Source organism: Vigna unguiculata, chromosome 3 (genome assembly GCF_004118075.2).
Source record: "Vigna unguiculata cultivar IT97K-499-35 chromosome 3, ASM411807v1, whole genome shotgun sequence".
Taxonomy (NCBI): Eukaryota; Viridiplantae; Streptophyta; class Magnoliopsida; order Fabales; family Fabaceae; genus Vigna; species Vigna unguiculata.
The window spans coordinates 11,711,907-11,783,995 of record NC_040281.1 but is presented as its reverse complement, the minus strand read 5'-3'; the positions used below and the strand labels follow the sequence as shown (position 1 = coordinate 11,783,995).

General features: G+C 31.0%; 6 protein-coding genes and 1 long non-coding RNA gene across 8 annotated transcripts in view; 6 read left to right on the top strand and 1 right to left on the bottom strand.

The window, feature by feature from the left end:
* The window catches only part of LOC114175807 (fructose-1,6-bisphosphatase, chloroplastic), a 3,164-nt gene extending 2,526 nt beyond the window's left edge, over positions 1–638 (top strand). The window contains exon 3 of the mRNA XM_028060614.1: positions 9–638. Within this exon, the coding sequence (XP_027916415.1) occupies positions 9–409 (401 nt within the window). The 3' untranslated portion in view covers positions 410–638. The remainder of the gene's footprint in view (positions 1–8) is intronic.
* A 12,243-nt stretch (positions 639–12,881) lies between these two features.
* On the top strand, positions 12,882–19,790 carry LOC114177966 (KH domain-containing protein HEN4-like). 2 transcript variants are annotated; one of them, XR_003603252.1, is made up of 7 exons: positions 12,882–13,580; positions 14,807–15,271; positions 15,386–15,661; positions 17,729–17,923; positions 18,002–18,080; positions 18,738–18,849; positions 19,115–19,221. XR_003603252.1 is itself a non-coding variant. In XM_028063593.1 (7 exons), exons 1-7 carry the CDS (start codon positions 13,080–13,082, stop codon positions 19,250–19,252), a joined length of 1,770 nt encoding a protein of 589 aa, XP_027919394.1. In that variant the 5' UTR covers positions 12,885–13,079; the 3' UTR covers positions 19,253–19,790. The 2 variants fall into 2 exon arrangements, 1 of the variants encoding a protein (XP_027919394.1); XM_028063593.1 differs by having other exon boundaries at positions 12,885–13,580; positions 17,998–18,080; positions 19,115–19,790.
* Positions 19,791–19,808: 18 nt separating this feature from the next.
* On the bottom strand, positions 19,809–21,265 carry LOC114177967 (costars family protein ST45-2). The gene is made up of 2 exons (XM_028063594.1): positions 21,050–21,265; positions 19,809–20,185 (listed from the first exon to the last, which is right to left on the bottom strand). The coding sequence occupies exons 1-2, from the start codon at positions 21,128–21,130 to the stop codon at positions 20,012–20,014; spliced, it is 255 nt and encodes an 84-aa protein (XP_027919395.1). The 5' UTR covers positions 21,131–21,265; the 3' UTR covers positions 19,809–20,011.
* A 511-nt stretch (positions 21,266–21,776) lies between these two features.
* On the top strand, positions 21,777–23,539 carry LOC114176570. The gene is made up of 3 exons (XR_003603028.1): positions 21,777–21,888; positions 22,002–22,070; positions 23,327–23,539. It is a non-coding gene; the product is annotated as an uncharacterized LOC114176570 (long non-coding RNA).
* A 14,256-nt stretch (positions 23,540–37,795) lies between these two features.
* Positions 37,796–43,668, top strand: LOC114179838 (GATA transcription factor 19-like). Its single transcript, XM_028066308.1, has 11 exons — positions 37,796–38,277; positions 39,314–39,409; positions 39,503–39,636; positions 40,453–40,554; positions 40,663–40,777; positions 41,485–41,541; positions 42,305–42,373; positions 42,732–42,800; positions 43,055–43,135; positions 43,244–43,312; positions 43,386–43,668. The coding sequence occupies exons 1-11, from the start codon at positions 38,041–38,043 to the stop codon at positions 43,425–43,427; spliced, it is 1,071 nt and encodes a 356-aa protein (XP_027922109.1). The 5' UTR covers positions 37,796–38,040; the 3' UTR covers positions 43,428–43,668.
* A 2,140-nt stretch (positions 43,669–45,808) lies between these two features.
* On the top strand, positions 45,809–56,396 carry LOC114178000 (dynamin-related protein 3A-like). The gene is made up of 20 exons (XM_028063659.1): positions 45,809–46,296; positions 46,405–46,687; positions 46,792–46,820; positions 46,915–47,016; positions 47,131–47,199; positions 47,273–47,332; positions 47,535–47,648; positions 47,773–47,821; positions 47,974–48,083; positions 48,531–48,623; positions 48,757–48,849; positions 48,928–49,065; positions 50,525–50,638; positions 50,745–50,843; positions 51,009–51,051; positions 51,152–51,297; positions 51,398–51,544; positions 54,579–54,631; positions 54,715–54,814; positions 55,824–56,396. The coding sequence occupies exons 1-20, from the start codon at positions 45,970–45,972 to the stop codon at positions 56,106–56,108; spliced, it is 2,454 nt and encodes an 817-aa protein (XP_027919460.1). The 5' UTR covers positions 45,809–45,969; the 3' UTR covers positions 56,109–56,396.
* A 7,400-nt stretch (positions 56,397–63,796) lies between these two features.
* Positions 63,797–67,450, top strand: LOC114179911 (hemiasterlin resistant protein 1-like). The gene is made up of 5 exons (XM_028066413.1): positions 63,797–63,995; positions 66,077–66,130; positions 66,241–66,321; positions 66,423–66,595; positions 67,105–67,450. Exons 1-5 carry the CDS (start codon positions 63,974–63,976, stop codon positions 67,201–67,203), a joined length of 429 nt encoding a protein of 142 aa, XP_027922214.1. The 5' UTR covers positions 63,797–63,973; the 3' UTR covers positions 67,204–67,450.
* Positions 67,451–72,089: the final 4,639 nt, after the last annotated feature.

The following is a 72,089-nucleotide window of genomic DNA, read 5'->3' as shown; positions in this document are numbered from 1 at the left end:
GTTGTCAGGGCAAATTTATTCTGTAAATGATGCACGATACTTTGACTGGCCTGAAGGTTTAAGGCAATATATAGACACAGTTAGACAAGGAAAAGGTAGATATCCGAAGAAGTACTCTGCCAGGTATATATGTTCTCTGGTGGCTGATCTCCACAGAACTTTGTTGTATGGTGGTGTGGCAATGAATCCAAGGGACCATCTTCGTCTTGTGTATGAAGCAAACCCTCTAAGTTTCATTGTAGAGCAGGCTGGTGGGAGAGGGTCTGATGGTAAACATAGAATTCTTTCCCTTCAACCATTCAAACTTCATCAAAGACTTCCTCTTTTTTTGGGGAGCTTGGAAGACATAGAAGAGTTGGAAAGTTATGGGGATATCCAACAGAAAGTTAATCCTGGTTATGAGGTTTGATGCTGTGTATACCATCTTTCAAACAAGTTTAGAATATTTAACCATCATGGTGCCTGACCAAGTAACTATTTGTTCCAGTGTTCTTTCTTCACATGCGTTATCCATCATCTGTGTTGGTACATCTTTAATTCTCTGATCGTACTTGTGCTCTGATACAAATAAAATTCTGTCAAATACATTGTATGAAAAAATGGATATAAATATATTTTTTCTCTGTTGAGTTCTTGTATTCTGGTATGATTAATCTTTGCCCTGAATTAGTTTTTTTGGAAAAAACCTTTATAAAATTTCTAAACTAACTCTACTAAATACATCTGAAAAATCTTATGCACCGATGTAGACATTTTTATCATGAAGTTGGTCTAAGCCTAATGAGATTTTCGAACCACTCCTCTCACACCCTAGGGAGATTTCAAACACACATCTCTCAGACTGAGGAATGTATATCTGTATCTTGGACTAGATATTGGTATGCAGGTGGTCCCATAATTTCCCAATAGCAGGTTATATGATAGGTCCAATGATAGATATGCCGACAAACAAGTCTCTATCGGGATAAATATTCTCTATATTCAGATTTGTGATATTTTGCAATGAAGCACTACATGGTCCTTTTATAGGTCTTTGGACATCCCTTCAACTACATTCATTAAATATAACCATTACTTAATCCACAATTAATGAACTCTATTGCATGCTTAATCAATGTTAGACTCACTCTCAACCTTTTGCAATCTTCTAGACAGTTAATATAGTAACTTTCAACTACACGCATTTAAGTTTATCCAACAAGATACTGTACAATGGTTCAAATTTTCACTATTCCATTCCTATAAGTTAATAACTTAATATCGTTTCACAATCAAAACATCCTCAGCACTACAGTAACAATCAGTCTAAGAATATTGTAGATCGATGAATCATGTATTGATGAGTGGTGAGGCCTCACATCAATTATCATGAAGAATTGCTTAAAAAAAGTCCATCAAAATTTAAGATCTAATAAATTGAATAACTAAAAATTATTCTTCAATCTAATGAAATTGTGATTATGGAAGATTGATTAATTTTTTATACCATATTCTATCTTTGTTTGACAAATAAGACATTAATTTTTCACTAAAATAGATTTTGATATTATATTATAAAGTGAATTTAAATCTAATTCAACTTTACAACATTGATTTGTAAAATTGATTTGTAAAGTGTTAGATTGCTTTATTATATGCTATAAATCGAGTTTATATTCCATTTATGTGAGATTTTAAACAGTTTTCATATAAGATCCATTATTCAGGTATGTTTTCTCATGTTCTAATAAATTTGTGTTTTATTTGTCAATTCCGATATTCCCTATTTGGATAATTAATGCACTATCCTACAAGCACGGATAAAAGATGAAGTTAATTGACTCTGATTAGAGGTGTTAATTTGGCCCCTAGCCCATGGGTCAGTCTTGGCCTATTTTTCATAAAGTTCTCTTTTAGAGGGGTCCAAATGAGGGGGCAAAAAAAAAGCCCTAGTCCCCAAAGCCCCCTCATTAGTGGGTTAGGGCTAGAGCTAAGGTGGGTTAGGCCCCCCAAATAATATTACATTAAGCTAGAGTCAAGGATCAAGCCGAGCGACATGGACGGTCTGAAGATTCAGATAGGCCCGACGAGCCAAACAGGTCTGATCACTTGGACAAGTCCAAAGCCCAAGACGGGCCTGATGACTCGGACGAGCCTGACGACCTGAACCGGTCCAACAAACTGGACGAGTCTGAAGACCTATACGTACTTGATGACCCGGACGGGTCTGACGACTCAGACAAGTACGATGACCCAGACGAGCCTAATGATCCGAACGGACCCAAGGACATAGATGAGCCCGAAAACCCGAACAGGCCCGATGATCCAGACGGACCTGACGACCCGGACAAGCCTAACGATCCGGACGAGCCTGATGATCCGAATAAGCACGACAATCTAGACGGGCCGGACGACCCCGATGAGACCGACTACCCAAACAGGGCCAAAGACCTACACAGGTCCGACGATCCATACGGGTCCGATGATGCAGACGAGCCCGACGACTCGGACGGGTCCAGTGGTTTGGACGGGCCTATCCAGGTCATTTGGCACGTCCGAATCATTTGGCCCGTTTGACTCATTGTGCCCGTTCTGGTTGTCAAACTCATCTTGGTCATCGGGCCCGTATGGGTCGTTATGCTTGTCTGGGTCTTTGGGCCCAACCAAACAGGCTCATCCAGGTCATTTGGCCCATCCAGATCTTATGGCCCGTCCGACTCGTTGGGCCCATTTTGGTCGTCAGACTCATGTTGGTCATTGGGCTTGTCTGGTTTGTCGGGCCTGGCCGTGTTGTCGGACTCGTCCAAGTCGTCACGCTTGTTTGGGTCGTTAGGCTCGTCTGGTTTGTCGGGCCCGTTCGGGTGGTCGGGTTGTCCGGGTGCTCATTCTTGTCCGGTTCGTTTGGCCCGTCCAAATTGTTGAACCAGTCCAAATCGTCGGGCCCATCCGGGTCGTCGGGTTCGACCGTGCAGGTTCAGGTCATTTGGCCCGTCCGAATCATCGAGCCCGTTCGGATCGTCGGGTCCGTTCAGGTCGTTGGACTTTCTGGGTCGTCGAGCCCATCTAGGTCGTCGTGCTTGTCGGGGTCGTTGGGCAGGTTCGGGTTGTTGGGCCTATTCGGGTCATCGTGCTTGTCCGGGTTGTTAAGTCTGTCACACAGATAATAATATATTTTAAAAAATAATATTTTTTTATGTTGAAAATGAAAGTCCATGGGTTGATCCTGATTCACAAAACTTTTGTGAGATTTTTGATCCTATAGACTTTTTTGATGGAGACTGTTTTTCGATGTAGATTTTTTTTAGCCCTAACCCACATGGGTCAGGACCAAGCCCTGTGGGCTAGGCCAAATTGATACCTCTAGCTCTGATATAAGTTTTGTAACTCAGGGTTTGCAATGTTAAACATTGTTGTTTTCTATTTTTAGACCTTTGCTCATAAGCAAGCATCTATGTTTTGTTTCAATGGTTTTATTTTATGTTACAGGTAAGATCTTATATTTGTTTTTCATCTAATAATCCAAACTAACATATTTTTTTTTGTACAGCAATTTAAAATTGATTTTTCTAAAGCATTTTTTAAATTGATTATATTATTTATATTTTCACTCTATTTCTCTCTTTTTTCTCATCTGTTTTTTTTTCATTAATTGCTGCTAACAAATTCACCATTAAGGAACAAAATACATGTAGTATTGCTAATATAACATATGTCTGAGTATGAAAATATTCTTTTATAATATATAATTAGCTAAATATCCTATGTCCCACAAGGACATTGAATTTATATTTTCTAATTTTTATGTTAGTATTCCTTTTTAATTTATTTATAAATTATGTATTTATATTGATTATGTATTAATAAAGTGGTTTATGATTCAATTTTTTTGCAAATTTACTTTGGGTAATAACGTATTAATTGAAGCTAAACGGCAAGAGTTACCAATTATCCTCTCTGATGTTTAGTGGTTTCCTTACAGTTATATTTAGAAGATATTTCAGTTAGTTGAAAAAAGAAATTACAAATTAGGTTTACTCTCAACATAACTAAAAGTCAATCATTAAATTTTGTTATTATCAGACAACTAAAGGACAAAATGTAAATTAAACTTATTTTAAAATTTAAGGTTTTTTGTTTTTTTTTTAAAAACTCATTTGATATATAAAACTTTTGAAATCTTGATATATGAAAAGGACAATTATACAATGCGGTTTTTCAGACCTTTGCTTGGAAATAAACATTAAATAAATAAATAATATCAAACTAAAAGTAACCAAATTGTGACTTCAAATATGGAAAACAATTTTTTTCCAAAATATTTAAGACATAATTTTTGTATCTTTAGTTTATCTTAACATTAATTTATATTGTTATATTAAAAAATTAATTATATTTCGAATTTATAATTACTTTTACACTCTTGTAATTTTATTGTTTTTTCACATTCATCTATTGATATACTTCGAAATACTACACTTTGATCAATAATCAATCCCGATACAAAAGATTGATAATGAAAACAGTACTAACACCAACAAATTGAAAATAAAAATAATGTATTTTATCTTTTAAATTGATATTAAGGTAGAGTAGCTCATATTGGATGATGTATGAAAAGGACATGAAAGCCTTCTTTTTTTTTTGAGTTCATATTTTTAAAATGCTAGAATGTTTGTAAAGCCCATTTATTTCTTTGTTCTAATAGCTAAGGGACTGCCCCAATATGTTAGGCCTAAGGCCAGCCCAGGAAGTGTCCAAAACACCTAAACCTAACCCTAACGCCTCATTCTGCTAACTTTCAGAGAAGATTGTTCCCCTACCCCTTGCAGTTGAACGCAAAGCTCTGCTAGGACATCGTCCGAGCAACCGTTATTTCACTCTAAGGTCTCATCCGGGTAAGTGGAACTTAGACTTTACCCTTCCCTTTCCATTCCTGTGCCTTGGTCTCTGTTTGGGTTGAATCTAAAACAGTATGCTTAGTAATACATATGTTTTCCAGTTTTACTGCACTGGTTTGAGTCGCCGTATTTTCCCTCTTCTAAGTGAACTTCAGTGCTCCCACTCAAGGTAAGGGAAGCTAGCTTTTCCTGTTCTTTTAAGTACTTTGTTGCTTGGTTTACTTCTGGTGCATGAGTATGTGTTAGTATGTTGTTGGGTTCGATGGAAATGGTTGAAAGATGTATTTTTGGTTGGGTGTGCTGCCATGTATGCGTGAACAGGGGCGAGAGCTGATATTTTCACCAAAGCGAGCTCGCCTCGCCCAGGCGAGAATAGTAGAAGCTCACCCAAATTTTTCTGCTCGAACCTTCGCCCAAGCGAGGGGCTGCTTTTTTAGCGATGAACTGTCTCGCTCAGGCGAGATAGCCTCGCCTAAGCGAGAATCCGCGAAATTGCCCAGAGTCACTGTCACAATCTCGCCTAAGCGAGAGTTTGCAGTTTGAACGAGAGCACTCCTCTCGCCTGAGCGAGGACTCCCAGCTTGAGCGAGACCTAGTTGGGGTTTTGCTATGCTTCGTTTCATGAATATTGTTGGTTGTTTGATTGGCTGGTTCATTGATTTATTGTATAAAGGGGGTGGATATGCATGTGCTATGTATGTTATGGGTGGGAACTAATGAATTGGTGATGAGCTTGGCATGATATATGATTGGTGGTTGGTCATGTATACTAAATGACATGTTAATGGTATGCATAGGAACTTCATGATTGGTTGATTATGTATGAGTAAGGTTTGTGTAGGACGTAATCCCATGACCCTTGTAGTGGGCTCGTGGTGGTGCCTCATCATATGGATATAATTATGTGGGCCCTCCTAAGGGGAGTTCACAGTGGTGCCTCAGTTATTGGACCTAATTCCATGAACCTCGAGGTGAGAGTTCACGGTGGTGCCTCAAGATCAGGATGTAATTCCACGAGGTTAACGTGGTGGTGCCTCAAGGCCAGGACATAATTCCACCAAGGCCAAGACGTAATTCCACGAAGACCACGTGGTGGTGCCTCTTGTAAGGGTGTAATTCCACGAAGGCCTCGTGGTGACGCCTCACTGCTAGGACGTAATTTCACTGTCTCGTGGTGGTGCCTCATTGAGCGTATCCAGATAGTCAAGTCTTGGTGTCTTATATGGTTTGGTACCTCATATGTGGATGTCTATCATTTATGCTTGAATATGAAATTGTATGTTGAGTGTATGATATGAGAACTTTTTCATTAGCTTACCATTTGCTTGTTTGTATGATTGTGTGTGGTTTCCTCTTTTGCGATGATCATCAACCTTGTTGATGTGAGCAGATGTGAGAACCTCTGGCAGTGGTAATAATAGTAGAGATGTTGCGGTTTGATGAAATCTTGGACGACTATTGGGCTCACTATGGGGGCCTCAGCTTTTGGAGTTTAGTAGTAGTAGTAGTAGTTTCTCTCGCTCTTGGCGAGTTTTTGTACCTCATTTAGACCTGTGGAGCCTCTTCCTTTTGTTATGGATATGTTGGGGTACTGTGTACGTCATATTCCGTTTTTCGCACTCTCTGAATATTTAATATATGTGGCGTTTATTTAAATTGATTTCATCTATTTAATTGGGACGTTACAATGTTGCTCAATAATATTTGAATAGCTTGAATGTTTAATTAATTTGATTGTCAAGTTATATATATTTGATACTTTAATCTTTAACTATAATTTTTATAGTAAATTACTCAATCAATTGTGTTATAAACAAATTTTTCTACATTAGCATGACAAAAATGTGTAGTTTTTTTATTTATATTTTGTTGAATAGCATGACAAAAAAATGTGTAATATTAGCCATATTTTTTGAACTATATGGACACTTTCCTAAAAATAATTCATCATATATTGGTGGTGAGCATGATGAAGACATTGGTTCTTGATTTTATTGTGATTGTCATCTCATAGATTGCTTAAAAAATTATTTAAATATATGAAAACTTCAAAATAAATACATAAATAACTTTTTTATGTGAGTTGGTGAGCCAACCCACTTAACCCACCAACCCGTGGTGGGTTGAGCTGAGTTACAAAATTTCTGACTAACCATAAAATGAGCCGGGTTGGGTTCACTCATTTTCAACCTGGCTCGTGGTGAGCCAACCTTTGTGAGCCGAGTTGGCTCACTTTGACATGTCTATAAACTTTTCTTGACAATGAGTACTGGTTAATAGGTTTAAAGTGATTATATTTCTAAACTTATATATATATATATATATATATATATATATATATATATATATATATATATATATGTGTGTGTGTGTGTGTGTGTGTGTGTGTGTGTGTGTGTTTGTGTGTAAAGATAATATTATTAGGCTTAATTACTATATTTTAAATATTATTTATTTTAGAATTTGTTGATTTAGTCATAATTTTTTTCTTAAAAAGTTTAAGGTTAAAGAAAATGAGTGTTTACTTATACACATTTTTTTCATCTCCTTAGATAGCTCAAATATTTTGACCTTAAGTCCACTGGTATCATTAGTAACAATAATTACATTCGAACTATTATCCACTTCGAAGTTTTATGACTCACTACGATTTTATCCTTAAAAGATATTTTAGTAGGTTAAAGGAAGACTGTGTATATAAATATTTCTTAACTTGAACTCTTAAAAGATGTGAAATATTTTGGTGTATTGGAATATGAGTCCCTAAGTCCAGGGCAAAGGGGAAGGAGTGTTTGATTTTGAACTTTTATTTATTTATTTTTTTGTCTTCACAAACAATGTCAATGTTCTAACCTTAAGTATGTCAAGATAGAATGGTTGGATTAATCATTACATCCATGTATTGTTCCACTTTGAAACTTAATGATCTTGTCATAATTTTGTCTAAAGATAAAGATGTCTTTGGGGATTGAGAAAGATATATATAAATAACCCTTTACCTTGACTCTTAAAGTGACGTGGGACATTTGGGTGTAATAGAAAATAAGTCTTTATATCGGTTAGAAATTCAAGTATGGGTTGAAAGTTTCACATTGAGTATAATTTATTTTCCTTAAGGTTTTAGCTTGAAGATGGTGTTATGATTTGTTATGAGTTTGTTCATGATTCATTGATGTCAAATATTTCCTATCTTTCCTCCTTAAAAGGATACCAACATAATCAAGGGTGAAGGAGAATGAGTGTTGTTTTTAAATATCTTCTTTTCTCTCATTGACTATGCTATTGTTTTTAAACTAAAATATATTAATGTGTTAGGGTCATCAATTGTAATATTTGAAGTATTGTCCACTTTGAAAATTTTATCAAAATTTTGATCATTAAAAGGAGCCTTGTAGGTTAAGGAAAAAAAGGTATATAAAAGGTTCCACATTGTCTTTAATGCAGATATTTATGAAATTATTTGAAAAAAAAAGTTTTTATTTGGGCAGCAAACACTTTTCATTTCATGCTAGAAAGTGACAAGTGACGTTTTAAAAAATCTTATCATTTCACGTGAAACACTTAAAACACCTCTTATCTATAGTTACACTTGACTCCATTTTTTGTTTTACATCTTTTTAGAATTTCAAGTATTTTAGCATGCTTTTTTTTTCTCCATTCTTCGATCTTCGTTCATTCATTCTTCCTAGGTACTCATTCCTTCCATTGCCTCTCTCTCTTCTTCATTTTTTTATTCCTCCCATGGTGGTAGACCTCTTAAAAACAAGGTTATTAGCATTGGAGTCAATTCCTTTTAGGGTAGTCATATTGAATATTTATGTTTAGAAGGAGATTATATGGAGGAAGCATATCTTCCTCCTTCCTTTGTTGCAAATGCAATAATAATTGCTACTCTTTTAATGTTGTTTTACATAATATCCAAACTTGGACCACCTACCAATAACTCATGAATTAAAGTTCTTGTGTTTTTGTTTGCTCATCATCTACTTTTGGGTCATTTGTTGATTCTTCACAAAAAGAAATACAAGCTACTTTTGTTTGTACTAAAAACAATCTTAAGTCAATTCACAGTTGACAAACTTGTAAATTTATAAAAAAATTGTATTATTTGTTATCATTAAACCTCGGAGTTACTTGTTAGAAGATGTGTAAGCTTGTGTATAATTGTCTCTGTCTTAACATTCATTTTGCAAGTCAATTGCTCAAGTGGACATAATATTTCTATATGAAAAATACATAGGGACATTACTAATGATCGTTATGCAAGATGGACACAACAACATTCTTCCTTTTGACTTTGTCGTAGTTGAAGATGTAACAATTATGCATTTTTTTATTTGAAACCTCTTTACAAATGTCATCCATTCGATAGTACTTGCCTCATTTTAAATATCCACAACTCTAAATGAGGTACTTTAAGAATGCATAACAAAAAAGATGTCAATAGTATAAGTTTCATATATTTTACATCAATATATGTATAACAAATTTCGCTATTTATGACATTTGTTTTTTCTTCTTTTTTTTCAACATTGAATGAGTTCAAATTTAATTACTACTACATAGTCACGATGGCTAAAAAAGAGGAAGCAACATAATGGTTTAATGAAATTTTTTAGGAAAATTTAGATATTTGTGTGCAATGACAAAGAGTAAGAACCTCCTGATTTCTTTTCTGAAAATGGTTACATACACTATAATAGTTTTTTCATCAATAGAAGAAAAGAGGTTTCAACAATGATTATAATTGGTCATGTCTACTTAGTAACAACTGAATCATTGGATGATGCATAATTAAAGACAAATACTTATTGAGTGATTCAATTTGGTATGTTGAATGCAAGATTTCTAGTGAAGGAGACCATAAATTTAATAAAGGTGTGACAAGTAGGAAAATTTGTATTCAAATGTGACTATAAGTTTCAAAAACTTCATTTACCTTATTCACATGTATCTTTAGCATACACATATAAACAAAATAATTCAAATATGTAAATGATATAAATATTAAAGAATCCATACATAATAGACTCTTGTCCACTAAAAAAAGACTAATATTATGCTTAAAACTTGAAATGTAGAAAACTTCAAAAAATCACTCAAAATCAACTAAAATAAGAATCAATATAAAAATTAAAAAAACAAATATTCAAAAAATTATGTTCTCATTGTGACATCCCATTTCTAATAGAGTAATTTACTAAAATTAAGCATCACATAATTATAATATAAAAGAGCACATGACATGAAGCATACATGTACTAACTATTACAGTTATCCATAGTGTACTTGGAATAAAAGCTTAGGCACACCACGATACCATAAAACATAACACAAGAGTACTATTGTTTTCCAAAAGATTGCTCATAGAGCAAGGAGTTTACAATAAACTAAGAGTTCTTCAAAATGATCTCAACAGTGAGCCGCAACCCAGACCAAGGAGACCACCCTACACTGTAGCATTTTTGTCTCCCTGAGAACCATCAGGGGGTTTCCACATCTGCTCACACCAACACAATTGGTGATCATTGCAAAAAGGAAAAGCCATACAAAACACAAAACACAAATAGAAGAGTAAGCTAGAGAAAATATTTTTAACATGTTATAAAGCAAGCAAAAGATAAAACAGGGTATAAACAAACAAAGCAGTAGGCATCCAAATCTTTTGAACAAACAAATTGCAAGACTCTTCGACTCAATACCCGAATCATACTCTTAATATAGAATTCTAAAGGAAGTATGCACCTATGCTGGTTTCTAAACTCTGCAGAGTTTAAACGCAAGGGGTTATCACCCAACCACACACAAGGTTAATCCTCTAATGTCTTGGGCCCAATATGTCCCAAGACTAGGACCTCTTGCCACTCTCACCACATCAATTATTCTACTCTATGTGAGCGTGAACAATTATTAGAGTTCAAGATACCTTCCTTTTACCTAGACATCTCTTATATCAAGGTATACACTAACCACACACATCACCAAGAGTTTCCCATGAAACTCTTTTACCAACACATTCCACATGCCATCTCAATCATTCAATTCTCATGTAAATCCACCACCAACCAAACATATCATGTTCTCCATTTCATACTCAACATAATAAGAATCTCATTTAATCTCATACATTATAATTGCATACCAATGTCCAATCCCATTACATAACAACACACTAATTTCAGTCACATCATTCAAGCATACACATCAAACATGATCACATATATTGGGCAAGGAAAAGTAGAGGAAACAATCCTAAAACAAACAGCAACCAACACAGCACTTCCTGCCCGAGTTTCACCCAAGCTAGAGGTCCTCACTCAGGCGAGAGAAGTTCCCTCGCTTAAGCGAGCCTTCATCGCCCAAGTGAGAGCTCGACAGTGGGTACTGCAAGGTTCCAACGAGTTCTCGCTCAGGCGAAAGCGTCTCACCTAAGCGAAACTGCCTCTCGCTCAAAAAGAAAGTTAGTCGCCTAGGCGACAACTCGAGCTGGAACCAAGGATGAGTTCCTGCTACTCTCACTTAGGCGAGGGTCACTCGCTTGGGCGAGATCAACAGGTTTCTCACCTGTTCGCACCTGCATTACAATTTTCAGCCAAGCATACACACAGCAAAACAGATTCATGCAACCGTCAATATCATTCAAGCACCAAACACACAAAATAGATCAGGAATGAGCAAAAATAACTTAAAAAAATGCAAAGCCCTAGCTTCCCTTACCTTACTCAAACTTAGCCAAACGAAAACAGGACCCCAAGGAGAGCAACACAGCTCCAGAAATAGATTAAGGAGCTGAAAAATATTGGCACATGAAAAACAATAGGGTTACTAGGACAAACCCTAGGCAGAGCCACAACAAGACAACTGAAAAATGAAGGTTAGGGTCTACTTACATGGAGATACGAGTTCAGGCAGCTCCGAACAAAGAAGATTCGCTAACTTGAGGGGTGTGCCCTAGCGGAGTTGCTGCTCAAGAGTTTGAGAAAGGGGAGGGTTTTGTTTTTAGGAAAAGAGACAAGTGAGAGCTTGATAGGACTAGAAGGGGTCTTGGAGGTCCCCATAATGGGTTGACCCTGAACCTTCTAAGAGGTCAGGCCCAAACCCTCTCTTAAAACAAAATTTAAATAAAAAAGGGTCTCACACTCACACATTTGATCATATTTAAAATAAATATCCTAACAATCCTTAAATATAAAAGTTTAAATTATTAAACAATTTCTAAAATGTATTTCATGTATCATAGTTTTGATTATGTCATCAATAAAACTCTTTTTTTCCTAATTTTTGTACATTATTTTTAACATTATTAATAATGAATATTCACATTTAAATAACAATATTTACATGAGTGACATAAAGAATAAACAATTATCACATTTGTTAATAAAAAAACAATTTTACTTCTTCAAACGGATTCTAAAAAGTTAATTTAAATGAATTATCACATTTGTTAAATTATTAATTAAAAATTACCAATTTAATATTTTATATAGACAATTAAAGCTCTTATTAATTACCAATATAAAAAAATAATTTAAATAAACATTTTCAACTTCATAATTTATATGATAATTTTCAAGTTTTAAATTTGATATTAAAACAATTATGAAGTTTGTTTTGAATTAACAATCATTTCCTACTTTACAAGTGGCTTTATCATAATTTAAATCAATATTTTTAAATTTGTATTTTAAAGTTAACCTTTAATATTTGAAATAATTTTATTAATTCTGCTTTACATAATTTTAAAATAATTATATTTTTTTTATTACCCAAACTTATATTTTATAAAAAATTGTAATAATATTCAAATAAAAATCAATAATAATTAGTTATAAATTCTTAATTCTAATTAAAAATATTTAATATTAATTAATTATTTTATTTCACTCCCATTCCGTTAATCAACCAAAGTGAAACTTCTTCTTCCTCCCCGTACCTGCAACTGTCATATCATCAAGCAGGAAGCACAACAAAACACTATTACTAATTCCTAATTAATAAATAATCAGTAAGAATAATGAAAGACGCGAGGAGGACGAAACAATGACTAATTAGTAATTAGGAGTATTTACATTTAATTATCCATTTAGGAGTTTGATAAATAAAGTCTGGCAAAAGAGAAAATAAGTGTCATGGGCAGAAGCAGAAGTAGCTTCCTTTGAAGCAGAAGCAGCTTCCTCCAAAGCAGAAGTTACAGATTGAATGATAATGGCCGATTCAAATCCCCCTAACGAACACTCCAGCCGTGCCAGATTCTATCAGACTTATGTCACCTTTCGTCTCCTCTGCCACGCCTCACGTGTAGGTGCCATCATCGGCAAGTCCGGTGTTCTCATCAAGACGCTTCAAGAAGCCACCGCCGCCAAAATACGAATAGAGGACGCTCCGCCGGAATCTCCCGACCGAGTCATCCTCGTCACTGCCTCTGCCGCTGCCTCCGCCGACGGCGGGGTCTCCAAGGCACAGGAGGCGCTGCTCAAGGTCTTTGAACGGGTTCTTGATGTTGCCGCCGAGACTGTTGACACCGAGGTTGGCAACCGTGTCGTGTCTTGCCGCCTGCTCGCGGATAATGTGCAGGTCGGCGCTGTTATTGGCAAGGCCGGGAAGGTCGTCCAAAATATCAGAATTGACACTGGATGTAAGATTAGGGTTTTGAAAGATGGTTTGCCGGCTGGCACTGCTCCCTCCGATGAAATCATTGAGGTCAGTTGGTTTGTTTGTTTGTTTCTGCTTTTCGTGTTCTTGCAAGGTGCTTTGCGTTGGACAGTTGGATTTTGAAGTTGAAAATTTTTAGTTTAACGGTTTGGCTAAAGAATTGCTAGTGATTTAAGTCAGAGAAACATGTCTAACCTAACCTGTCTTTTGTTCTCTATGAATGTATGGAATGGATGTTGAAAACGTACAAATATGAATGAGATTTTGTAGAACTATTCATTGTAGTTGATAGAATTGAAGTGAATGGTTTTTCAAGAAATTGCTTAAATTAATAAAGGGTTCTTTCCGGCTCTATTTTCCTCCCGTTCCTTTTTGTTAAGGAATTTTATGAGAAAACGGAAAAAATGGTTAAATGTGAGGGACTGTATTAGACTTTGTAATATTGATTTTGAATATTGGAGGCGGAGAGTCTGAGCATTGATTAGTGTGGATGTGGATGTTTCCCAACAAAATCTTGAGGCCAAACAGAAGGTGATGTAACACATCAACAATCAGCTGCCACTTAATTAGCTTGTATATATCCTGTCTTTTATACTTGTGATCCTGCTACGTGTTAGCAATTGTTGGCTATTTACAAGAGTGAATTTTTCATTTAAGGACCTTCTCAAAATAGATAGATTCATTGGTTGAAGGAAAATCTTGTGCTGATAGCCTGGACCTTCCTATGAAAGCCGAGATACACCAAAAATACCAAAGTATTGGCGTGTATTCATACCCTATGGATACAGACATGAGCTGTTTAACATAAAATATCATGTGCCGAATAACTCTAATGAACCAGTACTGCCTGGTGAGTAAGCGGAGCCAGTAGCTAAGTGAGATTGTAACTACTGTAGTTTTCAGTTGTTGAAAGGAATCATTAGTGTCGTTTGTAAAAAATGATTTTTGCTTTTTACATTTTCATATTAAAAAAATATAATTTCAAATGGTGTGGGAAATATATGTACGTAAATATGCTTGATAGATCACCGGTATCTTTTTTGTAAATTGTGATCATCATCTGTTGGCTATCACATGTTTGTGTATTGATAAGGAAAGCTGTTGCCTTTGGCTGCCTCCGATGCAGTGTAAGAAAAGACTGCAATCTTTTGCTTAATGTTGGGAACATTTTCCAACTCCCTGCTTAAGGGACCAGTGAATATGGTAAATGGAATTTAATTTATTTGTGCTGTTTTTTATTTTAATACTGAGAAATGATCTTTTGGAATTGTCAGATAGAAGGCCAGCTGACGTCCGTAAAGAAGGCACTAGTTGCTGTCTCCCAGCGACTTCAAGATTGTCCTCCACCTGATAGAACAAAGGTGATGGGAAGCAGACATTATGAAGTGGTTCAGTCTGAACCATTTTCAATTCCGCTTAAGTCTTTAACTAATCTGCATATAGATCACCATCTGCAAAGAAGCTCTACATTATCTTATTTATCCAACAGGTCTAATGGAAATGCCTCTGGTGCTCATAAATTATCAACTGAAGTTAATAGAGCGTCTGCCCTGGATCCAAAAGTACTTCAGCAGGAAGTTACATTTAGAATTCTTTGTTCCAGTGATAGGGTTGGTTTCGTTATTGGAAAGGGAGGCAATACTGTAAGAGCTCTTCAGAACGAATCAGGGGCTATTATAAGTTTTGCTCCTTCAGTAGTTGATTGCGAGGATAGACTAGTTACTATTACTGCTTTAGAGGTTTGTTAAAAGTAATCTTTTTGCTTGTACTTATGTTTATTACGTTGTGTGTATATTAGTGTAGTACATTGTCTATTAATATTTCTTTTCTGCTGGTGGCTTAATTTTTGGCAGAATCCTGAATCATACTATTCCCCTGCACAAAAGGCCGTTGTGCTTGTTTTCTCCAAGTCTGTTGAGGCTGGTGTTGGGAAGGGGCTAGACTTAAAAACGAAAAATGGAACATCTGTTAGTGCACGTCTTGTAGTCTCATCAACCCAAGTTGGTTGCTTGTTAGGGAAAGGAGGGGCAATAGTCTCAGAAATGAGGAAAGCCACAGGGACGCATATAAGAATAATTGGCCATGGTCTGGCTCCAAAGTGTGTATCAGAAAATGATCAATTGGTACAGGTGTGTCCATGATTCTTTATTTGCTTTTTCAATTAAAATGTTTTCAAATTGCATGTGATATGTTCGTTTAATGGTGCCAGCTACTCCTTTTTTATTCCTGCAAATATCCCCAACCTCTCATCGTATTATATTTGGTATTGTTTTAAGATATATAATGCCATTCTTATCCTGGTATATTCTGCAAAAGTATCGGGTATCCCTGTGTATGAATGGAGTCCTATTCTTCTTGTCTGCTGGCTTCTTGATTTTTACTGTCAGCTCAGATTGGGGTGAAGTAAGATGGAAAAGAGAACTGTTCCTAGAGAATACAATACAAGTGAATCATTCTCACCATGCACTACCTATATAACGCAATTGCTTCTCCCAGCCTAAATTCTGTTCATGAGACATGTTTGAGATTTTGACTCTGAGTTTTTTTTTTTACTAGTGATACTTTTGATTGACATAACCAAGCTTGAAGCCCCCTTAGGCTTATCCTTATAAATATAGATAATTGTGCTTATTTGTTGGAGGAACAGTTGCTCTAGCAAGTTTAGCCTGATCATAAGGCCTTTGTTTCATATCATTTTTTGGAGGAGAAAGTGTCTTTGATTAACTAGTACGATATATTTATATATCCGATTAAACAACAAGAATGGGGATTTGGCTATGGCGTACAGTTACTATGACAGTGCATGCATAACTCATACCGAAATATGACTGATTTTCATCCTCAGCTTGTAACCTTTTTTATGTTTCTGAATGCTGAGTTTCTTAGTTACTACCCTCCCACTCTCAAAATGTAGATTGTATTTTATTTCCCTCTAGATGCTTTTTGGAGCGAGATAAGTAGCTATGTTAAGTTTAGATGAGGAATTTTAAAATTTAAGAGACTTTGAATTGTTATGATCTAAATTTCTTACATTTTCATATGCTTTGTTTGGATAAATTAATTTAATTTTTTTAAATTTTAAATTCTTAATTTGGATAGGGTAATTTTATTTCTAAAATATCCAATGTATATACACGTGTATGTTGAAATTTTAGTACCAAACATTAGCTTATTTTAAATATTTGATGTGAGAGAAGAGACATAGATATTGATGTTAAAGGGAAGAGAATGGAAATTTTCAAATTCTTAGTTTTTAGATTGAATTTGGAATTCTACAATTTCAAGTAATCAAAATACTCTAATATATTTCTAAAGTTTCGAGTTTTCTTTTTTTTTTAATACTCTATCCAAACAACATATTATGTCTTAGACACTTGATTTTAGATTCTTTGTTTACTCTTAACTGTTCCTATTGTTTATATGTCAAAACACGTTATTAATCCCTCAAAACGTTAAATTTTTCCTTGAGAGCTATAATTGAAATATAAACTGTATTCTCTATTTTATAGAGACTAAAAGTTTGATTTTAAAGTTGGAGCTACCTATTCTGTGTCTCAGACTTTTAGCCTCGTTATCATCTTGACATTAGTTCTGAATTCATGGTCTTTCTGATGCATATTAATAGTAACTGCAAGTGTTACATTGGGGCTGCTCAATTTTTATCTTCTTGTGTTTGTTTGATCTAGAGATCTGATCTTAATACTAGCCAAATATTGAAATGTGGTTTTAATGATCTCCTTGTTGATATGTATAGTGATTATTATAACAGATGTTTAACTATGATATTACCTTTTTTCCTTATTAAATCCAGTGTTTATTTTAACATTTAGAGCTGACAAGAAGCTTCTTATTTACAAGAGGATGTCTATCTTGGGTCATAAACCTATTGTATATGTAGTTCATTAAATTTGTTTATTAAGGGTGTGTTTGGATTTCAGTTAGGAAACCCAAAACAACTTTCATCTTCCATCAAACATTGTATCAACATGTTTGGCAATTCTTCTTCACAGTTACAAGTAAATCTATCTCAAACTATAGTTGAATTAAAAGCTACAGTGAGCTGCTTTTTCTTAATCTAGTTGAGTTCAACTCAAATCAACTTTCTAACTGAAATCTAAATGCACACTAAATCCTCAGGATAAGTCTTGCAATCATGTTTCAGCACTTTTTAAAATCATTATTCACTTTTCCCTCAGATATCAGGGGAGTTTTTGAATGTTCAAAGTGCAATATATAATGCAACTAGTAGACTGCGACATCATCTATTTGTCAGTACGCAAAATGGTGGTGGAGGAAGGAGTTTTTCCTCTGTTCTAGCTGGAGGCCAACCGACTGTTGCTTTTTCTCATGGTCTCAATAGACATTCTTTTCCAGGATTACAGGCACCACTGGTATTTTGCTTTCTCTCTGCTGGCTTGTTTTCCTTTCCAAGTTTTCCATATGAACTGATTAAACTTGGCTGCAGACAGTATCTGGAATAAACTCCAGTGGCACCAATGGTGTCAGTCGAGGATTGATTTCTCAAAAAGGTGGCTTAGAACTTGTCGGGTATGTGTTATGCTAAATAAATTACACATGCTTTAATGCTGATCAATTAGGCCTTAGTATTTTCAGGATCATAGATCTGCATAACTAGGAACTACTACCATTGATTTGGTATAACCAGTGGTGATTTCTGTGGCATACTAGGTCAGATCAGGTCACATCATGTTTGCATTTCTTGTTGATGCCAAACTCATACTCTCACATTTTCTTACATAGAGTTGTTTCTGTTGTGCCAGTTACTCTGCTGTTTGGTGAAAAATCAATACACTTGACTAGCATCCTTTTGTTTTATTCAACATTGACCTTTTAGAGATCATTGTTTATTTGCTATTATTCGGAGCCCAGGCATCGAGTGAAGTTTTGGGACTACTATGACATGGTTTTTAATGTGAACAAAGCTGGCTCACCTTGTTTAATTTCTGCCGCATTACAGTTGCACAACCTGGGTTTGTGTATTTGAATCTCCTCTTAGAAAAGAATACGAAATCCCATTAAATTCTTCACTGAGGCCTTCCTCAGCCCCAAAAGCATGGAAAAAAGAAAATAATTGTTTTTCATTTTCAGCAACAACTTATTGGGACTCGGAAATGGTCACTTGAGCGTTTATAACAATACGTTACAAAATGTTGAGTTCTTATTATTACTCTCTTTGGTCTGCAGTGGGAGTAAAACTGCAATTGTTACTAATACAACTGTGCAAATTGTGGTTCCGGAGGATATTATATGCTCTGTATTTGGGGAAAACGGTAGCAATCTGGTTCGCTTGAGACAGGTACCCATTCCGGATAAGTTTATGTAAATATACTTTGTTTAGTTGCTCAAGTGCTCCTCACATTAATCTTTTGTGTCGTCACTTCTATGATTTTGTAATTGGTTATTGGTTCTGGTAGGAGAAAATAACCATCCAATGATGCTGAAATTGCTTGATATTCTGGACATGTGGCATTGTTATGACAAACAATGGGACTTGTTTCAAAGATATTGTGGAAGACACTATTATTCCCCCTTTTTTAACTTAATTGTGTTTCCGTTGTCAGATATCAGGGGCTAACGTCATCGTCCATGAACCTCTTCCCGGAACAAGTGACAGGACTATTGTCATATCCGGTACACCTGATGAAACCCAAGCAGCGCAGAGCCTTCTCCAAGCATTTATTCTCACTGGATCACCGTGACAGTACCCATTCAACGATGACCCTTCACTTTTCAAATAGTTCTGCCAATTTTTTGAAACCCTTCTTCATCCTACCCGAAAAAATTCACGCCTTTTTTCCCTGCTAGTAATCTTGGTGTCTAATGTTACTCTAATGTGTCGTTGTCACTCATTGAATTCAATTTCATGAAATTTAGCTGATAAGAATTACCTTAGATAAAAATTATGTAAATGTGAGCGACAACAGACATGTTAAGAGTTGCAATAGACATTCTCGTAATAGGTTGCTAAATGAATTCACATCACAGGTTGTTCACAACGAGGCAGTGTGCTGGGTTAACAACTATCACTTGATTTTTTATTCTTTTTTACTAGTATTGGCGAGTCATATTCAACAGGTCAAGCATATTTGTCACCAGTTACTTCTTGGGTTATTACCCTGTTACATTGTGAACGCTGCAGTAAAGGCATGCTAACTTTAGATACAAATTTACTTGATGTTAGTTTTTCCAATGGTGCTAGGTATGCATCATAGAGAATAAAACGAGGGTAACTCTTGACGAAAAGGACCAACAATGTGCACAAGTAGGTATAACATCGTTTCATAAAAATTGCAATCAACAAATCCTGGTTTTAATATTTGATGCATGCTTAAACATTTACCTCGAACTGAATGGTAATACGAGGAAATAATGCCTGAAGACTCGTCCACACGCTTATATATATTGCACGCATTATACTATTACAAGGGTCATAAAAACAAGTTGGTGTTTCAAGTTTATCATGCAGCAGAGGCAGGACTCAGTGTAATTTCCACGTTATCATGGACTCCTTGCAGCAGTAGCTCACCTTCGTATGTCAATATTTTTCTCTTTTTCGCAGCTCTCAGTGTCCCAACAAGTGCTTCAAATATATTTGCACATTCCTCATCATTAAATAGTGTTCCAAATGTTACCTTCACAATAAAAGATGTTTTTTTTTTGTTAATCTCAAGAGAGCTCTATTCAGAAGCGTATATAACATATCAGCGAACATCTCCACCGAAAGATTAAAACATGAAAGAAAACAAATTGCACAGACATGCTCATTGACGAGGAAATAAATTCACCATTTATTCTCCATGAATGCAGTGGGTTTTCCTAGCTGCCTCCTTCAACAATATGAACATCAAAGCCAGAGTTTACTTATTACTATGATGCCATGCTCTTGGATCGCAAATTTTGTATTGAACAGTTTTCAATTCAGTAAGACACCCCGTTTAAATACGCTATCAGCATGTTTTATTTCTCTTCTTACTACATCATATTACTTATATTGTAGTTTTACATCTTTTTCTCTCTCATTCCGTGTTGAATAGTATTTGAAATAGATAACTAAAATTGTTTCTAATGAAAACAATTGTTGATGCTTAAGTTTCAGTTCATTATTAGCAGGTATTAGGACCTTTTTTTCCTTAGGATGGAACGGTTCTTTCCCATTTCATTCATCCTAATCTATGCAAAATACCTAGGTGGTTTGAATTACAATTTTCCCAAGAAAAGGAAAGATCTACCTTTCTGGGTTACCAAAACTAAACTATACCTGACACATCCTGAGATGGACTCAGAGATAAAATAAGATCCATCAAGATCCGATTTTCTTAACGACACAGGACCCCATTAACAAACTCATGATCTAGATCTATAACAACAGCATATGTTATTATGCGTGTGTAAGGAATAGATGATGAAGAAATTGTGAGGTTGAAGTTCCATAAATGCAGATTCATAAGAACATGATATAAAAAGAAGATTGAAAGATGAGAATATGTCATAAAGACCTTGTAAGAACCATCTCCTTGGACCTTGCCAAGCCTCTTGATTTCTTGGATGAGCCGCTGAACCTCTTCTTCAACATTCATGGTTCCTCCAACTATAATCACCAAAACTGAAAATATCCTACCTCAGCGCACTTATAGTAGAGTACCTTCACAAAGGATGAATAAATAATAGGTAAACAAATAATGAGATGCGAAACTATCGGCCAGTGTCAAGAGGATAAATTTATTGACTTTTACATTAAATATGTTAGAACAAATTGTGTATACCTAATTATTGTAAAATATTGTATATTATGCTGTTACTTAAATAGTTTTAATTCCCAAGTTGGGAATAGTATTTATTTTGACCCTAAAGTGAAATATTTTATTTTTAATTTTTTTTAATTTTACAAAATGTTATTTTTAGTTTATGGAATTATATTATATTTTCTTATTAGTGAATTTTCACTTTTTTATAATGTGAATCTAATACATAAAAAAGTAGTTTTTAATTGAATAAAAATATAAAACTACACTATATATAATTTGTACAAATGGGTAAAAAACAGATACCTAGAATTAAAGACGTTTTTAAAAGAAAATATCATATTATCTTTTTTCATTATAATATTTGTAAGCCCCATTTTTTCTGTTTTAGAGAGGTTTGTGTCTGGCCTTTTCGTAGGGCCAAGGCCAGCCCATTAAGGGACCTCCAGAAACCCTCCACTCAGTCCCGTTCACTTCCCATTCTGCCTCCCACTTCCCAAACAACTCACTTACACTCTCCCTTTTTTTCTCCAATAGAGTTCTGCTAGGGTTTGAGCAAGTTTCCCCTACAAGCTAGACAAAAGCATCTCCAAGTAAGTAATCTCTTAGCCTCTATTCCTTTTCGTTTTTAGCTCCTAAGATTCGGTTTCACCTTAACCCATGTCTTGGTCTCATTTTCGTCCTCCCTCTATGCTCCTATTTTTAGCTTCTTAAGCTACTATGGATATTGGTGCTCCTCCGCTAAGAGTCTTTTTCGTAGCTTTCAGTCTAAAAGGTAAAGGAAGTTAGAACTCTTAAATGTTTTTCGAATCGTATGATTGTTTGGGGTTTTCAAATCGCATTGTTATATTTTGAATAGTGCTTGTGATTATTTGAAATTGGACTGGATGTGGTTTGGTTGTACTTTCCTGGTTTGCATACGTGAACAATGGAGAAACCTGGTATTCTCGCCTAAGCGAACAAGGCCTAAGCGAGAGTATCAGAAACTTTCCCAAGTTTTTGCTCGAGTTGTCGCTCAAGTGACTAGCTCCAGTTTTGAGCGAGTAGTCATCTCGATCAGGCGAGGAGGTCTCGCCTAAGCGATAAAACGCAAAAAAAAACCTCATTATTCCACTGCTCGAGCTCTCGCCTAGGCGAAAAGGGATCGCCTGAGCGAGAGAATCTCTCTCGCCTAAGCAAGTACTTCCAACATGAGCGAGATCTGGTGTAGGGACGTGCTCTAGTCTTGTTTTCATCTCTGATTTAATTGTTTGCCTATATGATTGAGTGATTTATTGTAAAAGCTTGAAGTATGATGTTGCATATGTTTAATAGGATGAAATGAGACTGTTATATATATATATATATATATATATATATATATATATATATATATATATATATATATATATATATATATATATTGTGTTTGGCATGAAATGAAACATGGTTTGGTTGGTTGGTTAAGGCATCGACATGAAATTATGATGCTTGAGATGAAATGTGGAATATGGTGTGGAAACATGGATGTGGCATGAGATATACGTAATTCCATGAATGTCTTGGTGAGATTTCATGGTGGTGTGTAGTGTATATAAATAGGTAAGAATTCAAGTAAGGATTACATCTCAAAAATCTAAAGAATTAGTTAGTCTCACGTAGAATAGACTGATTCAAGTGGTGAGAGTAGCGGGAGGCCCTAGTCTTTGGCAGGATAATGGCCTTAGATGTTTGAAGGTTAACCTTGTGTGTGGTAGGGTGAAACTCATTGGCAATGGCTCTACAGAGCAGTAGAGGCCACCACAAGTGCAAGCATCTAGTGAATCCAATCATATTATATGTATCCGGATAATTGAGTCTTAGAGTCCTGCTTATTTGCTATCATATGATTGTATGCCTATCTTGTTGCATGTTTTTTATGTGTTTTAAGTATATGCTTGCTATAACATGTTCAAATTATTTATACTCTAGCTTACCCTTTCTGTTTGCTTGTGTTTGTCTTGTGTGTGGTTTTTCCTTTTGCAATGATCATCAATTTATTGATGTGAGCAGATGTGGAAACGCCTAGTGGTCACCAAGGTGATGGAAACTCTGCAGTGTAGCCAAGCTTGGGTTGGATCTCATTCCTTCGAGTACTCTCTGAAGGCACTATTGCCTATGTAATATCTTGCTCTATGAGCAAGCTTTTTGGGCAACTATCAAAAATCTTAAATCTTGTTTTGTTCATGGCATCATGGTGTGCCTTAGTTTTCTTTTCTAAGTATATTTATGGATGACTATAATGGTGAATCCTTATATATTATTCATCTTGTATGCTCTTTTAATATTATATTTATGTGATGTTTTATTTAGTAGATTTATTCTATTTAAATGGGGTGTCACAATATTAATGCAAGATTTTTTAGTTTTTGAGATGTAGTTTTTAACGGATATTAGGTATAATTAGATGGGTGGATTATTTTGTTGGTTAAATTGTAGGGAGATATTAGGTATAATTATATATTCCTATTTGGAATTGTTGGACATTGTGGAGATAAAAGGGAGTTATAATCATTGTTGAGTGTATAATGAGGGTTAAAGATAGTTAAAATGAAGCTTAATTTGGTGAGATATTAGTATTATATAATAAGCATGAAGTTTATTTTGTTCTAGGTATACATTACTTGTGCAGTGGATTATTACTCAAGCCACAATGACTAATCATTACACCACAACCTTTAATGTTGTTTAAATGTCATCATGGATGCTTAAGTCATAATGCTCAAGTCATAGTGCATGTTATTTAAGCTATGACTTTGAGGTTTAATCCACAAAAATCTTTAGGCAATTCTCTCCTCTTTCTTTAAGACTTCTAATGTTAAAATGACGAAGTGATCGTTCAAGTATTAAAGTAACAACATAGTATAATGTTTATGGAACTAGTTAAATTAAACAACTATTGATATTATTCTTAAACGATTAGAAGAAGGATGGTCATTCGGTAATGAGATAGTGTTCAAGAGACACTGCATCGATTATCTATCTTTCGAAGCTAGTGTTGCACAAGTGATGTGAAATTTCTCAAACGAGGAAGTATTCCTTTGTTACAAGAAGCATGGTCGCTCAAACTATGTACACCTAATAATGAAGGTGTTGTATTATGGATTATATGTATTCTTTTATATATTCACATATACATATGTATAAATATATACATATGTGCATACATAGTAATGTATATTGTATGTAAATTTTTGTATGATATTGTGACCTATTATGGATGTTCAAACACTTAGTGCGGTATCGTGACCTATTATGAATGTTTGAGTACTTAGTGTGGTATCATGACCAATTATGTCCTACAAAGTTTTAGGCCCAATTCAATTTCATGTCATTTGCTTAGCGAAAGACCACTCATCCAATGAATCATGCGAAATTCGTCCAACGAGTCAATTCATGAAGCGAGTTGTGTGTTTTGAGAAATCTATAAATTAGGTCAAAATACACTTGGAGAGAAAATACATAATCAGTCAAGTGTTTAGTATGTCTACGAGTAGCTTAACTCCCTCAATCCCGGGGATTGAGTGTAATATATTCTTAATTCTTTATGAATTCTTCATTTAATATAATTTGTTCCTATAATCTCTTATGTTTTATTCTTGTTTTAACTACATTGTCTATGAATTTTGCACATTCGGAATACCAACTTATCCAAAAGATAGTTTGAGAAACCAAATTACGATCTTCAATTTGCATGTTCTAGATATGGTGCATATGTGGGAGTAGGGTGATCTGAAAGATAGTCTAGGAAGCGTGAGTAGGATAAAACAATTATTGATTTCACATGCTAGACATAAATGTGATAATTTATCATTCTTAAGCATGGTCATTAATGCAAACGTAATAGTAAAATTTGTTAGACATGGAGTTTTATTATTCTAGTTTAGGTTTTTCTGCGACAAAATCGATGCATGTTACAAATGATGTGTGAGAGACAAAAACATAAATATATTGTTTGTTATTTTTACTTTGAATGGAATCATGAAACTCAATCCCAGTGAAGCTTTTATATTATATTCTTCTTAATCAAGTTATTTGTTTCCACTGTGTCAATTTCTCTTTATTCTTTATATTTAATTCTTTTTTTTTATCAAAATCAAAAAATGTTTTGTTATTTTCATCCTTTTTCAATAAAGAATCCATTTAGTCTCCATGGAAATAATATATGAACATGTCTGTTTCATTACTTGTACGATTTGGTATATTTGCGAATTTCATAACAATTATATATATTAAGATATCAAGTAATAAAAAGTTAAAGAAAATGTGTACATGAATACTACAAAGTAAGTACTCAAATCACCTTGACATAGAAAAATGAAAATGAATTGTTCTTGAAATTTTTAAAATATAATTGAGAATATTGTAATATTAAAAATGTGATAGTTATACAAAAATAAATAAACACAAACAATTGGTGTGCATATAAAGAGACATGTCTACTTATTAAGGACAATTCAAATGATTTACTTCTAATATTAGCTTTTTTATTTTATTCAAAACAATCATTCATATTATTACTTAATTACCTGATATGCCTACTTAATTTGTGAAATGTGTTACCATTAGCAGTACAATCTTATCTATCCTCTTTATTAATTAATATATATTAATTACTTTAACATACAAAAACAGCACAATAAAAATTTTCCTTAGCAAGACATCTACACTAAAAAAATCCATTTCTATGAAATATATTACTTCACATTAAAAAATATTTAAATATAGTTACATTATGATTATTTTAATTTAGATATAATTATATAATAGTTAAACATATTTTCACAATAGTCCTGTAATATTAATTATACTAATTAAATATGAAAGTCCTATGTAATATTATTGGTTTATTAAAATATTAATGTATCTAATATTTATTTACATTTTAGTTATTTTTCAATATTTTAAATTTTAAATTTTTATTGTTTTAAATTTTAATTATTTCAAATTTAATTATTTTTTCATAAATGATTAAATGACTTTTTTTAAAACTTAATATTTTTAACTAAAAAATTACCTACAGAATAAAACTACTTATAATAAAATTATAAATATTTATATATAATTTTATAGTTATAATAATAATAATAATAATAATTTTATTATTTTTAATTATCATAAAATTGTGAACACTGCGCTGTATTTTCATTAGTAAATAAAAATGTATATAGTTATACAACATTTTACTTAATTATTTTACAAGAAATAATTATTTACATAAATTGTGAATAAAAATATTATTTTTATTAATTTTTAATACATTAATAAAAATAATAATAGCTTATATTTCCAATTAGAATAAATGAAAAAATAAAGATCCCTAATTAATTTGAATAGATAAAAGTTTAAATGTATCTCTATTGAAAATTTGATCTTAGAGAAAAATATTAAATAAAATTATATTTTATTTTAATTTCATTTTAGATAAATATTTGAAAATAACTATCTCATTTATAATACATATTGAATAGAAACTAAAATACATAAATATTACTACATGTTTTATTATATATTTTACAAAACTATAATATTTTATAGAATTAAATTTTATATTATTAAAGTAGTAAAATTTAAATAGTTAATAATTTAAATATAGATAAATATTACACACATTAATAATTATAATAAATTCATAACATTACATTTATACAAGAATATAATATAAAAAAATATTTACTTTTTAATTTTATAAATTTAAAAAAAAAAATGGGTCCGCGAACCCGAGACAAACTGACCTACCTCTGACTCGCAGTTTAACGGACTAAGCAGATTCGACTAAAATGGATTAGCAGATTAAAACACTAACTCAACCTATTTTTTTCTTGACAGACTGACGGGATAGTCATATTATTGTGGTCCACTTTGAGATAATATGAAAGGTTAAGACAAATAATTGATTTGAGTGAAACCCACTCTTTTAAAGAATGAAATTGAAGATTTTCTCTTGTTATTACTACATACAAAAGCTTTAAAAAATATTCTGATTTTAATAAATTATAAAAATGAATTGTTTTCAATATTTCTTTAAAAATATTTAAAAATTTTAAACATACATTTGATCTTTATTTTCGTTATTTTTATTTAATTTGGTTAAAATGAATCAATTTTGTCCCTTTCAAATTCACTTTCAAATTGACACCAATTTAATATCTTTTATAAAACTTGTATTAATCTTTTTTTAAAATTAACATTTTTATTAATTATTTTTAAATTCAATTATAAATTATTAAATTTAATTATAAATTGAATAACATTTTTATATTTAATTGTTAAATAAAATATAATTATTTAAAATTTGTAAGAATATAAATATTAAATGTTTTTTTCTATTATTTATATTCTAAAATACTTATACTTTTAAAGTTGATATTTAAAAAAATATCAAATATTATAAATATTTAGAAAAGTAAACTACTATTTATAAAATTAACATTTAAATATAAAACATTTTAGATTTTAATTTAATATCTAAAATACAATAAAAATATTAAATATGTTCGATTTAAATGTCAATGATAATATATATTTTTAAAACATTTAATAATTATATTTTAATATAATTTTAAATAATTGTATTCTATTGAACAATTAAATCTAAGAATTATATTCAATTTATAAATCAATATAATAATTATAATTTAATTTCAAAAGTAACTACTAGTAAGATAAATTTTAATAATATATATATATATATATATATATATATATATATATATAATATTTATTAAAAATTAAATTTGATCTCAACTTGAAAGGGAAAAATTATTTCATTTTAACAAAAATTGGGACTAAATTAAACAAAAATAACGAATATAGAGAATAAATTAAACAAAAATAACGAATATTGGGACTAAATTGAACAAAAATAAATAATACAACCACAAACTGACACGTGGCACTAACATTGACACGTTGCACAATTGTGACTTGAAACATGAATAATTTTATTAAAATTAAAGAAATTAAAAAAATTAAGAAAATAAAAAAAAAATAAGAAAAATCATGAGCTGACACGTGGCATGTACAGTTAAAAAATGTTAACTATTTAAACACCGTTAGTAAAAATAATCAAATTGACCAAAATTTGACAAAAATAAGGACTTAACTGAATACAAAATGAAAATAATGACCAAATTGAATAAAAACAACAAAAATAAGGACCAATGTATTTTTAAACTTATTTAAAAACTGTTATTTCTTAATTATGTTCCAATACTTAATTTTTTGTAAGAAATTTATCTCTAATTTATATGCATTTTACTTTTTTCGTTTCAAATTTTTTATAAAATTTAATTTACATGGTTCGATAATTGTTTAAAATAATTTGTTGATATGTAAAATAGATGTAACAAAGAATGACAAAACGAGTCAGTTTAGTCTGTTTTGGTTTGTCCCACCTTAAACACGAATTAGATTAGGCTGACCCACCCCTAAAAAATAGGTCAAAAAGCTTCGGTCCACCACTTTTTTTAATTTTTTATTCACAAAATTTGTTTATATACATACTTATAAATGTATATTTATTTCATATTTAATCATATGCATATTTTTAAAACTTTTAATTAATCAATTAATGTATTTAATTAAGTAAATTAAAATAATTATTATATTTACATGTTAAATTACTCTATTCAAACTAATATTAAGTGTAAATGATTTAAATTTTAAAAGTATGGTATATTTACCTTTATACAAGAATATAATATAATAATTTTTTTTTAAATTTAAAAGAATAAAAATAATAAATAAATAAAAATGGGTTCGCGGACCCAGGAAAAATTGACCTACCTCTGACTCGCAGTTTAACGGACTAAACAGATTGGACTAAAACAGATTAGCAAATTAAAACACTAACTCAACCTATTCTTTTCTTTACAGACTGACTGGTCAGTCATATGATTCTGGTCCACTTTGAGATAATATGGAAGGTCAAGACAAAGAATTGATTTGAGTGAAACACACTCTTTTAAAAAATGAAATTGAAGATTTTCTCTTGTTATTACTACATACAAAAGCTTTAAAAAATATTCCAATTTTAATAAATTATAAAATGAATTGTTTTCATTATTTCTTTAAAAATATTTAAAAAGTTTAAATATAAATTTGATCTTTATTTTCGTTATTTTTATTCAATTTGGTTAAAATGAGTCAATTTTATTCCTTTCAAATTGACTTTCAAATTGACACCAATTTAATATCTTTTATAAAAATTATACTAATATTTTTTTAAAATTGATATTTTTATTAATTATTTTTGAAATTCAATTATAAATTGAAAAAAATTCATATATTTAATTGTTAAATAAAAAACAATTATTTAAATTTTATATGAGTATAAATATCAAATGTTTTTTTTTATTATTTGTATTCTAAAATACTTATACTTTTAAAATTGATATTTAAAAAAATTAAAAATTATAAATATTTCAGAAAAAGTAAACTAATAGTTATAAAATTTAAATTTAAATATAAAACATTTTAAATTTTAATTTAATATCTAAAATGCAATAAAAGTATTAAATATGTTAGATTTAAATATCAATGTTAATATATATCTTTAAAAAATTTAATAATTATATTTCAATATTATTTTAAATAATTATATTCTATTGAAAAATTAAATCTATTAATTATATTCAATTTATAATTAAATATAATAATTTATAATTGAATTTCAAAAATAACTAATAATAATGTAAATTTTAATTTTATATATATATATATATATATATATATATAATTTATTAAAAATTAAATTTGATCTCAACTTGAAAGGGAAAAATTTATTTATTTTAACAAAAGTTGGAACTAAATTAAAATAAAATAATAAATATGGAGACAAAATTGAACAAAAATAATGAATACCGGGACTAAATTGAACAAAAATAAATAATACAACCATAAACTGACACATGACACAATTATGACTTGAAACATGGATAATTTTTTTGAAATTAAAGGAATTACAAAAATTACAAAAATTTAAGACAAAATGAAAATGAAGACCAAATTACATAAAAACAACATAAATAGTGACCAACATAAATAATTAACAACAGTTCAAAAATGTTAACTTTTTAAACACCGTTAGTAAAAATGATCGAATCGACCAAAATTTGACAAAAATAAGGATTTAACTGAACACAAAATGAAAATGAGGACCAAATTACATAAAAACAACATAAATAGGGACCGATGTATATTTAAACTTATTTAAAAACTATTATTTCTTAATTATGTTCGAATACTTAATTTTTTGTAAGAAATTTATCTCTAATTTATATGCATTTTATCTTTTTCGTTTCAATTCTTTTTAAAATTTAATTTACATGGTTCGATAGTTGCTTAAAATAATTTTGCTGACATGTAAAATAAATGAAACAAATAATGAAAAGAACGAATCAGTTCGTTCTGTTTTAGTTTGTCCCACCTTTGGTCCATGAAACATGAAAAAGATTAGGCTGACCCTCCCCTAAAAATAGGCCAAAAGCTTTGGTCCATCCTGCCACAAGACGGACCGACAAGCTGGCCCACCACTTTTTTAAAGTTTTATTCATAAAATTTGTTTATATATATATATATATATATATATATACTTATAAATGAATATTTATTTCATACTTAATCATATAAATATTTTTTAAACTTTTAATTAATCAATTAATATATTTAATTAAATAAATTAAAATAATTACTATATTTACATGTTAAATTACTTTATTATAACTAATATTAAGTGTAAATGATTTAAATTTTAACAATATTGTATATTTACATTTATAGAAGAATATAATATAACAGTTTTTTTTTTAATTTTGAAAATTTAAGAGAATAAAAATGGGTCCGCGGGCCCGGGACAAACTGACCTACCTCTGACTCGTAGTTTAACACACTAAGCAGATTGGACTAAAATGGATTAGCAAATTAAAACACTAACTCAACCTATTCTTTTTTTGGCAGACTGACGGGCTAGTCATATGATTCTGGTCCACTTTGAGATAATTAATTTGAGATAATATGGAAAGTTAAGACAAAGAATTGATTTGAGTGAAACCCACTCTTTTAAAGAATGAAATTGAAGATTTTTTCTTGTTATCATTACATACAAAAGCTTTAAAAGATATTTTGATTTTAATAAATTATAAAAATGAATTGTTTTCATTATTTATTTAAAAATATTTAAAATGTTTAAATATACATTTAATCTTTATTTTCGTTATTTTTGTTCAATTTGGTTAAAATGAATCAATTTTGTCTCTTTCAAATTCACTTTCAAATTGACACCAATTTAATATCTTTTATAAAAATTATACTAATATTTTTTTAAAATTGACAATTTTATTAATTAATTTTGAAATTCAATTATAAATTATTAAATTTAATTATAAATTGAATAAAATTCTTGTATTTAATTTTTAGATAAAATACAATTTTTTAAAATTTATAAGAATATAAATATTAAATGTTTTTTTCTATTATTTATATTCTAAAATACTTATATCTTTAAAATTGATATTTAAAACAATTTCAAATAATATAAATCTTTTAGAACAGTAAACTAATATTTATAAAATTAACATTTAAATATAAAATATTTAGATTTTAATTTAATATCTAAAATGCAATAAAAATATTAAATATTAAGTATGTTATATTTAAATGTCAATGTTAATATATATTTTTAAAAAATTTAATAATTATATTTTAATATTATTTTGAAATAATTGTATTCTGTTTAACAATTAAATCTAAGAATTATAGCCAATTTATAATTGAATTTTAAAAATAACTAATAATAATGTAAATTTTAATAATATATATATATATATATAATATTTATTAAAAATTATATTTGATCTCAACTTGAAAGGAAAAAATTATTTTATTTTAAAAAGAGTTGGAATTAAATTAAACAAAGATAACAAATATAGAGACAAATTTGAACAAAAATCACGAATATCGGAACTAAATTGAATAAAAATAAATAATACAACCACAAATTGACACGTGGCAGATTTGTGATTTGAAAAATGAATAATTTTTTTGAAATTAAAGAAATTAAAAATAAAATTTACAAAAATTTAAGAAAATCAAAAAATCAAAAAAACCAATAGTTGAAACATTGCATGTACAGTTCAAAAATATTAACTATTTAAACACTGTTAGTAAAAATGATCAATTTGACCAAAATTTCACAAAAATAAGGACTTAACTGAACACAAAATGAAAATGAGGACCAAATTAAATAAAAATAACATAAATAGAGACCAATGTATATTTAAACTTATTTCAAAAATATTATTTCTTAATTATGTTCGAATACTTAATTTTTTGTAAGAAATTTATCTCTAGTTTATTTGCATTTTACCTTTTCCGTTTCAATTTTTTTTAAAATTTAATTTACATGGTTAGATAATTGTTTAAAATAATTTGTTGACATGTAAAATAAATGTAACAAAGAATGACAAAATGAGTCAGTTCGGTCTATTTTAGTTTGTCCCAACATTGGTTTGTCAAACACGAATTAGATTAGGCTCACCCACCCTAAAAAATAGGCCAAAATCTTCGGTCCATCATACCACAAGACGGACCAACAAGCTGACCCACCACTTTTTTTATTTTTTTATTCACAATATTTGTTTATATATGTACTTATAAATCAATATATTTATTTCATATTTAATCATATAAATATTTTTTAAACTTTTAATTAATCAATTAATATATTTAATTAAATAAATTAAAATAATTATTATATGTACATGTTAAATTACTCTATTATAGATAATATTAAGTGTAAATGTTTTAAATTTTAATAGTATTGTATATTTCCATTTATACAAGAATATAATATAACAATTTTTTTTTAAATTTAAAATAATAAAAATAATAAATAAATAAATAAAAATGAGTTCGCGGACCGGGACAAATTGACCTACCTATGACTTGCAGTTTAACGGACTAAACAGATTGGACTAAAATGGATTACCAAATTAAAACACTGACTCAACCTATTCTTTTCTTGGCAGACTGACCGGCCAGTCATATGATTCTGGTCCACTTTGAGATAATTAATTTGAGATAATATGGAAGGTTAAGACAAAGAATTGATTTGTGTGAAACACACTCTTTTAAAAAATGAAATTGAAGATTTTCTCTGGTTATTACTACATACAAAAGCTTTGAAAAATATTCTGATTTTAATAAATTATAAAAATGAATTGTTTTCATTATTTCTTTAAAAATATTTAAAAAGTTTAAATATAAATTTGATCTTTATTTTGGTTATTTTAATTCAATTTGGTTAAAATGAATCAATTTTGTCCCTTTCAAATTCACTTTCAAATTTACACCAATTTAATATCTTTTATAAAAAATATACTAATATTTTTTTAAAATTGACATTTTTATTAATTATTTTTGAAATTCAATTATAAATTATAAATTGAATAAAATTCTTATATTTAATTGTTAAATAAAATACAATTATTTAAAATTTATAAGAATATAAATATTAAATGTTTTTTTTTCTATTATTTATATTCTAAAATACTTATACTTTTAAAATTGATATTAAAAAAATTCAAATATTATAAATATTTTAAAAAAGTAAACTAATATTTATAAAATTAACATTTAAATATTAAACATTTTAGATTTTAATTTAATATCTAAAATGCAATAAAAATATTAAATATGTTATATTTTAATGTCAATGTTAATGTTAATATTTATTTTTAAAACATTTAATAATTATATTTCAATATTATTTTAAATAATTATGTTCTATTTAACAATTAAATCTAAGAATTATATTTAATTTATAATTGAATTTCAAAAATAACTAATAATAATAATGTAAATTTTAATAATATATATATATATATATATATATATATATAATATTTATTAAAAATTATATTTGATCTCAACTTGAAAGGGAAAAATTATTTTATTTCAAAAAAAGTTGGAACTAAATTAAACAAAAATAACAAATACAGAGACAAATTTGAATAAAAATAATGAATATCGGAACTAAATTGAACAAAAATAAATAATACAACCATAAATTGACATGTGACACATTTGTGACTTGAAAAATGGATATTTTTTTTGAAATTAAAGAAATTAAAAATAAAATTTACAAAAATTTATGAAAATAAAAAAAATAAAAAATACCAAGAGTTGACACGTGGCATGTACAGTTCAAAAATATTAACTATTTAAACATCGTCAGTAAAAATGATCAAATTGACCAAAATTTGACAAAAACAAGGACTTAACGGAACACAAAATGAAAATGAGGACCAAATTAAATAAAAACAACGTAAATAGGGACCAATGTAGATTTAAACTTATTTAAAAACTATTATTTCTGAATTATGTTCAAATACTTAATTTTTTGTAAGAAATTTATCTCTAATTTATATGTATTTTACCTTTTCCGTTTCAATTTTTTTTTTAAATTTAATTTACATGGTTCGATAATTGTTGAAAATAATTTGTTGACATGTAAAATAAATGTAACAAAGAATGGCAAAATGAGTCATATCGCTCTATTTTAGTTTGTCCCAACTTTGGTCTGTCAAACACGAATTAGATTAGGCTGACCTACCCTAAAAAGTAGGCCAAAAGCTTCAGTCCATCCTGCCACAAGATGGACCAACAAGCTGACCCACCACTTTTTTAAATTTTTTATTCACAATATTTGTTTATATATGTACTTATAAATCAATATATTTATTTCATATTTATTCATATAAATATTTTTAAAACTTTTAATTAATCAATTAATATATTTAATTAAATAAATTAAAATAATTATTATATTTACATGTTAAATTACTCTATTATAACTAATATTAAGTTTAGATGTTTTAAATTTTAATAGTATTGTATATTTACATTTATACAAGAATATAATATAACAAATTTATTTATTTTATTTATTTTTAAAATTTAAAAGAATAAAAATAATAAATAAATAATTGAAAATGGGTCCACGGACCCGAGACAAACCGACCAACCTCTAAGTCGCAATTTAACAAACTAAGTAGATTGGACTAAAATGGATTAGTAGATTAAAACACTGACTCAACCTATTCATTTCTTGGCAGACTGACAAGCCATTCATATGATTCTTGTCCACTTAGAGATAATTAATTTGAGATAATATGGAAGGTTAAGACAAAGAATTGATTTGAGTGAAACACACTCTTTTAAAAAATGAAATTGAAGATTTTCTCTTGTTATTACTATATACAAAAGCTTTAAAAAAATTCTGATTTTAATAAATTATAGAAATGAATTGTTTTCATTATTTCTTTAAAAGTATTTAAAAAGTTTAAATATAAATTTGATCTTATTTTCGCTATTTTTATTCAATTTGGTTAAAATGAATCAATTTTGTCTCTTTCAAATTCATTTTCAAATTGACACCAATTTAATATCTTTTATAAAAATTATACTAATATATTTTTTAAAAATTGACATTTTTATTAATTATTTTTGAAATTCAATTATAAATTATTAAATTTAATTATAAAATGAATAAAATTCTTATATTTAATTGTTAAATAAAATACAATTATTTAAAATTTATAAGAATATATATATATTAAATGTTTTTTTCTATTATTTATATTCTAAAATAATTTTACTTTTAAAATTGACATTTAAAAAAATTTCAAATATTATAAATATTTTAGAAAAATAAACTAATATTTATAAAATTAACATTTAAATATAAAACATTTTAGATTTTAATTTAATATCTAAAATGCAATAAAAATGTTAAATATGTTGTATTTAAATGTGAATGTTAATATATATTTTTAAAACATTTAATAATTATATTTTAATATTATTTTAAATAATTATATTTTATTTAACAATTAAATCTAAGAATTATATTGAATTTATAATTGAATTTCAAAAATAACTAATAATAATGTAAATTTTAATAATATATATAATATTTATTAAAAATTAAATTTGATCTCAACTTGAAAGGAAAAAATTATTTTATTTTACCAAAAGTTGAAACTAAATTAAACAAAAATAATAAATATAGAGACAAAATTGAACAAAAATAACGAATATCGGGACTAAATTGAACAAAAATAAATAATACAACCACAAGTTGACACGTGACACTGACATTGACACGTGGCACAATTGTGACTTGAAACATGGATACTTTTTTTGAAATTAAAAATAAAATTTACAAAAGTTTAGGAAAAAAAAAACAAAAAAACCAAGAGTTGACACGTGACATGTACAATTCAAAAATGTTAACTATTTAAACACCGTTAGTAAAAACGATCAAATTGACCAAAATTTAACAAAAACAAGGACTTAACTGAAAACAAAATGAAAATGAGGACCAAATTAAATAAAAACAACATAACTAAGGACCGATGCATATTTAAACTTATTTAAAAACTAATATTTCTTAATTTTGTTCCAATACTTAATTTTTTGTAAGAAATTTATCTATAATTTATAAGCATTTTACCTTTTTCGTTTCAATTTTTTTTAAAAATTTAATTTACATGGTTCGATAATTGTTTAAAATAATTTGCTGACATGTAAAATAAATGTAACAAAGAATGATAAAATGAGTCAGTTCGATCTGTTTTAGTTTGTCCCACCTTTGGTCCGTCAAACATGAATTAGATTAAGCTGACCACCCCTAAAAAATAGGCCAAAGCTTCGATCCATCCACAAGACGGATCAACAAGTTGGCCCACCACTTTTTTAGTTTTTTATTCATAAGATTTGTTTATATATATACTTATAAATAAATATTTATTTCATATTTAATCGTATAAATATTTTTAAACTTGTAATTAATCAATTAATATATTTAATTAAATAAATTAAAATAACTATTATGTTTACATGTTAAATTACTCTATTATAACTAATATTAAGTGTAAATGATTTAAATTTTAATAGTATTGTATATTTACATTTATACAAGAATATAATTTAACAAATTTAATATATATTTTTTTAATTTTTAAAATTTAAAAGAATAAAAATAATAAATAAATAAATAAAAATGGATCTGCGGACCCGGGACAAACTGACCTACTTCTAACTCACAGTTTATCGGACTAAGCAGATTGGACTAAAATGAATTAACAGATTAAAACACTGACTTAACCTATTCTTTTCTTGGTAGTCTGACGGGCCAGTCATATGATTCTGGTCCACTGTGACATCATAGTAACAATATATAAAAATATAAATAAAAAATGAGATAAATAAATTGAATTTAGAATTTTACTTTTAAAGAAATTCAGAAGTATATTGTTTTATGCATCTTTTGCTTAAAATTCAATTTGCATGGAGATGGATTTAAATATGTTATGCCCCACCAACCATAGAAACATATAATGGAAAAAAAAAAAAATACACAAACATTTGAATATGGATGATGAAATTTTGCGAACTTAGTGTGTTTTTTTTTTTTTTATTCTGCTGCGCTAGAGTCTTTGTTTCTCTGGCTGCGCTGTGTTTGGTCTGGGAAACACAACTTAATCAAATATTTCCCATTTCTATTCTTTTTCCATACTCTCTCCCTTTTCCTTCAATCTTTCTTTTGTCTCTCTATTCTCTCACAACCCCACTCTTCTTCTTCTTCTTCTGCTTCCTTTTTAGGGTTATTATCAAACCTTCCAAACACACTTCCAAACTTTTCTGCTAGGGATGCTCCACGAATGGATACGCTGAATAATCGCAGCCAGAACGGAGAAGACCACCCTCCGCCGCTGCCGGTGGCTGCACTTCCTATGCATGTGGATGCTTTCCATTATGCCAATGGTTCCGATGGAGGGGAAGAAGCAGCAGCTGCTCCACTGGGCCATGCTTCCTCTGCTGTGCACGCCAGAACCAGTGAACTCACCATTTCTTTTGAGGGCGAAGTTTATGTTTTCCCTGCTGTTACCCCACAAAAGGTTCACTTTATTCCCTCTCAGATTTTATATTTGATTAGAACAACGCCTTGTATTGATTGGTGTGGAGACTTGGCACTATTTGGAGATTGAAGTGTTTGGTTTGAATTTGGTTTGACAGATCTTTGAGGGAAAAATTAAAATGGAAAAAAACTGATTCATGTGGATTTCGATTTGTTAGTTAATGTCATGTCACCGGTGATGATATTTTTATGTTGAATTAGAATAAAAAAATTGGGAAGTTGTTGCAGAAGGTGTAGGTGACACCCAATCAGTGTTTTCTGAAATGGATTAAGGTCTTGCATAGAGTGGTGGAGGGATTTCTTAATGCGGTTCTGGACTAGTAGAATGCAGTTTTCTTGCTTTTCTTGGTTCTGGGACTTGTAATGGTATAACAAGGCTGAAAGAAGAAGAACAAGTTGTCTTTTAATGAAAACTCTGTAATGGTATTATTGATTATCTTCAGATTCTGTTGTCATGCACAGAAGAAATTAGAAAAGCCACGAGAAGAACTTCAAGAGGAGGGGTTAAACAGATACATTCCTTTCTGCTCTCTCTTTGTATCAGAAAGTTATTCACCGGGATTTTCCTCCCACACACAATCATTTTTAACCATGAATGAGTTATTTTGAGTTGAGTCTTGAGCTGGGCCTGATTGTTGTGTGTCATGTGGATTCTTTGACAAGTGGTCCTTGCTAGCTGTAATTTTTATCTTTTGTTCATTTATGTTCATTAAAGTGCTAGTTGGTTTCTCCTCTGGTATTGTATTGACACTATGATTGGTTTAGTTGCTTGATTAAAAAAAACTGATCATTTTCTTATATTTGAATGACACCTATGCTCCAACTTCAATGTGAATTTCAAATTTTTAAATGGTCATGAGTGATTACTTGTCCCTTGTTAAATTATTCAATTAGATTGGATGTGACTCCCGATTAACTATAAAAAAGTGCTCTACTGTGGCATACTTACACCAGTTCTATAAAATGATTGGACATTTTTTTAAGATTGATACTGCCTTTATTTGCATGAAATATAGGTGCAGGCTGTATTATTACTGTTGGGAGGGCAGGAGGCGCCAAATACTGTTCCCACCTCAGACTTTTCGTTGCAGCAAATCAGTCAGGACATTAGGGTATTTCTTCAGAAATTGCTTTTTCTTTTGAAATATTTTTCTCTGGTTTTTTAAAACTTATTAAGTGTTCTAAATCTTGTTATTATATGCCAGGAAATAAATGATCCTTCCCGGTGTTCAAAGCTTTCCCGAAGAATTGCCTCGCTTGTTAGGTTTCGTGAAAAACGAAAAGAGAGATGTTTTGAGAAGAAAATCCGATACTCATGCCGTAAAGAGGTTGCCCAGAGGTAGACAAGTGTAGTTGGGAAGTAGAAACTCTGAACATATTTTTGTTTTTCCCCAAAATTATTTACACTCTTGTATCATATTTTTTCATTTTAATTATGAATTGCTGTACAGACCTTCATAAAGTGTTGAAAAATAAGTGCTTATTATTGCTGTGAATTACTCTCCTCTACCATGAAAAGTGCTTAAATTGTATTATTATTTCTTATTTTAGAAGATACACTTATCTCTCCCTGGTGATTTTTATGTCATATAATTTAGTTCATTTTGATGTCAATGAGCCCCTCAGGGTCATTTTTCTCTTTCCTTTGATCTTAACATTATTGTTTCACTACTAATTTTGAATCCTTTTTATTAAGAAGATGAATTAAAAATTTCAAGTGAAGTTTCAAAGCCTATAATGTGAGTATGAAAGGCTTCACTCTATTCATAACATTCTATTAATAATTCAATTTATAAAATTAGCTTATATAAGAAAGTATAAGTTTACTTGTAGTTACTCTATTTGTTAAGACTATTTTTTGTTAAGCAAAAATTGTGAGCTGACTTGGTATTTAGTGAATACCTGGCTCACATCTGTGCTTCACAAGTAACATCCCCTTCATGCCCGTACCCCTGTTTCTTATGCAAGCATTTATGGTGTTTGAAGTTTGCATTGGTGATTGGTATTTTAGTATTGTGTCTGTCTTGCAAAAGCATTAGCTTTCAGAATAAGAATGGAATTTTTAGTTTTGACCATAATACATATATGCTTTGTTTGTCCTCTAGATGGTATAAGCTGGTTTTCTTGGGATTGACAATACTTGGTTATCTAATAGGATGCATCGAAAGAATGGACAATTTGCATCACTGAAGGAAGACTACAAATCTTATGCTGAAAACTGGGATTCAAGCAATGCTACTCCTGGCCCAGAATCTACGTGAGTTTTGTAGTTATTCCTTTTGTTTGGAATAGATGGACTCAATAACTTTAATTCTTAATCTTTAATGGATTGGTTCTAATATGATTATCCTCTGTCATTGTTAAGTGAACGTAGATGCCAGCATTGTGGAATTAGTGAGAAGTCTACTCCAGCTATGCGTCGAGGACCAGCAGGTCCAAGATCTCTATGCAATGCCTGTGGGCTTATGTGGGCTAATAAAGTAATTACTATCTGTTTTAGCTTAGCATGGGACTTACGTTTCTTGTTATTGATTGTTGCAAGTGTTGCTTTCCAGAATCAGATATGACATGTTGGTCTCCCTTTTGTAGCTTACTACCTGAAGGCCATGGCTTAAACACCTTAAATACTGTAGCTTTTGTTGACTAGAATGTCATCAAACTTTAGTAAACCAATATTTTTTTAAGATTTCTTTTCAACCTTTTGTCTGCTCTTAATGCCTAGACTTTCATCTTTAGTGACTTGAGTCATTCTGAATGTGATTATCAGTTTATGGGTCCTTTATGGTCACATTAGTATCATTGTCAGATAAAATGACAGGAAAACTGAAAAGCAATACTACCTTTTGGAATCTCCGACAAGTGAATGGGTCCTTTATGGCCACATTTAGTATCATTATAATTTGAAAACAAGGATTTTGTGTTAACCTGAAGATGATTTATTTATAGGATGCTCTGTCTTTCTGTTTCAGCAATAATAACAATGTTCTGCCTATTTAACATCTTATCTATTGCAGTTATCAACTCATTGTTAATCATAGTCCTGGAATTTTGTGAAAGATGGTTATTTTGCATGTCTGTATTGTTGTGGCCATGAGAGGATAGGTTATTACCAAGTATCAACTGAAAAGGTTCATGTTTCCATCTACCCAAGTACTGATCTTTGTTTTCATGCCTTATTGATTTGAAGGGAACTCTGAGAGATCTCACCAAAGCAGGAAGGATTGCTTTTGAACAAAATGAACTGGTATTTTTAATTTTCTTATTGCCGTGGAACAATTTCTTTTCTTCCATTGTCATACTTTCTCCTATTGTCAATAACCAAGATTTAAATATACTGTCTTCATGCTTTACTAAAAACGGATAGACAAGTTCCTCCCAGCCATTGTCTACATCACACTTTTAAAAACACCTAGATCTGTTTGTGTGAAAAGCAGGATGGATCTGGATCCTCTTGGGCACTTACATGACCCTGTTATATGATAAGAAAGGTATACAAACTGTCCTGTGCTGAAATGGCTTGGTCATGAGATGGCCGCACATGAGATGATCCAAATGGAAATATGAATTAACTTAAGGATGTGAAGGGGTTTGACAAACTTGCTCTGTTACTCATGGGTAGGACACAGTTTAGAGGAGAGACTCTCTTCACATAATTTCATACAAATAAAAGTAAATATTTGTTATTAGTTGGTCTACTGTATAATATGTAATACATATAAGCATCTAATTATGATACAATTGATGAAATATGATTAGAAGAGGTGTTAGGAGATGACAACATGAAAATTTTGGCATTGCAGTCAACATTATTGAACAATAAATACTATGCAGATATAGCTTGTGTCTATTCCTTAACCTTTTTTGTTAGGTCTACTTGCTTGAAATCTAAAGAAATACTTTATCCTGTAATTTAGCTCTCAGTGGTCTCCAATTTGTAAATTCTGATATGATCTTTGCTCAAAAGATGTTTGAAATTTCAAGTCTAACAATATTCTCTTTATTTTAAGGATACTTCAGCTGATATAAAGCCTTCAAAAGCAGAAGCAGAACATCCTTGTGCCAAGCAAGACAAAGAGGTACTAATATTTAGAATTTTTGAAATTTCTTTATCAAATTAATAAAAACTTTATTTTGTTCATGTATAGCTGTTTCTTTAACTTTTTTATCTTGCAACATTGCTGGTCTGTTCCCTTTCCTTGTTTACCAAACTTCGACAAAGGATTATTAAACTGCATGAAAACTCTTCGATTTTAATATCAGTATATTGTTTTCTGAGGGTCCATACGCTTTTTTTTTTCAAACTTGTGCTTGTGGATGCTGATTATTATCAATTAGTTCACTTTTGAGTACTGTTTGCCTGATGGAACACTGATCCTCATGCTGACACTGTTTCCTTGGCTGTGGATTTGTAATTTTTATTTTTTAATTTATCAGGGAAGCCCCGAGGAAACAAAGCCTGTGCAAATAGATTCCAGACGATCACCTGAAAAGACAAATGAGCAGGTTTTATCTAAATTATGGTTCAATCTATGACGAAGAAATTTGCTCTATTTGCTTATATGAGATTATGCAAAAATTGGCAATTTGATTAACTGTTAAGTTGATTCCCTACTAAAATTGTGTTTTAGGTCATAGTCCATTGGTTTGTTCATAGTAGCTTGTATGGCATGGAACTCATGGTGTTATATCAACAATATACCTTAAAAGCTTTTCAACTTTTGAATATTGTCCTTCAATTTAATTTTGTGGGTTTACAGTTTATCATCGGAACTGCTGAATCAGTTACTGACAACTTGTCCATCCAAGTGGAGAATCATGCTCTTGGTCTACATGAGCAGGTATTCCTTTTTCCTTCCTTAATCAACCATTGAGATGGTTAAGTTAAAAGGGTTGAGGTGATAGGAACTCCTTTGACAATTGGTATGATATACTTTTGAGATTTACAGGATACTCTTGAGGATCTTGCTGATGCTTCTGGGACTGAGTTTGAGATTCCCGCTGGTTTTGATGAACAGGTATATGTTACAACTGATTGATTTGTCACCATTCCTGATTGATTAACTTTACTAACGTTCATGATACATACAGGTTGATATTGATGATTCCAACATGAGAACATATTGGTTGTGATCTAAAGATGTTTCTGTGCGCAATCAGCAGTTTTGTTCCCAATGGAAACGCATATACACTGCTGGTTCAACTAACATTGGAGGACTTCTAGGAATAGTTTATGTTTTATAGACAAACTATTTCTGGAAGCACTGTGAATTATATGATTGTAGACTTCCAGTTTTCGTACATGAGTTCCTGTACATCCCTTTGTGACCAGATTTGATTTATATATAATGTGAATAGTTCAGTTTTTCTTTTACCTTCTGCGGTATTCAACTTTGATTTTGTCTTCTTTTGTGGTAACTCAGCTAAAGGTATAATTAGATGCGAGACAGAATAAAAAGATGAATACCTACCTCATTACGTTTGTCCACATGAAATTATCAAATAAAAATTCATTTGGAATATTAAAAATTCATTGTCGTCTTTTAACAGAATTTTAAAAGTCTTAACTTGATATTTTATACTTTTAAAAAGACTCATTTAGTATTTTGGTTAAAATACATCTTTTGTTTCAACTTTTTGTGAAATTTTGTCAAATCAGTCTAAATTTTGTTTTTGTTCTCGAATAGGTTTTAATTTTTGTCAATTTTGTTTAATTTAGTTTTTTTTACTAATACCATTTAAACATGAATAATATATATTACATGTCATTTTGTGATTTTTTATTTCTTTTTTAAGTTTTTTTCAAAATTGGTTTGACAAACTTTGTCCCAATTGAATCTAGTTGACTTCTTTAGTAACTTTACCATGGGTTTAGTTTTTTCTGCTCGAGAGGATATGAGATATGGTCGTTAATTTTCTATCAAGCATTGTACCTCATTTACATTCTTTAGGTTACACATTTCAATTATGGCTTCTTCACTAGGACAACATTAGCAAGCAATGTAGTACAGTGCACTTCTCACACAACTTCTGCTTGTAGCAGCTTGTCAACCATGACATTTGTTGTTGTTTTTCTCTCTTCTCTTAATTTCCTCTTTTTTTTGTGATGCCAACCTTGCTTCTTTAAAGACTTATAGCTTGTGGCAAGTTATTCTTGAATCAACTCTCGATATATCTGTTGTTGTTCACCTGAAAAAAATCTACATTTTGATTAAGCACATGGCCGATGATTTTCTCCTTTTCTCCCAGGGTTGTTCCCATCTTCAAATCCTTTCCTCCTTGGAGGATGAAGTGTTTTGTGTCCCCAACTAGTTCAACCCTAATGTCTAGATCTTCAAATTGACTTACCCTTTTCTACGTTGTTAGTCATAAGTTGAGGGATTGGCAATTGAAAACTCGCGGGGTTGGCTTCTAATCAACGTGCATCGTGATGATGTCTCTAGATGTTGATGGAAACTTCAATGCTAGATGTGGGGTGGACACGATAACACCAAAAAGAGATTTAGGGAATGTCTTCCCAAAAGAATATTGTAAGACATGTTGGCATCCATAACCAAAAACATGATGGGTATCATCTTGGTATGGGCATCTTCCCTAAATGTGGTATATAAGTCGATGAATCCTCTTGTATTCACCCTTTCATCTGTAAAATCGATTATCTGCTCGTTGTATGAGTGCATGACATCTTTAGGTAACTCCAACTTCTTAAATGTCTTCCAATATAAGTCAACTAAACTTCCTTGGTCAACCAACATTTCTTGATCGCGAAGTTCTTGATTTCAATCGTTATGACCATGGGATTATCTTGCTTCTGATCAATGAATGTAATAGGAGGCATCCTCTGTCTGGACGACCTGGTGACGATGTTAACCGACTGTATTGCCCTTGGTTGCCTTTTTTTGGGTTGAAGCTGAAGATCCTCCTCCTGTGAACCCTACAGAGATGGAGTTGATTACCCTTCTCAACGGGGGTTTTGGTTCTTTGCACCTTTCCTCTTATATTGCTGGTGTTTCCTGGTTCTATCATATTGGTTGTGGTCCCTGCGGCAATCTCTTTTGTCATCGAATCTTCTTAGCTTATTCCGAAAACTTCCACCATCACCTCTCCGGACAAGGTGTATGAGATGTCATGCTTAGATAAACTCCTAAATCTTATCCTTCATTGCCACACATGAAAAGTCTCCTAATTCTCGACTTAGGAGCTTATTTTGGTATATTCAATAATATTACATCGCTTAGAAATTGAAATTAAGGAATTGAAATTAAGAATAATTTAAATACTATTTCCTCCTTTCATCTGAGATGGATTTTAAAAAACAAAACCTGAGGAAATTTCGTACTTTAAACCAAAAATACTTCATATGCAATAAATCATGGACCTCGACACTTAAACAAAAATGGTTAAATTAAATTTAGAAAAAAAATATTAAATAAAAAGCGGTTAAATTAAATAAATGGTTAGTTAATGTTTAAAATTTTAAGAAAATGTGGATACCAAATCCGTATGTTATTATTATAAGTTGAGAATTAAAAACTTATGATTTCCCAGGCGCCACCTTGATCCGCAAGAAAATCCCCTCTCATTCAAACACCGTTCACAACTCATTGCTTCCCTCTCACAAATACGTTTTGTTAGTTCGTTGATCAGTATTCTAATATCGGAAATCAATCTGGCGATGGCGGTTGCTGCCGCCGCTCCTCTGGGTTCGTCGGTGATCTCGCTGGTGAACCGGCTCCAGGACATCTTCAGCCGTGTGGGGAGCCACAACTCCATTGACCTCCCTCAGGTGGCAGTTGTCGGCAGCCAAAGCAGCGGCAAGTCCAGCGTCCTCGAAGCCCTTGTGGGCCGCGACTTCCTCCCACGCGGCAATGACATCTGCACGCGCCGCCCCCTTGTTCTCCAACTCGTCCAAATCAACCCCTCTCAGGACGAGTTCGGCGAGTTCCTCCACTTGCCTGGCCGCAAGTTCCACGATTTCTCCCAAATTCGCTCCGAAATTCAGGTTCACTTTTAATTCCAATTGAATTCGAATTTGATTTTTCTGGAATGTATCACTCAAGTATCACTGTCTTATTTTTGTGTGTGTGTGTTCTTTTCCTTTCTTGAGTAGGCTGAAACTGATAGGGAAGCTGGAGGGAACAAAGGTGTCTCTGATAAACAAATACGTTTGAAGATTTTTTCGCCGAATGTTCTAGACATCACGCTCGTGGATCTCCCTGGCCTCACCAAGGTTCCCGTCGGTGACCAGCCTTCGGATATTGAGGCTCGAATTAGAACCATGATCATGTCTTATATCAAAACTCCAACCTGTCTTATTCTCGCGGTTACGCCGGCGAATTCCGATTTGGCTAATTCAGATGCTCTTCAGATGGCGGCAATTGCCGATCCTGATGGTGGCCTTTTTGTTCCTTGAGCCTAAAGTGATGATCATTTTTGTGTCCCTTTGATTTTAGGTGGTGATTGGAAATTTTTTTCGTTTGCCTTTCTTTTATTGCAGGGAACAGGACAATTGGTGTCATCACGAAGGTATAGTATAACGAATGAATGTGGTTGTGATTTTTGTTGAGGTGTTTCTGTGTGCTGACGAATTTGGGGGTGTGTTGTGTTGGTTGGATTCTAGTTGGATATCATGGACAGAGGTACTGATGCGCGAAATCTGTTGCTAGGAAAAGTTATTCCCCTCCGACTTGGTTACGTGGGTGTTGTGAATCGATGTCAAGAGGTAATGATGTTGTCCTCCCAAGTCATTGATGAATATGCGCTTGTGAATTGGTTGACTGGCCTGTTGTTTGACATGCAAGGCTGAAATTTAGTTTTTTGTTTTCGTCTCTAAAAGGACATTTTAATGAACCGAAGTATAAAGGATGCTCTTGTTGCTGAAGAGAAGTTTTTCCGCAGTCGTCCTGTAAGGAATTACCTTTGCTTTATAGTATTCAACATATCACGTCTATATACTGATTTAATTTATGCTATTCAAGATATACAGTGGATTGGCGGATAGTTGTGGTGTTCCTCAATTGGCAAAGAAATTGAACAAGGTAAAGAATTTGCAATGTTGAAAACGAAAATTAGCTTTTAATATTACTTTTACTTGTCTGGCTTTAATTGGATTTTCTGCTACCTTATATATTTAAAAGTTCTAATTCCCCGCTGGAAGTTCTAATTATTGTGAATTCTTATAGGATTCCAGTTCCTGAACTTAAGCATGTCTTATGCTATTTGCTTGCCATTCTCCTGCAGATTCTTGCGCAACATATCAAGGCCTTATTACCAGGGCTGAGAGCACGTATCAGTGCTTCCCTAGTCACTCTTGCGAAGGAAAATGCAAGCTATGGAGAAATCACAGAGTCCAAGGCATGTGTCCCTATGATTTACCAACTTAAAATATACTGTATAACTTTTTGTAATAAAAAGTGATTGGCTTCTACTCTTGCTGGCCATTTACCTAATTTTATCCATGATTCTTGATCTCCTATAGGCTGGACAGGGTGCTCTTCTCCTTAATATTCTTTCAAAATACTGTGATGGTACTTATATCCCTTGTATCTGATTTCTTATTTTGTCAAATTTTACATCTGTTAATTAGTTCCATTTCTTTCGAATATGTTGAATGGTTTCCACTTGTAACTACCTTCCGAATTTGATCATACCATCTTGTTTTTTTGCTTATTGAAAACAGCATTCTCCTCCATGGTAGAGGGAAAGAACGAGGAGATGTCTACATCTGAGCTCTTTGGTGGTGCACGAATTCATTACATTTTTCAATCTATCTTTGTGAGAAGCTTAGAGGTATACATATATAATAGCCTTTCTTTTCTGTATACCCAGTTTTATTTAAAGTTTCTTAAAATTATTATTATAAATAATATTGATAAATAGCAAATCTAATTTGATTGAAGGAATAGTTTTAAATAAGCAAAATGTTTTGTTTGGCTTCACATGATCACTGCATAGTGTTGAACTAAATCTTCATTTTTATATTGTTTTAATGATCTAATTCCATCTAAGCAAACTATAAAGTATATAAATTGAAATCTAATTAATTATTTCAAGTAAGTGGAAAAATATATTAATTTTACATGAGAACATTTATATAATGTAGATTTTTTAGGCAACAGGCAAAATATATGTTTTACACTTTGAATCCATGGAACCACCTAATGATCATGTGGCTCCAGTCATTTCTTCAGAGCTAGCTCCTGTCTTATTATAATTCAATTAGATGATCCCTTACAGGAGGTGGATCCATGTGAAGGTTTGACTGATGACGATATTCGCACAGCCATACAGAATGCAACTGGACCTAAATCTGCACTGTTTGTTCCAGAGGCAGGTCTTGTCACCCTCTTAGGGAAACGCAATTCTGATATTTTCTTAGTTGAACCCACATTCTTATCCTATCAAGTGTGTAATTTTTTTGGCAACTGAAAAAATTCTTTATTTATTATCTCCATGTAATTAGGTCCCATTTGAAGTTCTTGTGAGAAGGCAGATATCTCGTCTATTGGATCCAAGTCTTCAGTGCGCTAGGTTCACATATGACGAGTTAGTGAAGGTAAGGTTTTATCTCTTGCTATTCTGCTTCCTTGTTCAATATGGTTCAAACATCTAAATTTAAATCTGTTCTCTTCAGATCAGCCATCGCTGCTTGGCAACTGAATTACAGCGGTTCCCTTTCTTGAGAAAGGGCATGGATGAAGTTATTGGGAGCTTTTTACGAGAAGGCCTAGAACCTTCTGAGACTATGATAACACACGTCATAGAAATGGAGGTACACGTAAATCTGATTTATTTGATAATTCTTATGTATAAATGTATACTTGCTCTTCCTACTGCAATTATTTTAAGAAGATGCTGAAAAATGTAGTTGGCTGCTAAGATTATGGAGTCTGAACTTGGTTGTACAATACAAATCCTACAAAATAATTATATACGCCATAGTGATCTATCCTGGTCACGTGGAGTGGCTGTCTCCCAAAATCCTTTAGTTGGATAGAAGGATGACCACTATGATAAATATTACAGATACGTGACCAATACTTTTAAGAGAAATAAGAACATAAGAGTGAACCAAAAATAATGAGGGAATTAATAGATAAAACCAAACACATCAGTTATGTGAAATGAGACCAAGGTAAGGGAGTTGGATAAAAGAATAAAGACATACAAATTAGGGAATTTTGAAGAAAGAACACCACACAAAAACATAAAAAAGAACAATCACGTGTGAGCTATGAATCTTATGATGCCTAGTGTGAAGAGACTGAAAGATGAAGGTGGAACATTGAACAAAGATGCCTGAACACTTAGAAGTAGTGAGATTGTAATAATATATTGGGTTGACCATATATTGTGTCTGTGGCTACAAATGAAATAGAGGTTATACTTACTATTTTTCATCCAAACAGAGGTCATCAACCTTTAAGTTGTGTTAAGACAACCTTTATGTATGTTTTAGGTGTAAAAAGAGGTCAAATCACAAAATATCCAAAATATAAGGTTTGATAGCTCAGTTTGTTTTTGGCGGAGGGGTCAAATTATAATATATAGGTGCATGCAAACCTTACATTTAAAATTGATTTTATGAGATTGAATTAAACTTAATAGCTACTTTCTAAGATATTATCCTAATGAGATTTGTTAAATCTATCGTGCCAATTGCTATTGGGTTATTGTTGGACCACTCAAAAATATATAGTTCCACACTTGAGATATCTAGGCCTTGGTGTGAGCGGGTGTGTTGGAGATTCTAAATCTCACCTTACAAATTGGTTGAGTTTGTGTCAGACTTAAAGTCTATTTTTTTTAAGAGGGGAGCATAAAAAAGGGGTTTTTACTTCTGAAATTTCTCCACATTTCAAGCCTTGTGGCAGCATTGTGCCACTCTGCTGCTATATTTATGTGAATATTCTTTAGTTATAGAAAATTCATAAATTGTTTTAAAATATCTGGATTAATTTATTGACTTGGACATATATATATATATATATATATATATATATATATATATATATATTTCAATAAATTGGCTGTGCCAATGCATCACTCACTATGCTAATTGTCATCCCAACTATGCTTATACTATATCTTTTTTTTAACATTATTATATTTATATAATATATTTTATCAACATACCAAGACTTTGTTTATTAATATCAACGCGACATCAATCGCTCTGATGAAACTTCAATTCCATGTTCATGATTTCTCATTCAAGCTACAATTTACAGATGGACTACATAAACACTTCCCACCCAAATTTTATTGGTGGAAGCAAGGCTATCGAAGCTGCAGTGCAACAGACTAGGTCTTCTAGAGTTGCTTTACCAGTTTCTAGCGCGAAGGTGTACATATTATGTCCTCTCATCCAATTATATGCTCTGTTTTTCATGCTAGATGTGAATGCTTTTCTATCTTTTGTTTCAATATTCTCTTCGTAATTTCAAGTAGGATGGGCTGGAATCCGAGAAGGGACCACCAGCCTCTGATAAAAGTGGGAAGACTCGATCTATTTTTGCAAGACATGCAAATGGAGTAGCGGCTGATAAGGTATATATGTAATTTTATCCTGTTACTGACTAGACTTTTTCTAATACATGTATATTCTACAGTAGTTAATACTTCAGAGAAATCTAAACATGGGATATTAGATTATTATCTTGTTCTGTTGTTTTTTCAATCATTATAAGGAGTTCTTTTTTTCAAAAAAAACAGGGTGTTCATGTTGCATCGGATGTTGAGAAAGTTGTGACATCTGGTAAATTGTTTTCTATTTAATCAAAGTGGCTTTGATGTATCAACCAGCGTCATTTTTATTATACATTAGAAATTATATAATGCATGATATTGTATTCCAGGAACCATTAGTGGATCTGGCTGGGGGATTTCATCCATTTTTAGTGGAGGTGATAATCGTGTGTCCATGAAGGAAAATATTGCTAGTAAACCACATACTGAACCAGTCCATAATGGGCAGTCATTCTCTATGATTCATTTGAGAGAGGTATGGTTGTTGACACCTCTTAGCTGGTTCAATATCAATATATATATATATATATATATATATATATATTATTTATATTGATGTATTTTGGTTTTTGTAGCCCCCTCCCGTCTTAAGGCCATTGGATAGCAATTCAGATACAGAAACTGTTGAAATCACAGTAACAAAGTTGCTTTTGAAATCATACTATGAGATTGTCCGAAAGAATGTTGAAGATCTTGTCCCCAAAGCAATTATGCACTTCCTGGTACGTTATATTCTTTTTCTAGGCTTTGGAAATTTGTTTTTTAATTAGATGTTGCACATGATGAATGCAATCTGTGTGGTTGCAAACATATTTATTCATATTTATTTCCATTTCCTGATCTGTTCTGTAATCTGACTAAATGAATGAAATACATAGATCTGATGCATATCTTTTCTATTATTGGAAATAGAGTGTGACAAGACAAATAGTTTTAGAACCCACTAGTTATTTTTGTCTAATGCTCAAAGGTCACAGGTTTTTCTTTTGCATGGTTGGAAATTGAAGTGATTGATTAAGTTTGAAAATAGTTAGGACCACATAAGCAAAAAATGTTATGTTGTCTTGTCTACTGTAAGTTTTTGGGTATAGATGTACTGTTAAGCCTCCGTGGTTTGTTTCATAAACCGTTGATAAAGTGCTCCTTGTTTTTAGATGTTCTCTCACTGGCTAATGATAATGATATTACGAGATATTTTCTAGATTTTTTGTAATCTCCCTCAATTTAGAGCTTACTAAGCCTCTAAGCTCACTACAATTATTCACACCAAAAAGATAGCGAACTAAAAATGTAACACATGACAACAATGTCTGAGAGTTTAGATGGGTCTATAGCATTAAAGATTGGAGATGGGGCCTGATTGCATCTTTGTGACCGGAGTAGGCACGACTAGACATCTTAAGGGACAGATAAAACTAATGTGATACAAGTTAGAAAGTCAAACCATCAAAATGGTCATTGATGGCAAGAAAGGTCACCACTGCTTTGATTGTTAATATAGACTGTTGACTGATTTTCAAACAGGATAATAGTAGATAATTTTGTTATTCCTGCTCATCCTCAGTGTAAAACTTGCCAAACTTCACACCCAGAATTTACCTTTTACTGAACACGGTCATGGTATGATGAGGGAAACTATGTGGGATGGACCTGTGAGAGAACACCAATTGATAGGGATACAAATCATATATATAATCAGTGATAGGCCTGCTGCTGTATGATAATTAATGGAAATCATTACAAAAAGGTTTTGGTTATAAGTAAGTCTAAGAGTCAATATTAATGAAAATTATTAGAAAAAGGTTTTTATTATCAAGCAGTCCGAGGCAACATGATAATTAGAAGTTTGAGAACAAACATGATAATCAATAAAGATTATTATAAATATTTTAATTATCAAATAAGTTAAAACCTTAGATGATAATTAATAATTTTTAATATTATTATAATTATTGAGCAGGTTTAAGACTCATAATAATAAAATAATTTAAAATATTATTACATACCGAAGTACTTGCAAAAAAACCATATTAGATACACTTGAAAAAATAATCAAAGACATGTCAAAACATAGACAAATAAAATAAGAAAGAAGAAAAGGTCATGCCAAATAATCAGAGAGGAAAAAAAGTCCATCAATTGATCACACATTCTAGAACCTGAGTAGTGCCTATTACTCTCCATGCTTTAGGAGATAAGAAGAGAGGGAATAGAACCCTTGCAAGCTAAACGAAAAGCATGAGGTCACTGTCCACGGGAATGAGACCCAAAATTTGGTTGAAACGAAAGATGTGGCCATGGCTTCCAAGCTAAACGAAAAGCATGAGGCCACTGTCCACGGGAATGAGACCCAACATTTGGTTGAAACGAAAGATGTGGCCATGGCTCCCGGAGCTTCCAGTCGAAGATTATAGCGAAGTTATTTTTCTAATCCGGGGCGCTTTGCTATGCATGGGGCGTGAGCTTGACGAGGAGCGAAAACCCGCAACCCGCAGCCCGTGTGGAACGCTCCTCGGCAGTGGTAATTTGTCTACAAAGGACTCTGGTGGCTGCTGCCCGGAGCACTTGATCACTTTGGTCGCTTCGAGCTCCGATTCGGTAGGAAGGAGCCGAGTCGAATCTAGGAGGTGGTGGCAGAAGGCAACGACTTCGACATCCATTGCAATAGTGTTTGCGGATTGAGAATGCGCATGGGTGTGTTTAGCTACTTATTTTACGTTAAAACAGAACAGCAGTAAAAGTATATTATCGCACGGTGAAGATGAACGCGTTTGATTTGAACCCATGCATGAGTACGGAAGCCATTAAATTCATATATGAAACCATATCTTTTCATACAAAAACTAGATAGAACCGGAATAAGGAAGACATACCTTTAAGCACCTCTTTTAACGGCAAACACAGTCCCTACTCTCCCAGTCTCACGTTCTCTCCTCTGCTCTTCTTTTTTAGTCTTCTAGTTGCCCCTTTTTTATGTGTGTTTCTGGTTACCGCATGAAAAAAAAAAATCTCCTTTTTTCAGACCTATCTGTTTGATAACTTTTGCTCTCCAAGAAGCGTTTTCCAGGTGCCTTTCTTTTGTGTTTGGTACAGTGGTGCGTGATTGCTCTCTTTTTTTCAGTCCCCTCCTTTGTCTGTCTCCCTCTTTTTACAAGCGCATGAGATAAAAAAACAAAAAGATTAAGTGGATTAAGTGGTTGTAGTGGTTGAGAGAAATGTGGAGAGTGTGGTTTGTGGGAGTAAGAGTAGGGTGTAGTTGGGCAACGTGTAATAAATCATTTTTATTGTAAAAACAAAAAGGGAAAATCATCTACAAATTTATAAAAATTATTTTTCTTACTTTTTCTATTTATTTCTTTCCTTTAAAAAGCTATTTTAATTATTTTTATTTTTATTTTTATTTTTTTATTAGTTTATATAGTTTTATATATACTTATTAGCTTAATATATTTAAAAAAAATATTTGTTAGTATCTTTAAATTTCGTTATTTTATGTCCATTTTTCTTTTTTGCATAAATTCATTTTATTTAGTTTAATATTTACGAAATTGAATGGTAACACTCATCAAATCAAGAAGGAAATATATGAAATATGAAAACTGCTTCTAAGTTATTACTTAAGATATGCTCTATATTTTTTATAACACTGATATTAGTGAGGAAACTTTTCCTATATTCTAACTGGTAACATTCATTATTTTACTGTATTCTGTATAATTTGAGCATGTTTAAATTTTTCAAGCTTTTCTTAACTAGGTAAACAACACAAAGAGAGAACTGCACAATGTCTTTATTCAAAAACTATACAGGTATTGTATAGTGGTTATAGCCTACTGATTCATATTTATTCTGGAATTTATATATATATTGTCTGATGTTACATTTAAACCAGGGAGGATCTGTTTGAAGAGCTGTTGCAGGAACCTGATGAGATAGCCAAGAAAAGAAAACACTGTCGAGAACTTCTCCGAGCTTATCAACAGGCTTTTAAAGTGAGTGCCTATAATGCTTTAATCAGGATTATCTAACTGAAGTTCTGTATTAATTTATATGATTAAGTTTGGTTCTCTTTTAGAGTTTTTCTGCGTGATTTCCTGTGGAAATATGTTTATGAGCATCTCTGGTGCTCACATTATTGGTCTACTAAAAATAAAATGGCAGCCTTGGGATATAAAACTCACTTTTTGCGTGGGGTCCAGGGAGGGGTCAGATCCATTGTGTGTCGTTCCGTTCTCTATTAGGAAGTCTTTACATTTATTTATTTGCAATGGGAAATAATTGGTTCTCTTTGATCCAAGTAAGTGGCTATCTCCAGACATGCCTCATCAATGGTGTGTCTCGTGTCGGATACTCGTAGGACATGTATTAATAAAGTGTCTAATTTGAAAGATATTTTTTTTGTCTTTAACATGATTTTGACATGATTCTAATACAATGTTAATAGCCACAAATTCAATGATTTTTTAAAAAACCCATAGATTTGTAAATTTATCACATAAGTTTTTATTATGATTGTAAAAATAAGGGAAAAGTATTATATGATCACTACTTTTCACTTTTTTTTTACATTAGATAGATAAATTAGATTCATTTGTGTTAGTTGATAATGTGTTAATTAAAAGTTTGAAAATAATATGTATATATATGTCGTGTCCCGTATCCTGTTTTTTAATTTAATCGTATCTTCGTGTCCGTATCCAAAATTCATAACTAGCTATTGATATTTGTTTTTCACCTGGAAAAAAGCTATTTGTTGGCTTTTTGTTAGAGTTTGTCTTTGAAACCTTGATTTTCTGTGAATAGTTAAGCTTGACATTCACTAGGGTTGTAACTCGATGCTGGCAACATTCTTGCATTTGATCTATCATTGCAGCAGAATCACTTTCGTCTCATGACATTCAGATGTGTGTGTGTATATATATTCTCTATGAAATCCTTGAGCTTATCTACAGTGGTTGCAAATATGGTTGGTCTCTGATTATACTGTTTCCTTTTCAACAGGACTTAGATGAACTTCCTCTAGAAGCTGAAACAGTTGAAAGGGGATACAGTTCGCCTGAAACTGCTACTAGCTTACCTAAAATTCGTGGATTGCCATCATCATCTCTTTATTCTACTGGCAGTTTGGGAGACTATTATGAAGGTTCTCCCAAGAACACCAAGTCTGAAAGGTCTTCACATGCTAATATGGATACCAATGGAAATGGAGGACCATACACGTCAGGTTTTGATCCCATGGCTGATGCAGTTTTTGAGGTTTGGAACTCTCCTGCGAGAGCTGTGTAACAAAAAGTTCCTGCTGGAGCTGGCTGGGGCATTTTTCATCCAAAGTTCCATTTTGTGCTCATATAGCGTTATCTATATATACCAAGGCTCCGTAAATAATAACCGGAGTAGATTAGTTTTCTACGTAGCAATTTTTTCATTTTTGTTCACTCGATGTCTAGCAGATTGACCATATGAAACAAGCTAGAAATAGATGGCAATGGTGTTTTTTTTTACTCCTGTTTTTATACTGTGGACATGTGCAATATTTCTTAATAATAGTTTTTGAGAAAGTTTCTCCTTGGTTAATGTTGCATCCCATCTTAAGGTACAAGGAATGACTTCTGCGTATTCCGTTGATTGCGTGTTTTTTTTTTTCTTTTCCATTACGTGTTATAAACATATGGCGGCGATGGTATTGTTGTAGGCGATGAAGATGAGGTTGCCCTCCCTATAATTTTTCCTATTATTTTCTTCAAATAAAGATATCATTTTTCAAATATTTGAACATGACTTTTTACTTTAATCAACAAAATGAAATTTTTCTTGATTTCTTATTTTCCATATGTGGAAATATACATAGATCAATGTGTTGTCTATTCTTGATTGAAATGAAAATGAAATATAAAGTTCACATTAGTCACTTTTCTGAATTAAAAATTAAAAAATAATTATTTTAGGACTAAAAACTCGGGGGTAAACACAAGCAAAGTCCAGTCCGATTTGGGGGAGAATTATTAAAAATAAATTCACTGTAACACTGCTGATATGCATTCATACACATTTTATGATTTTCTTAAGATGTTTTATATAAATTTTAAATCTTTAACTAGTTTATGATTCTGATTAGTAAAAGGCTTATATTTAGTCTGCCATTCTGTTCTAGATTGTTCGAAAAACCCTAAACTTTTATTTAATAGGTCATTCACGCCTTTAAACTGTATTTGGATAAATCTGTGTTTTCTTTCCCTCTCCCCGTCTCTGTGAATCTTTCTTTACCCTAATTTCGACCATGCGGTGGCTCCGGTGGTAAGATCTCCAATTCCAGTTCTCTATTCAATTTTTTCATTTTTCATTATATTTAGAGATGTCATGAACTTCATTTCTAATAATTGTGTCGATGAATTTTTTTTTTATTGACTAAATATATGAGTAATATTTGATTATTACAATTGACTATAGAGATGAGTGGGTACCAAATATAAATAGATATTGGTAGTATGACCGTAAAGATGGCAATGGAGACAGGTTTGCTCCGTTTTGATCTATCCAACAATTAATCTTTAAAAAAGTAGGTTAATCCATATTCATAAGAATTTCAAGAATTTTATTTTGTTTAATTAGTACAAATAATAATGTTTGTTTATAATTGAAATTCATACTTTTATAATTTATAATTTTTAAATTATTAAAAATAGTAAAAGACCGAAACAACATAATGTGTTATCTTGATGTGACAAGATTTGAAACATTTAAATTTAAATCAATACGAGATGGATTAAAATACTATGTTTGTCCCACACATTTTTTGTGCGGGTCTATGATCCGATCCGTCTAGTAGTCTAGTCTAACCATTTTATATGTCTTGTCCAATCTATTTTAAATTATTAAAGTAAATTATTAAGTAACTTATTCCATATAAATCAAATTGTTTGATAAATTTTATTTATTCTTTTATATTTTATTTATTATTTATTTTTATTTCAAAATAATGCTTTGATGAAACTTTGTGTAATTTTTTATTTTCTAATTTATCCTTGTAAAAGTAATTGTATTACTTTTAATTGTATACAAATATTTAATTTACTATAATATAATAATAATTTAATTTTCTTAATTTTTTAGATTGAAATTTAAAAAATTTAATTTTTAATTTAAATTATTATTAATTTAATATTATTTGTTTAATATAATTATAATTAATTATATCAAAATTCAAAACTCCGAATAAGATATAAGCGGATAGAGTTGTCAAAATAGATAATCTGATCTGATCACCATGAGTTGATCACTTAAGGAGTCAACCTAGCCCGACTCACTTATTAGCAAGCCAAAAAAATTTGAACCCCGCCCGACCCATCACAGGTTGGTGACTTAAATGGGTTGATTAACGAACTCACTTAATTAAAAATAATACAATTTTTTTATTTTTTCAATCAAAATTAAATTATAATTCTAATTAAAATCTAAATAAACTTTAATACAATTCAAATACAAACGAAAATTACAAAAATACAAAGTCCAAACTTAACCAAAAAAACACTTTATGACCCTTTATTTGTGGGTTGGTGAACCAACACGGCTTGTCATGGGTTCAATCTGGATGAGCTGAATTCTAGGTAGGTCGGATTAAAAATAATCTATATTGAAACTTGTAAAAAATTTCAACCCAATCTAACCTGAACCTGTAACGTACCGAACCGAGTTCCGATCCATTTTAAGAACGGATGACAATAAATTTTAGCTTTGAATTGAGTACGAGATAATATAATCTGTCCAGGGCCAGGGCCTTTGTCATCCTTACACTACATCTTTTGTACTATAATAGCCTTCTATGTTTAATAGGTTTATTTTCTCAGTTTCGGGATTTTCATAGGTTTCTCACGGTCACTGTTCCTGTTATTTTTCTTTTCTTTTTTCTCAACTTTTTCCTTTCTGGTTATTTGTGTGTTAATAGTTTGATTCACGAATGGTGTTTTACCTGTTATTTATTGTTACTTTTGTAGTATGTGGCTTTCCAACTCAGAAAACAATAATAAGCATTGAGATCTTGGTAGAAGCGAGACAAAATAAGCCTTCGAGGAGACCTGAATAGAAATCCTCCTGAAATTTGTTTCTCTTTCGGCTTTAATATTCTTTCTGTGGTAGGCAATGGTGAGAGTTATTAGATGAAACCTGAACAGAGGTAGGAAAAGGAACCGGCTTTTGTGAAATAGTACCAACTTTTAGATGGTAATGGATATAGATGCGGTTTTTTTTTTTTTTTTTTTAATTTTGGAGTTTATTGGAAGTTGAATTTGTATAAATAGGTTCAGTATTTCTTTTTTTTTCGAAAATAGGTCAAGTCGTTAGAGGAGGACGACATTGGAGGTGAAGTTGTCGTCCTCCGACCGATTTTTTTATTTTTTTTAAAAAGGTGATGTCTTCCTTTGGAAGAACATTTTCTTTGTAGGAAAAAATGAAGTCGTCATCATACATAACGACTTCACTTTTTCAATTTTTTTTCCGTAATAAATGAATTTTGATTATTTTTTAGTTTAAACTTATTTGAAGAATAAACAGTAAAAAAAAATTAATAGAATAAAAATAAACATTAAATTAATATATTTTAACATTGATTAATAATTAAAATACAACAACTAAGTTAGTAGAAAATCATCTGTGTCCTCCAATTCCACGTGGAGGTCGTCTTCTGGGTCTGGTTGGTCATGTTGGTAGTTGTTCTTGGTGTGGTTCATCATGATCATCATCTTCATATTGATGACTTTGAGAAAATTGGGGATGGTGAACCGTTGTTTGGGGAGTTTGAGAAGTCATTGGCGAAGGATAAAATGGCATTGATGATGAAGATCCTGGATAATAGGCAGATGGTGGTGTCATGGCTGAAATGCCAAACATCTGTGATGGATCAGCACCATAATCTGATTGATGCTAGAAGAAACCGTACGAGGAAGGGATATGTTGGAATTGGGTGTTTGATGGGTTGTCAAACTGAGGGTATGAATGTCCAAACATTTGACCGTGACCCATAGACGAGTATCCAAAAAATTGTTGGGGATGATGTATAAAATCTGGAGAAGACTCGACATGGCCAGTGTAGGGTTTTGAAGTAGGTTGGGAAGGTTCTTGTGACATATACTATAAAAATAAAGAGATGTACGACATTGTAGTAAAACTAACCTCATCGTTAGAAGATTCCATATTTGGAGATATATAGCAGATAATGTGGTTTATATACCACTACATGTAGGGTGTTTCATCACGCAAATGGTCGTTTCCGCTAAATGGTGTACCTTGAATGACCCGATTTTGTCGGTCATTCCAAATTGCAATCCAATGGTGATGATGTGCCACCCAATCTCTTTCACTTCTCCCCCTCAAGTCATCCCAGTGGACTTGATCCAGGTTAATTGGGTTAGGCGGGATGTTTTGTCTTAAACCAAATTAACGCATGACCCTATCTGCTTGTGGAATTTGACTGTCGCGAAGCAATTATAGGGATTGTTGCTCTAGCCACTACAAGGATGTCGACCACAATCAACTGACGAACTTCGTTTCGAATATAAGGCCTCTATAAGAACTGAAAAAAAATTTAGACATTAGTTTCAAATTTAGAAAAATAAAATTACTTAACTTAATTATTACCTGTCTTGTACGAATTTGATCAAATTTCAAGTGAAATTCACTAACTGATAAAGAACCAGCATTTCTCCGATCTGCTTGGTTCATCCACCTAAAAAGTGTATGAATTTCAAGTAAGTTAAATTACAAGGCAAACAGAAGAAAAAAGAAATAATTGGCAGAAAGTTAGCTTTTACCTTCTACATACGGGGAAACCATCCCCTTCATACACTTCCTCATCACTTAAAGGGTCAAGTTGTGGAGCTATAGAAGTGATCCTCTCCCAAGCCCAACATTGTAACAAAATCATGCATCCACCAATATTTTCTTGGCTTAGGTGAATGCCATGATCTAGGCGACAATATAGACATGCCAAAACTGCAGACCCCAACTATAATTATTGACTACATTCAAGTCAGCTAGCTTAAGTAGACACATCACATGTACCCTTGCAGTAGACGTGTCTGGCATTAAAATGCTTCCAATCAATGTTAGTATGTACGCTCTCGCATATTGAGCAATAACATTGTTGTTTGCATTCTATGGAAGTTGTTGGAAAGTACTATTTAACCAAGAAACTCTATATGAGTTTCCTCTTATCACTATCGGTTAAGGTAAGCCACCAGTATCCCGAGGAAATTAATGCTATTATTAGAAAAAAAAATCAACAACAAGCGAAAATGTGTCAAGTTCGTCGATACTCAAGAGAAAATAATGAATTTGAAGTTCAAGAGATGTTTTCTCTACATGATCATCGCCTACCAATGTTTTTTACGGTTAAATTAAATGATCGGTGGTGTGATTGTGGTCACTTTCAAGCTCTTCGACTATCTTGTCATAACGTAATAACTGTGTGCTCTTTCTCCCATGTAGATCTAACCTCATACATCCATATAGTTTATAGCCTCTACAACATCAACAAAGCATATGAAATACAATTTTATCCGTTTAAGAATAAAGAATATTGGTCCACATACACTGGATCAAATTTCATTCTAGACCCAAACATGCGTCGTAGAGTACGAGGAAGACCACCAACTAATAGAATCAATAATGAAATGGATCAACAAAATCTCAATAGACGAAGTAAATGTTCATGTTGTAGAAATGAAGGACATCATAAAGGAAATTGTCAGTAATTTATTACTTTATCCAATTTTAGTTTATTTTTATTATGTAATTTTATATTATCTAATCTATTTTATTAAGTTAATTTATTGTACGAATAAAAATAATTACAAATACAATCAATATAATTTCTATAATTAACAAAATTTGTAAAAAAATAATTATAAATTCAAAAAATATCGATAACTGATCAATTTTTAAAAAAAGACAAATAACGAAAACTGAAAAATTAAAAAAAAAATTAAAACTGAAAAATTAAAAAAATAATAAAACTGTTAAATTAAAAAAAAAATCTAAAATATTTAAAAAAGAAAATAATGAAAAGTAAAAAATTTTTAAAAAAAATTAAAAAAAATTAAAACTGAAAAGTTAAAAAAAAAGAAAAAGTAAAGTCGTCGCATTAAAGAGAAGTCGTTCTCGAAAACAACTACATTACTTTTAAAGAAAAAAAAAAGCAAAATGAAGATGACTTTACCCGTAACACGACTTGACCAAATTTAGAAAAAATAAACCCTATTTTACAATTTTTTTTTTTAAAAAACTCTCAAATACAAAAAAAAGCCATATAGATGCATCAACCATTCAGTGGTGAGAGTTTTAATCTACAAGTTACGGTCACTATTTTATCTATCTTTCTCTGCTATGGTTGAATTACGACTTTCTGTTTATTTAATAAATATTTTATAATGTAATCTTGAATTGTTCTTATGTGAATTTATTATTTCATTTCTTAATGTGGGAAGATCAGGCCATGGTGCTCCTCGTGCAACACCTCGCTCGTGCAGCACCTCGACCTGCACCACGTCGTGATAATCCAGCCCCTGTTCAGAGTGGTGGTGGATCTATTCTTAGTGGCATTGCAGGTTTTGGTCCTCGCACCATTCAACATGAAAAAGTTGTGAGTGAGGTTGCTGCTGTAAGTTACACACTGCAAATACTTTTGGAAGCGATTCCTGCAATGTGCACACAAAGGCATTCCAAGATTAATTGTTTACCTCGCTTTTGTTTTTAATTCTTCAATTTTTTAGTTGATCTTGCTCATGTACATTTCACTGCAGTTTCTAAACAGCTATGGAGACGACATTAGCAAGTGCCAGTTTTACATGGATATATGGTAGCAGAATGCAGGAAGAACTCTTGAGCTTCATTAAGTGCATAAATGTCGTTTATGTGTTTGATGAGTACCCTGAGTATCGTACTAAAGGTTTTAGGTTTTGTTTTAGTCCCACGATGCATACAATCCCATCTAACCTCAGTTTCAATTGATACCTTGTTATTTGATGAATTTGATGAGTAGCTTGAGTTTCCTATGGCTTATTATGCATTTTAATAAGTATAATGATATTTTAACTACTAAATTTTGATAATTTTTTTTTTTATATCAGGAAGTATTATTTTTTAAGTGATTTTAAAATATTAAAATGAAAAGAAAAAATAACTTATAAAATAACACCTAAAATTATAAAAGAAAGTTGTAAAAATATAATAATAAAAAAATTATTTTTCTTTTAATAAAGCTTCTAAACATGGATGCAAACCCATCTGAACTCAGTTTTAATTAATACATATTACAAAATACGGTTATTTAGTTACATAGGGAGTAATTTGTTTGAATTTTTTAATTTCTATTATTCGATTTAAAATGATTTTAAATAACTAAATTTTAATAATTATTTTTTCAATTAGATTTAATTATCAATTTTACAAATGTTAATATATTTTTTCAAAATATTTAATAATTATATTTTAATAATGATGTCAATTTGAAAAATAAATATATAATATTTATAAAAAGTAAAATTTAGTTTTAAATTGGAAGAGACAAAATTGTTTTATTTTAATAAAATTTGAAATTAAATTGAACATAGATAATGAGTATAAAGACTAAATTAAATATAAAAAAATAATACAATCTCAAATTGATACGATATTTATATTGATACGTGACACACTTAACACATAAATAATTTATTTGAAATTAAAAAAATAAAAAAAATTTAAAAACATAAAAAAAATAAGAAGCTGACATACATTTTTTAATATTTTAACACAGTTAATAAAAAAATCAAATTAATTAAAATTTAACAAAAATAAAGATCTAACCAAATACAACACAAAAATGATAATCAAATTAAATAAACATAATAAAAATAAACAAAAATAAGAATGAAATATGTATTTAAATATGTAATTTATATGGTTTACTCTTTCAATTCTGGACTGTTCCAAAAATTCTAGATTGTTCCAACCAGGCAAATAGACAGCCAATGCAAAGGAGACACGTTCCCACCGACTGTTTCAAAGGATTTAGGGTTTAAATAGGTCATTCACGCCTCATAAACCGTATTTGCAATAAACTGTGTTTTTCGCCCCTCTGTTTCTATAGCTTTGAATCTTTCTTTGTCCTAATTTCAACCATGGCTCGCCGTAGTTCTGGTGGTAAGATCTTCTATCTCAATTCTCTATTCAATTTCTTCAATTTTCATGACATCTATCTGTTCTGTGTTATTTTTATCGCGTTCGATGCTTTCTAGGGTTTATTTTCCCCCTTTTGGGATTGTCATAAATTTCTCATTGTTTCTATTTTTTTTTTCCTTTCCATGAACATATTTTTGATTCACGAAACATGCTCTCTCTATTATTTATGGTTATTTTGGTAGTTGGTGGCTTTCCAACTTAGAAAACAATAATAAGCATTGAGATCTTGGTAGAAGCCAGAAAAAATAAGTCTCCGACGAGACCTCGTTAGAAGTTCTTCTGAAATTTGTTTCGCTTTCTCGGTTTTAGTCTTCCTCTCTTTCTGTGACAATGATGACAATTATTAAATGAAACATCAATAGGCAGGAACATGAACCCGCTTTTGTGAGATGGTACCAACTTTTAAATACTAACTCCTATTCACAAACTTACCTATCCTTCATATTTTGGCCTTTAAATTTATTGGCTCAAGCAAGATTAAATCAAATGAAATGAATTTATTCATTAGCACTACTTAGATGAAACCAAGTTAGATTGATTGATTTTATATTTATTTACTTCTCTCCTAAATCTTGGGAAATTGTTGACGGTGTTTCTGGGATTTGTTTTTGCCTTTCAAATCTTTTCTATTCATAATTATATATGGTTTTTTTAATTTCTGATGATGTTTGTGGTCAGTTTTTGTATGTGCTTATTGTTGTGCGAGGGTAAGTACTGTATTTTAGCCTGGTACGAATTGTGATCTAGGTCTATTTGTGAGCTACCTAAGGCTATAGGCCGGGATAGCTCTCAAAATGTTAGATTTGCAAAGCTTTGTTGGCACGCTAACCTACCCATATTCAACTATCAGTACTCTTAAATATTTGTTTATTTTTTATTTCTTTTCAATATCTGCATATCTTAAAAGATCAACTATCTTGTATAAGGGTGTTTAGTGAAAATAATGCTGAACCTCAATTTGGAAGTATCCGAATAGTTACAGCCAGTGTGTAACCCACTAGTTTTTAAATATCAAAGACCAACTATATATGATGTATTATCATTTTGTTGCTAGAGTTGCATGTTGGGTTGCCAGAAATAGAATGAGTTTAAACATATTTATGATTCTGGCAATACATACCTGAGGGAAAGTCAGCCAAACAAAGATTGTGGTTGCTGAGTGTGGAAATCACATCTATTGTAGATTTCGGCTAAGGTAGTAATTGCAAACAGACTGGGGCGTAATTTCTCTTGCTAGTGGACTGATGCATCAACCATATAGTGTTGAGATTTTGTTCTAGAAGTTATAGTGAGTGAACCGTGGGTCCAGATTCTCTATTGAAATTTTTGTGCTGTCATCTGCTGAACATTAAAAATACATTGTGATGGTACTTTAATTTTCTTTTAATATATGTTAAAATTTCAAAAGTAGGGTCTATTTATGTATTTTAAAAACATAACAGAGAAACAACACAGTAGAATCCAACAGAAAAACAACACCGTAAAATCTAGCGGAGAATCCAAATTTGTGAGCCGTGGACCTTCATTTTCTTAACTATCTTTCTCTGCAATGGTTGAATTGGGACTTTTGTTTAATTAATAAATACTTTATGGTTATTGGCTGATACATGTGTTTGGACTGAGTGATGCATTATAGCATAAGCCTGAACTAACCTTCACATTTGATTTTGGATTAGTCAAGTTAAAGAAAAACTCTTAAAGCTGATCCAAAGGTTTCTTGATTGGATCAGTTTCTGCAAAATACTTGCCAAGTTGCCACCTATTCAAATTCATGAAAAATCATGAGATCTTGTGCACTTCAGAAGGAAAGTAAGAATAGGAAATTAAGGATGAAGGCGTTATATCACTTGAGTTCATACTGAAATATTTTTTATTCAAGATAGATATTCTATTTAGAGTTTTGTATGCTAAACTAATTTTTGTAACATGGTTCATATGGTAATATGTTTATTTTGGGTGAACTAATGGTTGGGTCATCTTTATTCTGCACGGTAATCTTGAATTCTTCTTATATGACTTTATTTTTTAATTTTTTAATTTAGGAAGATCTGCCCGTCCTGCACCTCGTGCAGCACCTCGCCCTGCACCTCAGCCAGGTTTGTATGAATACTATAAATGGATGATTTACCAATTTTAGTTTTCCAACTAGAAATTGTTGGACACACTACTTTTCTCTAAAATACAATGCACTGATGTCATGATTCAGTTCACAATGCTCCTCCTCCAGCCCCTGCTCCGAGTGGTGGTGGTGGTATGCTTAGCGGCATTGGCTCAACCATTGCTCAAGGTATGTGAAGGAAGCCGAAGGTTATTTACCTGGTAATCCTATCAATCAAAGATTAAATCCCACGCATCTGGTTTTGATTCCTCTGTCTATTAACTTTTCAGGCATGGCATTTGGCACCGGAAGTGCAGTAGCACACAGAGCTGTGGATGCAGTTATGGGTCCTCGTACCATTCAACATGAAACAGTTGTCAGTGAGGCTGCTGCTGCACCCACACCCGCTGCAAATTCGTTTGGAAGCGATGCATGCAATATCCATACAAAGGCATTCCAAGATGTATGTTGTTTGCCTCGTTTTTATTCTTAATTGTTGAATTATGTTTTGGTATATTAATATGCTAGTTAACACTTCATTAGTTGTACCAATGTATAGTTTTGTACAATCACGTGTGCCATTTATGATACTCATACCAGTATATATGAGCTTAGAAAGATGTGGAGGTTATGATAGACATACCATATATAGCTGATGATTTTTTATAAAAAGTACTATTCTTGTAATTATCCAATTGATTGCGTTTCCTTAAATCCCATTCATTTATGAACTCTTGTCCTTATTTTGCTTCCTGATAAATTTTTTTGGTGATTCCGAGCCTTCGTGAAAACAATACCTCCACTACTTATGTTTGTCATCATGTTATTTTTCACTGACCCTGGGCACCCAATTTGTGTATATGCTATTTTGAGTTCTGTTTAAGAATTAATTTTGATTCACTGTCTACATGAATTTGGTAGTTGAGTTAAATATTACATGAGTTGATTTTGTTCGTGTACATTTGACTGCAGTGCATAAACAGCTATGGAAACGACATTAGCAAGTGCCAGTTTTACATGGATATGCTGGCAGAATGCAGGAAGAACTCTGGAGCTTCGTTGAGTGCGTAAATGTCATATTTGCCAGTTTATGTGTTTCATCAGTTCCCCGAGTCTCGTACGGTTTAAATATGCATTTTAATAAAGTTTCGTCTCCGAAAATGCATACAAACCCATCTAAACTCGGTTTCAATTGAGACCTTATTATTTGATACTTATATTTAGCTACATTTTGCTTAATTTGTCTGAATCCTTTTATATCTGTTGTTTGGTTTTTGTTTTTAATTGAATGGGAAGGCGGCATCATCTGGTTTTCCCAGTACTGATCATGGATACGGAGGACAGAAATAGAAGTCAGCATGAATAAAGTGACAGTTTTCAGATAAGAAAAAGAAAACTACAAAACTACAAGTAAATTCAGAAAAGCTGGTATATAAGTTTAACAAATACAAAGTAAATAAATGAATTATATACAATATTTTTTATATTATATTTCCTTGTAAAGGAGTATTTTAGTTCAATGTTTTTCTGAATAATAGTGTAAGTATTTTCGAAATGACTATTATTTATTTTACTGTGTTATTTGAACAGTTTTACTATGCCTTTAGTATATGGAAATTAATCAATTCAAAGAATAATAGGTAAAATGAAATTAATATACGTTAGTAAAATTATTTAATAAGATAAATTAAAAATTAAATAACTAAATTAAAGTTAATATACATTTCTTAAGTTACTTAATAAATTAAAACTATTTTAATGATTTAAAATAAAAATAAGTATACGATAATCTTTATATTTAATTTTAAAAAGTGAGTATTATTTATACATATATCAAGTTAATATAAAGACCTCTCATCAGACTAGAATGGTTCAGTAATATCAATATTCATTTAATATCCTTATTTTTTAATTCTAAAAAGAGAAAGATTATCTGCATATATTTTAAAGTTTTTTTTGTCAACTAAGATTTTTTTTTTTTAACATTTTCGTTGCCTAACTTTGACCTATTTATGGTTTTCTTTTAATCGATCTATCTTAGTTTATTTTGATATTTTTAGGATTACAAATTAATATTAATGAAATAATTACAAACATCTTTTACATAAAATAAAAAATGTATATATCTGTTACTAATATTTTATAATAATAAATATTATTATAGTTAAATAAAATTAAAAAAAATTGGTAAATTATATTAAATTAAAAGTGATTTCTTGAGCACTGTAAATAATATGTGAAATTTAAAATGCAATAATATTGGAGCATTTTAGTTTTGTAGTGATGTTTTGCAAGTTAAACTTTTATTGAAATAAAAGTGAAAGATTTAGCAGTTTCTCAAACAAATTAGTAGAGTTACTAAATCATATCGTAATGTGACACATGCAATATGTTTCGAAAATTTATTTTTTATTTCACTAACTAGGGATACATTATTATTATTATTATTATTATTATTATTATTATTATTATTTGCATTTGTTACAACTAATTTATTATAATTTTAGTTTCAGAAGTGAAATTACTTTTTATTTTACAAAAACATTTTTTATTTACTTCTAACAGATACACTATCTTTTATTTTAATTTTTCATGACATCGATAATATTGAGTTGATAATATATTAGTGAGTTATGTGAGAAGACTATTATAGCATGCTGTTATCATTAGGATTAACGAGAAGAACTAATTATAGGTTAAGAAGGAAAACAAAAAGTATAAAATAAAATAAAGCGGGAACATAAATAAAACATATATATATATATATATATATATATATATATATATATATATATATATATATATATATATATATAATCAATTGTAACATAAGTACAAATATCAATTAAGAAATATAAATATAAATTACAAAGATAATACGTGATAGGGATTACAGATACATATCATATGTTTAGATTTTATAAATAATGGATAATAAATAAAATAAAATAAAAGCAAACATAATAAATAAGTTATCCCAAAATGGTTCAAACATTTTATATGCTGAAAGAGATGTAATGAAACTAATGTTATTGATAAATTTACATCTCATGAAAATCATAATGATATAAAGTGTAAATCTCAAACTCCCACTAACTCAATACATCAAAAGACTTAACCACACTCATATGAGTTACATGATTTTGAAAAACTCCATTAACTAAGTCTTTAGTTAGTACATCTGCTAACATATTTACTATAGTAGTATACTCAATCTAAGTCTGAAAAACCAAAACTTTCTCTCTAACAAACAAAAAAATTATATCAAAAATACTTTGAGCAAGTAGAACTTATGTTGTTTTGAGAAAAATGTACAACATAGTATTGTCATAATATATTACAAGTGACTTAGAAATACTTTCAACAATTTGAAAGTTCGAAATCAAATTTTAAGCCACATAGCTTGACAAGTGCTTCATAACAAGCAACTTCCTCCATGGCAGGAGTACCAGTAAGAGTTTGTTTAACACTCTTCTAAGAAATAGCTTCTTCTGCCATCATAAAACCAAAGTTGGAAGTAGATTTGTGGTCGTCGGGATAACCAGCAAAATCAAAATCAAAATAACCAACGACATGAAATTAATCAGACTTCTTATAGGTCAACATGTGATCCTTAGTTCCCTGCAATTATCTAAATACTTTTTTAATGACTTTTCAATCACCCAAAATTGGCCGCTCAACTATCTCCCTACAACTTACAACAAAAACAATTAGGACGTCTACAAACTTAAACATACATTAAACTATCAATAGTGGAAGCATATGAAACTTTTTCCATTTCAATTATATCATTATCTATCATTTTGAGGAGATTGAGATTTAGAGATTTTGTCACCTTTTGAACAGGTGCAACACCCACGAGGAGCAAAGAGATGAGGTTAAATTTGTTTTTGGTCCCTTAACTTTGAGTGAAAATTGGAATTAGTTCATTTTTAAAACTTTGACCCAATTTAGTCCCCCAATTTTAGAACTGTATAGATTTAATCCTTTTAACTAAATTTTGCTAATTTAATTTAACGTTTTAAACGCGTTTTTCAATTAACATTTAACTGAAAATGTATCAAACATGGTAAACAACTCAAATGTTACCATGAAATGCATTTGAAACATCAAATAAACTTGAATATTGTTAAAAGGACCAAGTTTCTTTCTCATTCTCAAAATTTGTTCCATTCAAAGTTTTGACCTAAGTTAATAGCATAGGCAAAGAAACCGACATCAAAATTATAAAGAAACATTTAATATGCATAATTATTGTGCAATGCAATTTAATGTTTCTGAATACACATGACATAGTCAAACATGCATATCTATAATACTAAATTTCTGATCTACTGTGAACCCACCTAATGGTCCCGAATCATAATAAACAAGAAATGTAATTAAGAAATAAAATATAATGCACAATTCATGTCATGAAGAAATCAAATATCGATAGGGTACAAGACAAATAATTGACATAAGATAAAATTCAAAGTACATTATATCATTATATCAAGAAATAAAATACAAGCATGATTGACATTAATGTAATTTAAAATTAATTATTAAGATAATTAAATTATCTCATCCACACAGGATTTCATACAATTGTACCCACTATAGGTGAGTTCACAATCATATAAAATTAATGGGTCAAAAAATATAATAAAGTTATATTATGTATAAACAACCCCTTAAAGAAACATCTTCGTGGAACAAAATGCCCTCAAAAGGCAGCCTCTCTACCTAATAGTGAACACATCACCCTTATAGGACAAACTCCTCAACTATAGTGAAACCAATAGTAAACATACATTCACAAATAACAAAAACATGCTCACCTTCACAAAACTACATTTTGAACCATGCACCCAAATAATCATGGAATTTCATAACATCTCAATTTTTTAACTTTAAACAATTAATTGAAAATATCTATTAAACCCCAACTTTGAAATGCATACAGACAAATACTTTTCTCTTACCTGGATTTAGTAAATAAATCTTTAAAGTGTCTTCTTATATCACATACTTTCTTACTAAAGGTAACACTTACTCATTTAGTATGTATATTTATAGGTTTCACTTCCAACCCTACATACACTCATTTTACAATAATTCTATATTTTCTTAATTATTATAATTTATAGGATCTCACATATGCTAATATTAATATTTATTTAATAGAAAAGTTTAAAAATAATTTACGTTTTTTATATATATGATTAAGGATCAACATAGGATCCAACATTTTCAGCATGCTTCATTATCAAGTTACAAACACATTATAGTGGTTCATTCATGCTATGATGTTGATGTCATTCATCGAAATTAGACATTTCAAGTCTTTTTATTTTTAGTGGAAGACTATTAAAGTTGCACAATTGGCAGTATTATGAGAAAGAGAAAATGCACAACTAATGCTGAAGTATCATGGTTTTGATCAGTTTTAAATGATTATTTTGGTTATTAATGCTTTTGATAGTTAATAAAATTGCGTATAATATTTTGAAAAATCAATTAAAGATTTTGTTTAAATATGATATAATTATTTCAAGTTTTAAAATAGCTATTTAAAGAGATTAAACAGTTCGGTGATAATATAACATTAATAGTAATACGGGTGCACAATTTCGAAAGATCAAATTAAAGATTTTGTTTTCAAATAAAAGAAATTCGAAAACGGTGTTGTTCAAGTTCATTATAATCGTCGAGTGTTTTGTTAATTAAAATTACCAAGTTGTGGCATCATATATATGACTCTTAGTAGCATATATGTACGCTATTGTTTAAACATATGTTTTATAAAATTATTAGAAATTAATAAAATAGATATTATTTAATCCACCTTATATTGAATATTAAAAACTAAAATTAAAATTCATACATTTTGTAAGAGTTAAAACGAGTGATTTCAAGTTTTTTAGGAATAATTTTATTTTTCTAAACATAACCATAGACATACCTAATTTTCT

Bases quoted from the DNA above. Each gene is read 5' to 3' on its own strand.
- LOC114178000 (XM_028063659.1), top strand. From the start codon at position 45,970: ATGGCGGTTGCTGCCGCCGCTCCTCTGGGTTCGTCGGTGATCTCGCTG. The intron at 46,821-46,914 runs GTATAGTATAAC...GTTGGATTCTAG, and splicing joins CAATTGGTGTCATCACGAAG to TTGGATATCATGGACAGAGG. The intron at 48,624-48,756 runs GCAGGTCTTGTC...CCATGTAATTAG, and splicing joins CTGCACTGTTTGTTCCAGAG to GTCCCATTTGAAGTTCTTGT.
- LOC114179911 (XM_028066413.1), top strand. From the start codon at position 63,974: ATGGCTCGCCGTAGTTCTGGTG. The intron at 66,131-66,240 runs GTTTGTATGAAT...GTCATGATTCAG, and splicing joins TCGCCCTGCACCTCAGCCAG to TTCACAATGCTCCTCCTCCA. The intron at 66,596-67,104 runs GTATGTTGTTTG...ATTTGACTGCAG, and splicing joins ATACAAAGGCATTCCAAGAT to TGCATAAACAGCTATGGAAA.
- LOC114177967 (XM_028063594.1), bottom strand. From the start codon at position 21,130: ATGAATGTTGAAGAAGAGGTTCAGCGGCTCATCCAAGAAATCAAGAGG. The intron at 20,186-21,049 runs GTCTTTATGACA...TTTATTGTGAAG, and splicing joins AAGGAGATGGTTCTTACAAG to GTAACATTTGGAACACTATT.
- LOC114179838 (XM_028066308.1), top strand. From the start codon at position 38,041: ATGGATACGCTGAATAATCGCAGCCAGAACGGAGAAGACCACCCTCCG. The intron at 39,637-40,452 runs GTAGACAAGTGT...GTTATCTAATAG, and splicing joins CGTAAAGAGGTTGCCCAGAG to GATGCATCGAAAGAATGGAC. The intron at 43,136-43,243 runs GTATTCCTTTTT...TGAGATTTACAG, and splicing joins CTCTTGGTCTACATGAGCAG to GATACTCTTGAGGATCTTGC.
- LOC114177966 (XM_028063593.1), top strand. From the start codon at position 13,080: ATGATAATGGCCGATTCAAATCCCCCTAACGAACACTCCAGCCGTGCC. The intron at 15,272-15,385 runs GTTTGTTAAAAG...AATTTTTGGCAG, and splicing joins TTACTATTACTGCTTTAGAG to AATCCTGAATCATACTATTC. The intron at 18,081-18,737 runs GTATGTGTTATG...TTTGGTCTGCAG, and splicing joins GGTGGCTTAGAACTTGTCGG to TGGGAGTAAAACTGCAATTG.